General features: G+C 39.6%; 1 protein-coding gene and 1 long non-coding RNA gene across 2 annotated transcripts; both read left to right on the top strand.

The window, feature by feature from the left end:
• The first annotated feature begins 36,778 nt into the window (after nucleotides 1-36,778).
• Nucleotides 36,779-40,750, top strand: LOC122648665 (vesicle-associated protein 4-1-like). The gene is made up of 7 exons (XM_043841884.1): nucleotides 36,779-37,145; nucleotides 37,692-37,762; nucleotides 38,142-38,223; nucleotides 38,327-38,445; nucleotides 39,907-39,984; nucleotides 40,110-40,229; nucleotides 40,332-40,750. Exons 1-7 carry the CDS (start codon nucleotides 36,911-36,913, stop codon nucleotides 40,389-40,391), a joined length of 765 nt encoding a protein of 254 aa, XP_043697819.1. The 5' UTR covers nucleotides 36,779-36,910; the 3' UTR covers nucleotides 40,392-40,750.
• A 5,179-nt stretch (nucleotides 40,751-45,929) lies between these two features.
• On the top strand, nucleotides 45,930-46,734 carry LOC122645480. The gene is made up of 3 exons (XR_006330460.1): nucleotides 45,930-45,999; nucleotides 46,113-46,200; nucleotides 46,592-46,734. It is a non-coding gene; the product is annotated as an uncharacterized LOC122645480 (long non-coding RNA).
• The last annotated feature ends 25,355 nt before the right edge of the window (nucleotides 46,735-72,089 follow it).

Below are 72,089 nucleotides of genomic sequence, written 5' to 3'. Positions count from 1 at the left end.
TATGTTTTTACAGCATCCTTGATCATCCAAGTTCTTTGGTTCTGGGCTCCCTGATTTCTTGTCTTCTTGGCTTGATGTCCATTTTCAAACATGTTTGTTTGTTATCATCAAAACCAATGATTGGGGAGGTAAGTGATTACCCAACATAGCCTAGCCACCAGGTTAGTCTGATCCATTTGATTGGGTGCTTACTCTCTTGCCAACATATAGCATAAGAGAATAGAGTTTGTGTTGGCCAAGGGCCAAAAATATGTTTCTTGCTTGGATAAAAGAATAGAAGCAATTAGTACTTTAATGTAATTAGTTGTTTAGTTTGTGCCTTTGCTTCAAAATGCATGTTCTGAGCAATATTAGGTTATAAGAATAATGATCAAGCAATGAAAACAAAAGAAAAAAGTCAAATGTCAAGACCGATTTAACAAAAAACCAAAAAATAAAAGTTGGTCAATACTTAAGACCACTACAAATGTTTGATAAGAAGAGGGCTCTTAGCATGCTACTGAATGATCATTCAGGGTGTAAGGAAAGCCAAGCTCATCCCAAGGTACTTTCAATCTCAGCCAACTCCACTTTGGCTCGCCTGATTTTGTTTGCCCAGCCAAGAGAAGTAGGAAACATGTTGCGCAAAACAATTCCATTTTTATAGGTTTCCCTGTAAGCCTCTGACATTATGATGGAATTAGCTGTTTATGCTATTTCAATGGCCCTCTTCTTTTCCATTAAACCATGTATCTCTTCATCTAGAGCTGCCAATTGAGTATCATATGAATTGTCTCAGTTTCACGATATTCATCAGTCACCGACTGAAGCTTTTTTACTTTCCCTGAGAGTTGTTCTTCTTGTTTAATGACCTTTGTTCCTTGATTTATAATCTCAAGGCATGCAGGAAGTTTATCAGTCATCAGCTAAGCCATATATTACAGACCATGAAGGCAAGTTTTGAGGTTTAAAGGAACATCAAGGCATGCTTCGATCATCCGAAGGACCGTTTACAAGGCGGTCATCTTCCCTTGTTTTGTAAGTTCTTAAGCCAATATACCTTCAATTGAATGAAGAAACTCCAATGCCTTTTCTGTATCAAAAGAATTCAGCTTCAAGAAAGGGAGAGGAAATTTAGGTGTGGGCACCCTTGTGGTTAAGTCGTCCAGAAGATCCACCATCTCATTTAAAGTAGGAATTGGCTGAGAAAATGGAAGTCATTAGCAAATATGCAAGGTGATCGACCTTGAACAATAACCAAAAGCAGGGGCAGAATGTATACCCGTGAGGTTTGTTCGTCTACTTTGTCACCAAATAAATCTTCGCTAGAGTTCAGACTCCTCAACGCTAAGCCCTGACCGTCTGGCATAGGTCTTCATTTATCTTTGATAACGGGGACCCAACCAGCATACTGGTTGATGTATCACCATGCCCGTAAGGTAGCATCTCAACACCAGTACCTTGGACCCCTGGAAGAACTATGGCATTGGAGGCAAAATGGTTTAGAACATAATATAGAACCGTTTGTAGAAACCTAACCTAAGGTCTTACCTGGCCTTTCTTTTTGCATAAGGACTTCAGGGTGAGGTGAGACTTGGCCAGAATGACTCGACACAGATATTGTCGACCAGTTAGCAACTGTCACTTGCTGACATAATGCAAGCCTCCTTGAAGAATGAGTCACCTTCAGGCTTTAAGCCTTTAAGGTCATTTCTTGCAATATGGTAGTATCGATCTTAGCCTTCTTTGCAGGGGAGAGCTAGGGCAGATCCTACAACAAGGACACCTTAGACACAAAAAAGATAGGAGGCCAAGTAGTTGATTGCATACCTTCAATATTCACTGAGAGCGGCTGCCATGGTACCAAGGCCGATGACACAGGATTTAACCTCATCGGTCTACAGGATGAAGCTACAGCAATTGTAGAATGAGGAATTCCTTGAATTCGAGAATAGTAAGCTAACCACCATGACTCAAATTCTGATGTAACCCATGGTTCAACGTGAAAGTCTTGAGATCGAAAGTGGATAAGGCCAACTAGCTTGGCATAATCAACTGCATGGAAATTATCTGATTGATGAACACTTGTCGATCTGGATGATCATTTGTCATCGTTAATCCCCGGAAGGAAAGGACGGCCTGACCTAGGCCGAATTGATGCGCATAAAATTATGGATTGTAGGGTTCAACTCCATACACATTGTTTCCCAAGCATTCGAAAGTTATTCTGTGATGAAGATCATGAGCAACCAAAAATCGAGCCCATAATGCTCAGTCAGAAGTAGGCTATAGGATGGCAAAAAAGAGTCTTCCTGTAATGCTATCCCTCGAATGGAAAGGAGTTAAAAGCTCAGAGGCATGAGTAGAGGGTAACTTATGAAAGAAGAAAAAATACTCGTCTAAAGGCTTGGGAGACACTTCACCCAAAAATTTGTAAATAGCTATTTGGAAATACTTAGATGAAAGAGGTGACCAAAGCTTGGAGAAATAAGCATATAACCAAGATTGAAGGAGCCAGAAAGGCCCACTCCTTAGAGACAGGTCAGATTTAACCAGTTCGTTGTAGCTACGGTAAAGGGCAAAAAGCATGAAGTCTGCGAGATTAATGGTCCGATAGTTAGCTAAAGAATTGGCCAAGCGTAAGTAAGTTTTTACGGCCTTATTAGCCCGAGTACAGATTAGAAAGCGACAAATCCATTAGAGAAGAAAGGCAACATACTCACCTTTTGAAACCTCACCATCGTGATGTTGGTAGTTGGTAAGGTGGGACAAGTACCTTGCTTTCTAGAAAAATCAATTCCATGTTCCTCAGAGGATGCTGAGGACTCTCCATGAATTTCTTCTCCACCTGACCAAAGTCCTAACATGGCCCCAATATCTAGCAGAGTTGGACTCAATGCACCAAACCAAAAATGGAAAGTATTGGATGACCGCCAAAAACACAAGGCGCCTGTAGACGTTGAATTTTGTCACCCCCTAGCGATGATGACAACCGGACGTGAAAGACTAGCAATGCCCTCTAAACCCGTTTTTCTTCAGAATAACCCAGACAACCCTTGTTCCACCTCGAAGGCACCCACAGCCCCCTAGTATCCTTAGTACGGCCCCACACGATAGCCCCGCATAAAATCGTGACCCCTCATGGCAGTGCTACATGTAGTCGAGGCACCGCATAGCAGTGCCGCGCGTAGCTGTTGCGCCTCCCGACAGCGCCGCACCCAGCCGCGACGCTACACAGCAGTGCTGCACCATGTAGGGAAAATCACCCTACGGCACCGTAGGAGGGCCCAAAAAACTTTTTTTTCACTTTTTTTCAGCCCGCAATGCCACCAAACACGATTTTTGCCTATAAATAGCCCCCTTCACCTCTCATTTCAACAAGTCCAAGTGGTGGGAGAGGGGGCACCCCCAAGAGCTCCAGTTTTTCCTTTTTTCCTTTTCCTTTATTTCAAGGCCTTTCTCCAGTCTAATTTTGAGCCTTCAAGCCTCGTCCCTCTGTCCAAAGTCTGAGTCCCGAGAATCCGCCTTCCCTAACCCATTTTTGCCCAAAGCCCCAAAGTCTCCCATGGCCTAGTCACCCTGTCCGACTTCCTAGTGCCTAGTTTCTGAAGCTTTTCAATGTCGTTATTCTGTCCGAGGTCCTGGTTCCCGACACTTGTGAGCCATTACTCTACGCAAAATCTGGGAAATTACTTTCCAAAGTTTTCTGACACCGTTACTCTGTCCGAGGTTCTAGTGCCCGACACTTGTCAGCCGTTACTCTGCCTAACATTCGGGTGACTATTTTCCAAATATTTTTCGATGTTGTTACTCTGTTCGAGGTCCTATTATCCGACATCCGTAAGTCGTTACTTTGTCCGATGAAGGGCAAAGCCAGTCTATTGCCTCCACCTGAGTTGGGGAGGGCGATCTGTCCCGTATAATTATATTGTTTTTAAGCATACAGGTACACATCTCTTTTATTGCATTTTAATCTTGTAACAATGTAGACTTTTAAATTACTCTTATGTAGTATATAGTAGTTAATTTAAATTAGTTTAACTTTAAGTAGTTTGTGAATCATTTTAGCTACACATACGGGAATAGGACATTTATAAAGGGAGAATATTCAAAAATCAACATCTAGTAGAAAGACCAGTTTACCCGGGCGAGGTGGGTGCCTAAAATCTTCCCACTCTCGTAATCTGACCACTTATCCTGAATCTCTGACCAGACCAAACGAAGTCCCATAGCCCTTCACAGGGTTACACCAATGGGTCCTAGGTCCTAATCCTAGGTGGTGACTCTATTTCACTAGATTGTATGACCCCCATCCCCTGATAAATCATAGCCTTTGAGAAGATGCATTCCTTCTCTCTCCAACCGAGGAGCACAACCCCAAAACCCCTTTGAACCAAGCGTTGGAACGCGCGGTTTTGAGAACGGATCATCACAGTGGCGACTCCACTGAAGATTGATGGTCAAGCTTTCAATACTAGATGCTACTGTTGACCGTAAGAATATTCTCCCTTCCACATTGCTTGATTGATAACATGTTTGGCTAACCCCTTTTGTTTTACTAACTGCATCATGCATCATTTTTTAAGTGAAATCAAATGAAGAGGGTACTCCCTATTGTGCCTCTACCCCTCGGAGAGGTGGGGCACATCATACTAAATACTCTAAGATCGGATGATAGCCGCATTCTGCACCACTATCATACACACATAATACTTTATGGGAACACACAGCCCCGTGGTTAGTCGTTGGACCCCATCTGTAGTCATGGGTAATTCACGGCGAAGCCACAGCCCTTGATATTTACTGTACAGGTCTAGAATTACCGGCGAGGGTATTCGCTAGTGTACCATGGGGTACTTCGCTACCCAAAAAGGGTACTAGCTTGATTACTCTGAGATCGTGTGACCTATTCCCCTGGTATATTAAAAGAACCACGTACCTACAATTCATGACCACGAGCGATAGGTATATCGGTTCTTTCAAGGGTAACATTGTTCTATCCTATCAGCCTACCTATTGCATGCATCATGTAGGAAATTAGACCATATACAACTAGGATACACAGGAAACTAACATAGTAGGGCTAAAAGCGAGATTCCCGGTGGTCTACCTTTCTTAATATGGATTGCCGATCATAAGAAGGGACTCTATCCGTCCCTCGATAGTCCCTCGTTAAAAATGACATATCCGTCTGGGCTAGTGTATCGAAAAAAAAATGTTGCCTTGATTGTCCCTCGGAGAATGATACGCTAGCCAGCATGGTACATTAATGACAGAGCTCTGAGCGTCTCGTGATACAAGGCATCCCGTATTAGCAAAGGATAGACCACTGAAAGATTCTCAACCAGGTCGTTTTGTTTGCTACTATGTAACGATTCCAATTTGACCTAAATCATCGAACAACGAAGGATTTATGGTGTCAATAATCCAATTCTGAGATTATAAGGGCCTTCCTTGATCAATCATGAGTGTCGATGTAATTACACCATCGATTACCTGAGTAAGATGGAATCAAGAGGTCAAAGGCAAATTGTTGCGCAAACTAACCTTGTTTGTATATATTTATTCGTATATATCTTTTAGTGTAAATAATGATAAAAAAAAACAAAAAAAATAAAAATAAAATCAATAAAAAAAATCTTCTCAAGTCCTAAAATAAGTTTTGTAAAGCACAATTCACATCGAAGAAAAATTCCTGTTACCCGTGTGGGCTCATCTTAACCATGGGCTAACCCGAGTTGGTCCAATTTGATCCCCAGAGGTCTTAAGTACTTTCCATTCCTCTACTTAGGCAGAGTCTAGTAAGGTCATCACCTAGTGTGGGCACCATGGATCCGTCAACTGTTAGCCTGTCAATTGAAGTACTGAATCAGGAAATGGTCAGCATGCGGAAAGAAATGACAGAGATGAAATAGTTGGTCACGCAGATGGTTCAAGCAATGCAAGGCCAGTTTATAGGAGATAATACGCAAAGCCCCAGAGAACCTAGGATGACACTGACGGTACCTAGGGTGCAGCCCAAAGTCGTGATAGAAGAAGAGGAGGTTGTGGTTGTCAATACCCTACAGAATCCGCCTGAGACTGAAAGGGAAAAGCAAATGAGGGAGAAGGTTGAGAAGTTGGAGATCACTGTGAAAGGCAAAACAGTTACGAAGCCAGAAGATGATTTGGTTTTCTTTTCGATTGGAAGAATACCCAAGGATTTCAAATGGAAGCTTGACAAGTTCGACCGAACTAGAGACCCCAAAGCCCACTTAAAAATCTTCCTCACTATGGCCAAGTCATAGGAACTCACAGAAAACCAAATGGGTCAGGCCTTCCTTTACTCATTAGCTAGATCAGCTCTGAGGTGGCTCACCCAGTTGGACCAAACTCAAACTCAAGCCTGGTCGACAGTTGTGAAGGCATTAACAAAGCAATATTCTCACAACACTAAATGGATATCACACGACGAGAGTTGGAAACACTAAGGCAAGGGTCAAATGAAGCATTCTCCAATTTCATCATGAGGTTTAAAGAGATGGCCGCAAAGATATGGAGCAGCCCAATGGAAGCGGAATAGGTGGAGATGATCTTGGAGAATCTGTATGGAGAATATCATGATTGTCTCTACTATTAACAGCTCACAACTTTCACAGCGCTCATAGCCACAGGGAAGCACATTAAAGAAAAATTGTTCAGAGATGCTAACAACCAGGACAATCACACGATGCAAAATCAAAACCAAAACTCGGAGGTGAATATGGTAAATTCAAGGCAACGTGAGTTCACCGATTTGGGCATGACTAGGTCTATGGCATACACCGAATTGAAGAAACTAGGGCTTTTGGGCACGGTTCGACCACGACCAGTCAGAGATCCTCCACCTTCTTGGTATGACCCGGATCACTACTGTGACTATCAAACCCAAAAGGGGTACCCTACTGATGAATGCATTGCACTTGGGCATGCTATCCAGGACCTACTAGAAACAGAAAAGTTTAAACCGAGGGTAGACATTGATTGAGGACATCATTATCGCCCAAAGGCGATCATTAGCTTGATAAGCATCAGTCTTGCTAGCTTAAAATGGATCCAATACCCAGCTCTGGTTAGAAGGGCACTTTTGATAGTACATGTTTGAGTTAAAATAATACCGCAAGTGTACGGGTCAATCGTAGCTACGGGTCGAACACGAGGAGATATACGCCACTATATTTAATTAACTTAAAAGTAATGCAAAGTGGACCAAATTAAAGTGTTAAATTAAACTAATAAAACTAATGAAAATTAATGCATCCTAACTCATAAGCATCTAACAAAATTAAGGGATTAAATTGGCGTCCTAACGCATGAGCATCTAACCTATCAAACTAAAGCGAATTGAAAGGAATAATAAAAACACAGCCACACTTCATAATCACATAAAAAGAAATAAGGGAATAAAAGTGCATCCACATACCACAACCATATAAAAAAAATAAAAGAAATAGAGGGAGAAGAAGAAGAAGATAGAGAGAGATATAGGAAAGGGAGAATGAGATTAAGGGTTTAGAGAATGAGATACCTTGATGTGCTTGAATACTTGAATAAACTCACCATGGCTTCCTCTTCTAAATCTCCATGTCTTGTCATCAACATAGGAACTTAGACTAGGAAGCTTTAAACTAAAACTATTACAACCATTAAACTAGACTTATGAAATCAAAACTAAGAACTTGAAATCAAAACTAAGAACTTAAGCCAAAAATAGGAAAAGAAGAGAAAATTTCACTAGGTGAATGAAATAAAAATTACACTAAAAAAAACTGAATTAAAATTGAACTAGAAACTAACTAAAAACTGAACTAAAAAACTACTAACTCCTTACAACCCAGAGGGTAAGAGGTATTTATAAGAGGAAGAGAGGAGAAGAGAGAAGAGGGAAGTGTAGGAGAAATATTCCCTAAGAAAAGAGAATATTCTCTTCTCCTTCCTCTTTTACAATGCCTTGAATCCTAAGAAAAAGAAAAAATAGAAAGAAGAAGAAGAGAAGATTGTTTACATAGACCTTCTATTTCTAGAAAAGTAAACTTCCAATTCTAACAAGTGCTTCCTTTTCTTTGTAGATATCTTCTCCAAGCAATAATATCAAAGCATCTTTGATTTTTCAACTTTCCATAGGTGAGAGAACATCTTTCAAAATAAATCTATCCCAAGTAGAATTTCAGAAGTGCCCTTGAGAAGTTGGAGGAGAGAGAGAGTAAGGGTGATGACTAGGATTCTTTCGAGAATAAATAAAATACTCATTGTCCTTCAGAAAACGTGGAGCATGGGGTACTTATATAGGCCTCACCATTGTGTTCCTTACGAAAAATCACCCAAAATAGACCCAAATTTCGTCCACTTTGGAGTTCGGGAGCCCAAGATATCTCAAGTTGAAGTTGGACTGTCCAGAGCCCTCCAAATGGAATCTTTCGGATACAGGAAATATAACTTCTGGTTATTGCGTTAAGGCCTCTAGAATCCGAACTTTCGCTTCACTTTGTCCCCATCCGACTGTCAATAATTGTAAATAAACCCCTACAGACCATTTTCGCGCTTCATTACGGAAATGGCCGTAACTTCTTCGTTTCAACTTGGAATCAAGTGCCGTTTGAACCGTTATGAAGCTGACTCGATGGGCTACATATCCAAGCCATTAACACCTTTAAATAGCTTAAAAACATTTCTTTAGCATCATCTCTTCTATTTTCTCAAGAATTCACCTAAAACCTGAAAAGCACAAGAAAGCACCGAGTAACTCTGTCCAATGTGGTAAAATGTATGCTTTATGTCCTAAGATTTCACACATAAATGTGCTCATCAGATTCCCCCACACTTGAACGTTACTTGTCCTCAAGTAAAACAAAAACAAAAACTAACATAGAATGTAGAAAATCCTAACTCACTTTCGTAGGAATCACGGTTGCACTTAGCATGTGCAACAAGCCTTTAAACCCCTAGGTTACCCCTAGTGGACGAGTTGTGTCTCGTGGGTGTTTGCAGTGAATATACTCCCAAAATTCAATTGTAAATGAATGCTGTAAATTTTAATCATGGCATAAGTAGGACAGTGCACATAATCCCAAAAAGTGTTCAACTAAAGATCAAGGAGCCAAAGGTTCCCCCACACTTGAATTTTATCACCCCACATCAATTCAAGTAACAAGCATGCATCAAGTTCAAGGGATCTCCTCATATTTTCTGAACACTACTCACCTTCAAGTAAACCCCCCATAGCATCGATGGAACCAAAGACTTAGGCATTGAGTAATGTTGACCATACTTTTTTTTTTTTCAGGCATTAAGGCAAAAGTTTTTTTCTTTCTCAACCACAAACTCTATTTCTACTCCACTACTGTTCTCTGAATGACATGGTGGAGCATACACCAGACACCCAAATACTTGGTAGCTTCGCTTTTTGCATATATCCATAAGACATTGAGACATTGATGCAAGAGTTTTTTTTTTTGAGTTTCCTTCCAAGGAATTTCGATCAAGTCACCCTGCTTCATGAGGCACAGTGCCCTGTCTAGTCCTAAGGAATTCCACTTTCTTTTCTATTCCTTGTTTTTTTTCTTTTTCTTTTTTTTCATTCACTTCCACTTTCATGCCTTGCCTTGCCACAAACAAATTGGTCTTAACTACTAGCCAAAAGATCAAAGGGTCCATAAAACACATAGAGGAATTTAGCCATCAAATGAAATAACGCTCATATTTTTCAATTCAATCCCTCTCACCGGATACAAACCAATTACCGTCCTTGAAAAGGGATTTTTTATTATTTTGCATGCTAGGATACCTTATTCCCTCTTTCTCTCGCTTTGCAATCAAAGAGACATATGCACAAAACCAAACTATTGTCACAATCAAAATTCATCAATTAAGCCCAACATCCCTCCCCACACTTAATTCATGCAGTGTCCTCAATGCATGCATAAAAGAAAGAATAAGGACAAGGGAAGAGATGAAGGGGCTTACCGGATATAATCAACAAAGAGAATCATGAAGAGTCATGAGCTCCACAAAAAGTGCTACGAGCAAAGAATAAAAATCTCAATCCATGGCCATAAATGGAGAAATAGCTTGACCGAAAACACTTGACCATGAATTTTAGTAAAGCGAGAAATAATATGGAAGTTAAGAACAACTGAGAAATATTCAATAGAAAAATCTATCCTCATGGGACAGTGGAAAATGAAGGCATTAAAACTCAGGCCATAAATCCGTCCCTCCTCTCCTGTTTGCAATGTAGAACACCTATCATTCTTTGAAAAACCAATAAAAAACAGATCACAATAAGCATAAAAAGGATTATGAATAACCTCATCTAAATAATCATCAAAAATTGGAGGTTTACTCAAATCAATCCTGGCAATACAACTATCCGCTCTTTGCATAACTTGGTTTGCCAAATAAGGATCATGGAAATATGTTTGAAAGGCATTATGACTAACATTGTCCTCCTCAATAAAATCGTCAAACCTAGGAGGTTTGGACAAATCAAGATGTGAGACAATGAAATCCTCAAAATGACTATTATCTAAGTTTTCCAAAGAGAGAGGGGGAGATCGAATTTCCTGGCTTTCTATGTTATCATGAAAATCTGATTCTAAATCAATAAATTCACTAGGCTCACTAAAATAAAAAATTTCAGGCAAAAGGTGGACTTCCCCAGGTAGCTCATCAAACCTCGCTTCACTAATATCTTTAGGAGACGCAATCTCAACAAATAAATTGTCATGAAAAGCATCTTGTTGGGAGTGACTCTCATTAACCTCAAATTGGGGTGGTGGACTTTCAATATCATTAAACTGGGGATGGGGCGGTTCAGGCTGACTAGGTAATGTACCCGTTTCCTCCTCTTGCACCATGGTGATCAGTTGAGAGAGTTGCTTCTCCATAGTATTTTGGCTTGTTGGGAGAAGATCTATGTATTTCTCAAGTTCATTCAGTCTGACCTCCTCACCCATGTTCTGAAATTCAGGGGGTTGGTGGTATGGTTCAAGGAGAGGTGGCCCATTGAGATTCAATGGAGGGTTGGGCATTGGAGGACCATACTGACCATGATATTGGAAATTGGGTGGTCCAGCTTGGTTATTCCATTGATCCCACGAGAAATAGGGATGATCACTCCACCCGTGATTGTAAGTGCCAAAAGAATTATATTGAAATTGAGGACTCACATTCTCATCACCATTGCTACCCCCATAAAGATTAGGGCATCCTTCCATAACATGAATAGTCTGGGGATGTGACCAATCAAAATTTCTCGAAAGCCCATAGTTGGGTTGGGGAGCAAAATTGTACTGGGGTGGTGCAAAATTGTTCTCTATCTCACTACTTTTGGTTTCCCTAACCTGTTTAAACATTTCCTTCAAAATCATGGTTGCCTTAGCATAGGTCCATCTTTCCCCCAAAGTCTTATAAGGAAGTGTATCTCCCATTATTCTAAATTAACCACCTATCCCAAATTGAGGTCTCCTATAAAAAAAAGTTTAAAGAAAAATAAAATACTAGAAAAAAAAATACTAAAAACAAGAGGGAGCCCAAGGTAGATAGTGCATCTATCCCTCAGAAATCGAAACAATGGTTCCAAAGCTGCAAGGTTGCCATATAGGTTGACAGCAAGGGAACCCGTATAGTCTTCACGAACCACCTACGGGCGATTCCAAATGGATTCTGATGTAGGGTGGAGGACTACTATACGTTTATGTTTCCAATGCTCTCACTATGTCGCTTTCCTGTTATCAAGAGTGGTCACCTCCAAAGATAAGTCACATGCCAATCCAAACCACCCAACGAATCAAGGGGCACCAAGATTGGTTGGGTTTGGGCATATGAAGGACTTTAGATTGGGCGCACACTATTGAAATAGAAAAGAAACAAGAGGAGGTTTTTAAAATTTTTTTTTTTTTTGTTTTTTTAAAAAGAAAGAGGAGAAAGAGAAGAAACTAAAGCACTTCGAATTACTTAAAAATCAAAAAAATAAAGTGGTCAATAATCTCCCCGGCAACGGTGCCAAAAACTTGTTTGAGTTAAAATAATACCGTAAGCGTACGGGTCAATCGTAGCTACGGGTCTAACACGAGGAGATATACGCCACTCTATTTAATTAACTTAAAAGTAATGCAAAGTGGACCAAATTAAAGTGTTAAATTAAACTAATTAAACTAATGAAAATTAATGCATCCTAACTCATAAGCATCTAACAAAATTAAGGGATTAAATTGGCGTCCTAACGCATGAGCATCTAACCTATCAAACTAAAGCGAATTGAAAGGAATAATAAAAACGCAGCCACACTTCATAATCACATAAAAAGAAATAAGAGAATAAAAGTGCATCCACATACCACAACCATATAAAAAACATAAAAGAAATAGAGGGAGAAGAAGAAGAAGATAGAGAGAGATATAGGAAAGGGAGAATGAGATTAAGGGTTTAGAGAATGAGATACCTTGATGTGCTTGAATACTTGAATAAACTCACCATGGCTTCCTCTTCTAAATCTCCATGTCTTGTCATCAACATAGGAACTTAGACTAGGAAGCTTTAAACTAAAACTATTACAACCATTAAACTAGACTTATGAAATCAAAACTAAGAACTTGAAATCAAAACTAAGAACTTAAGCCAAAAATAGGAAAAGAAGAGAAAATTTCACTAGGTGAATGAAATAAAAATTACACTAAAAAAAACTGAATTAAAATTGAACTAGAAACTAACTAAAAACTGAACTAAAAAACTACTAACTCCTTACAACCCAGAGGGTAAGGGGTATTTATAAGAGGAAAAGAGGAGAAGAGAGAAGAGGGAAGTGTAGGAGAAATATTCCCTAAGAAAAGAGAATATTCTCTTCTCCTTCCTCTTTTACAATGCCTTGAATCCTAAGAAAAAAGAAAAAAATAGAAAGAAGAAGAAGAGAAGATTGTTTACATGGACCTTCTATTTCTAGAAAAGTAAACTTCCAATTCTAACAAGTGCTTCCTTTTCTTTGTAGATATCTTCTCCAAGCAATAAAATCAAAGCATCTTTGATTTTTCAACTTTCCATAGGTGAGAGAACATCTTTCAAAATAAATCTATCTCAAGTAGAATTTCAAAAGTGCCCTTGAGAAGTTGGAGGAGAGAGAGAGTAAGGGTGATGACTAGGATTCCTTCAAGAATAAATAAAATACTCATTCTGTCCTTCAGAAAACGTGGAGCATGGAGTGCTTATATAGGCCTCACCATTGTGTTCCTTACGAAAAATCACCCAAAATAGACCCAAATTTCGTCCAATTTGGAGTTCGGGAGCCCAAGATATCTCAAGTTGAAGTTGGCCTGTCCAGAGCCCTCCAAATGGAATCTTTCGGGTACAGGAAATATAACTTCTGGTTATTGCGTTAAGGCCTCTAGAATCCGAACTTTCGCTTCACTTTGTCTCCGGCCGACTGTCAATAATTGTAAATAAACCCCTACAGACCATTTTCGCGCTTCGTTACGGAAATGGCCGTAACTTCTTCGTTTCAACTCGGAATCAAGTGCCGTTTGAACCGTTACGAAGCTGACTCGATGGGCTACACATCCAAGCCATTAACACCTTTAAACAGCTTAAAAATATTTCTTTAGCATCATCTCTTCCATTTTCTCAAGAATTCACCTAAAACCTGAAAAGCACAAGAAAGCACCGAGTAACTCTGTCCAATGTGGTAAAATGTATGCTTTCTGTCCTAAGATTTCACACATAAATGTGCTCATCAGTACAAACTGCACAGTCCCGTGACAAAGCAGTGACAACACTTTACTCTTGTGTACACAGGATCGCACTGAAGACATCATTAGGTCCGCGTCTCTTAGGCCTTTAGGTCTTTTCGTTCAGTCAAATTTTCTTCTGTAATCTCATCCACAGTGTATTGTCCATTAGCTGTCAATGAACATGTTTTCCTTTCCATCTATCCCATCTCTTTCTTTTTACTTTCATTCGAATAACAGTTTAGGACGATCTCCTAACTGTTAGTAAAAAAAATATATCATTGCCCCTTTCCCCAATTTCAAAGTCTTGTTGGTCAAAGATCTTGAGCTTTCCACACGTCTGATCCCCTTCAAACTAGCAGAAAGCTTAGATGAAGATATTATCTTGTAAAGCCTATTAAGGGAGGCCCGCTTTGGTCGCAAGTTATCTTGGATAAATCCTAAAACAGCAAAACCCGCTAGTCCCCCAGTTGTACCTTAGCCTTTAAAAAAAATCATCGTGGCCCACCTACAGCCCATTATCCATATATCCTCCTGCTCATCAAATATCCCACTAGCTTTTAAGGTCCAACCGGAAGGAGTCTCCGTGTTGAAGAAAGATGTCACAAGGGCAATATGTTTGCCAAGGATAAAAAAAAAAAAAAGAGTAGCTCCATCTCCACAACCAAAATTGAGCCAATCTCAAAAGAAAAAAAATGAGAGTTCAAAAAAGAGAGAGAAAAAAAAAAAGAAGTGATGAAAGAGTTCAAAAAAAAAAAAAAAAAAAAAAAAGAGAGCAAAAAAAATGAGAGTTAAAAAAAAAAAGAAAAAAGAGAGGATGCATTGGCTCAAAATATTGCAAACAATTGGGATCAATTAGACCCTGGGGTAAATATTGCCAATTTTCCTTCGAGGATGGAATTTTCAAAATTATCAAGGATGAAATTACTGAAGTCTTCAGTTGAAACACGAGAGGGATTGCCAAACTTCGTGATTACACAACTGAAAAGAAAAAGTTCCCCAACGAGTTCAATTACCAGACTCTTGGCAGAATTTTGGGAGCAAAAGAGTCAAGTGATGGTTGGACCCTAGGGGCACATTTGTGTTACACCTCAAACCACCCCCTGGGAGGATTAGGTAGGTGACCCAAATTGCATAATGGAAATTTGTCAAATCCCATGGATCTAGAAGCAGTTAATACATTCACGGTCCCACATTCATCACTTTACCACAAGTAAGATCAGAGTGTTGTAGAGAAACTACAATTATAATAACAAAAGAGAAAGTGAGCGATACGGGAAATGATGGTGATATATATATACATAAGTTCTGAAAAATTTCCCAGTACAACCCACAAACTGAGAAGTAAAGCAAACAAATATAAAAGCCAAAAGAAAATACATACGTGTATATATATACAGGGCGAGATAACTCAACCCCAAAAAGAAAGAAAAACTAAAACTACACCACAAGTAAGACGGGGATAAACTCTTAACGGAAACAAAAAGGAGTCCCCAAGACAAAAAGCATCAAGTGCACTCCTTACTGGTCTTCATCAATGACCACCGAGAATGTACGCATCATCGCACGACCTCCGTCGGGGTCCACACCAATATCATCATAACAATTAGGGTTCTCCTCCTCATAATGAGCCGCCATGCCACAGTGGCATCCACCTGCAAAATCATCTAGAAGGAAAAACATATATAACAGAGTGTGAGCCCCACTAAGCTCGTGAGCAAAACATATCATCATGAATCCACATGCAACCACAATCCACATGATCCTACATGATATGCAAGTCCAGATTATTTATTAGCCACCTAACAATACAACTAAGTTAGGTTAGTGCTACTACAATCCCCAATACTTGTATCCCTGTTGTGGGCTTGGTTACCCTTTCCCATGATACACCCATTGAGTTGTCGGAGAGGACCAGCAGGCTCCAGCATCTCCCTATCCAGGTTAGCCCGATCGGCCCTCTAGATTAACTCCTGTGAGGTAACTGACTCAATATAATTCCACCAAACTGGTGCATAATCTTTATATGTGCATATAGCCAAAAATTCACCTTTCGATGCTTCCCAAGCTTGTAGCCCGAGGCTTCCCGGTAAATTTACCCTGGGGCATCCCAGCTGTGCTGAGGCTTCCCGGTGTAAACGCCTCTAGGGTTTTACGATAGTCCTCACAGTTTTCCAACACCTTAACCCCTGTTGACAAGGGTGCATAGCACGGGTGATGAAACTCTAGCCCCAAGTCTATATGGCATTGTATGAGTTGGGCGGTGTCAATCGTTTCCCATACTACAGGCTACCACCGGCCTCATTTCCAAGCCGACTACGACATCTAGTCTAACATTCACAGTCATCATGATATAATCACAGAGTTGATCAACAGACATACAATGTGTAATAATTTTGAGTAACTGAACAGAATTAAATAACACAGCATTTATAATTTAAGAATTTAATTACCAGCATAATAATATTGTTACACATACATACTTGATAACATTTCACTCACCTTGGTCTGGTTCTAAGAATTCAGTTGCAAAATCAGTTCCAGCTGCAATCTGGCTGTAGGCCTCGAGCGATGGATCAAATCCTAGATTTAAATCAGAAGTTTGTCATTTAATTTTCCAAACTGTTTTTGAATGTCCTAGGGTTGATCTAAGCTCACTGGGTTTACTCGGTGTACAATTGATCATCACTTGGAATTCTCTGGGCCTTGCATTGGGCCTTAGGCCTATGTCCCGGTGCATCATCCAGAGATGGTGGCCTAAGGGCAGAATGGTCATTTGTTACATTAGTACATGCTTCTAGGTCACATTAGTCGTACACTACTGTCCTCAGCTTGACAGTGCTGCAGGACCAACACAGGCAGGGTTTCTAAGTCCTGCGGGGCCCACTTGGGTTCCCAAAGCACTCATACACATGGACAGATGTGGGGAGGGACATTCTAGTCTTTTTCCACCTCCCTTCACTATATCATGGCCCTAGGGTGAGGATCCCTAGGTCAGAGCATCAAAACAGCAAAGTTTCCTTCACTGGGTGATGTTTGCATCGTCCAGTGCATCGCCCAGACATTGCAAAACCAGAATCAGGCTGAGATTCCTAGGTTTTGAACCATGGGTAGTGCATGGATCTTCTCCCGATGCATGTTAGGTCATTTTGGACCCCCAGGGGCATACTTTGCACTGGTCTATGTGGATTTTCAATTGGGCCCACCACTTGGCTACCACAGGCTGCCCAGACAGCCCAGTGAATAGTAACCCATGGTTTCTTCAGTTACAAAACTTGGTTTTAGCTACATGCAAGGCTGGATTTAGGTGTAAAATGATAATCCAAGGCTGTTACCACATACGGTTAGGTTCCATGCAGCCAGGACATGAAATCAGGACTCCAAATAGCCTGTTTTCAGTGTAACTTAGCAATGCAGCCAAGCACAACTCTGGTTTCGGTTCCAGAGGTAAAAACATATATGAATATTATCATAAAAACCTCAGATCTTCCATGCTTCATGCTTGCATGGTAGATCTGGGATGGTCCATGGCAGTCCCTAGCTGTTCTGGGCTGCCAAGGCCCAAAAACTCATCAAAACCTCAAAGATTCAAAGAGGAAAATAGTAAATCATCAAGGCAGCAGGTAGAGCAGGGTAGTTTATACCCGCACAAGTCTGAGAAGGCACGAAATCAGGGCCTTGGGGTGCAGGGCTGCTACTTCCTTCTTCTTCCTCTCTTTCCTCTCTTTTCTTTCTTCTCCCTTCCCCCACGATTTGAACAATAGCCAAGGGTCTAAAATGAACCCAAGGCACTGGTATTTATAGCCCAGCCCTTGACTAGGGCCTGTTTGGCTGCTAAGGCCTGTTTTCAAAATGCATTTTTAACTGCATTTTCAGCCATTCTGGGCACTCAGGTGGGGTCCACAGTGATCCAAGGTATGAGGTGGTTCCTTAGACTCCCCTCAACCTATGGAGGGTGCCCATGTCCAATATGGGAGGTCCCCATAGATTAAATCACAGAAAAATAACAATTTCCCACTCTGGGTGATGTTTGCATCGCCCAGAGAATTCAGCAAGGCTGAAACTCTGTGGGCTTGCACAGGGGTTTGACCCAGGGTCAGGGCCTTGTACCCACATGTCACTTAGGGTCTTTTAAACACATTTTCAGGGGTGGGACCCACAGTTATGAAGAGGAGAGAGAATACCTGGAGTCCAAGTAGTGCATTATGTTGTGGGCCATGCAACTGCAGGGATCAGTTGTCCACCCTCTGACAGGTATGTAGGAAGATATACACAGGGTTTCTTCATCAAATTCAATCACTAGAGTGATACTCCACAGTGTGCTTGGATGCCATATTAGGGGTTCCTGTCCTTCAGTCAAGATTCCAGTCAGTCACGGGCAGGGTTTGACAATTTGAGCCTCTACCATCCTTTGGAACCTAGTCTTGAGCCCCATTACAACCTAGTAAAGCTCTCCCGGGATAAATGTTGATGAGACTCTCATCCATAGCTTCGAGCTCACCTGGCTATGATGGAACTTAATTATCAAGGCTTTGACATTAGGACATCTTTGTCTTGAACTACGTTTGACCTAATCCCTAGTTAGGGTACGTAGGCAACTTGATAAAAGAACAATCAAGTTCGGTCCTCCCACATGTACAGTCCTCCGTCCATCCATTTACTTCTCTATGTTTTTTACCCTCTGTATTTCTACTCTATTCTCTTCTTTGTCAATATCTCTCTCTTTGATGCGACCCAATGATAAAAAAAGAAAAAAAAAAAAAAAAAAAAAAAAAAGGAGCCTGTCTACCATGGTCAAGGGAATTTATGGCTTGGAACATCAGCAGCAGTGTACTCACTCTTTTAACCAGCAAGGTGACCAAGGGAATACCAGAAGAGGAATTAAGTTGTCACTGAAGCAATCTCTAGCCGAGATGATGGGACATGAGGAAGAAAGTTTATTTCCCTGGGGTAGTCTACAGGGAAAGAGCATCTGAAATAAGAGGGGCATCTTGTCCATGGAGATTAGTTCCTAATCGTTGAAGAACCTCGATGACCACACGAAAAAAAAAAAGACAATGCTACCCATGGAGGAAGGGAGGAATGACCTATCAATCCATCATGGTCATATCCATTTTGACTCACTAGGGCAAAATTCTACCCATTCGACCTTGGCCCCTCAATGTTTGATGAGCCTATGCGTGTAACAAGGATGTGAATAATATGCCTACGTGGAATTTGGCAATAGGATTTCAAAATAAATGTTTTTGCAAAATAAAATGTTCTTTCAAGAAAAAAAAGGAAAAGAAAAAAGAAAAAAATAATAAAAAAGTGTAAATCACAATCATGGAAAATGCTTGAGTGACTCCCAGATTGTCTAGGTTTTTTATGATGCCATCACAATTGTTCACTAACCTTTTGTGAAGAACAGGTGTTGTGCAGTACAAAAATAAAGGATATTTGGTAAGCATCTCTAATTGTATGTGATTGCGTTTCATTTGTCCATGTTCGTATCATAAACATTTGCGTAGAAATGTTTTCTCTTTACATAAAATGTTTTTTTTTATTTACATAGGATTGTTTTCACTTTTGCAATTTAGATTATGTTTTGCTACTGCAGTACCCGCGCACTACTTGACTTCTCATGGTATATATATTGGATTGCTTTTCAATTTTCATCATGCATAAGGATTGCATTGTCATATGTATCGCCAGTGCTTTGATTTCTGTTATGCTTACATGTAACCTACTCATTTGATCACCATTGAATTCGTGTACAACTAGATCTCATATTATTTAACTCCCACCACACTCACATTTGGTTTGACCAAACCTTCGATCTCTTCTACATTCGCGTGCAATTTGATTATTCGACCACTACTAAATTCATCAATGATCTTTAAAAATTCCTCACTCTTGTGCAACTTGATCCTATTAATCTCTATTATACTCGTGTATAGCCTGATCATGCATTAAACCCACTATACTTGTGTATAATTTGACTGCCCAACAAATTTGATCCCCTTGTACTCATGTACAAGTTAATCATTGACTTTTCTAATCCTCTCTACACTTGCATATAGTCTGACCTTCCATGGTCTCTTGATTTTCACTATACTCGCATATAATCCGACCTCTCGTGGTCTCCTGATTTTTGCTATACTCGCGTGTAGTCTAACCTCTCATGGCCTCCTGATTTCCACTATACTCGCGCGTTGTTCGATGTCCCGTAGTCTCCTAATTTTGACTATACTCGTGTGTAGTCCGACCTCTCGTGGTCTCCTAATTTCCCCTATTCTCGCGTATAGCCCGACCTCCCATGGTCTCCTCATTTTTAATATACTCGCGTATAGCCTGACCTCCCGTGGTCTCCTGATTTCCACTATACTCGCGTATAGCCCGACCTCTCATGGTCTCCTAATTTCCGCTATACTCGCATATAGTCCGACCTCCCATGGTCTCTTGATTTTCGCTATACTCGCGTATAGTCCGACCTCTCGTGGTCTCCTGATTACCGCTGTACTTGCATATAGTCCGACCTCTCGAGGTCTCCTAATTTCTGCTATATTTGCGTATAGACTGACCTCCCATGGTCTCCTGATCTGAACTATCCTCACATATAGTCCAATCTCCTGCAGTTTTCCAATCCCTACTATACTCGCGTATGGCTTGATCACTCGGTGACCCCATCTTTTCGGTCATGATGCCATCTCATCGTGTATTTTCAAAAAATCGATCACGATGCCGTCTTATCGTACTTTCTTTAAAAAATTGGTCACGATGCCGTCTCACCGTACGATTTCAAAACTTTTCACTCACGATGCCGTCTCATCATACATTTTCAAAAATTGGTCACGATGCCATCTCATCTTACATTTCCAAAAATCAGTCATGATGCCATCTCATCGTACGATTTTAAAACTTTTCGGTCACGATGCCGTCTCATCGTACGTTTTCAAAAAATGATCACAGTGCCGTCTCATCGTACATTTTTAAAACTTTTTGGTCACGATACCCTCTCATCATACATTTCAAAACTTTTCGATCACAATGCCATCTCATCGTACAATTTCAAAACCTTTTTGGTCACGATGCCATCTCATCGTACATTTCTACAAATCGGATGCTGTCTCATTGTACATTTTCAAAACTTTTCAGTCACGATGCCGTCTCATCATACATTTTCAAAACTTTTCAGTCACAATGTTGTCTCATCGTATATTTTTAAAACTTGATCGCGATGCCGTCTCATTATACATTCCCAAGAGAAATTCGACCACGATGCCTTTCCAATCGAGTGATGCTCAAAAATAGATTTTCGTCGAGCATTGCTGAAGACCTCTGCTGAGCATTGCTCCAACTCAAAACTTTACTGAACATTGCTCAGAACCAAAGAATCTTGCTGAGCATTGGTCAAAGTCAAAACCCCGTCGAGCGATGCTCAAAACACAAAAATCCCTATCGAGCGTCGCTCAAAAATCAGAATCCAGTAGAGCGTTGCTCAAAGCCATCACCTAATTTATATCCGATCCTTGGATCACTCATTGCCATTTGATCTATTGATCATCCGTTGTCATCTAATCCCTGGATCGACGGTTGTCATTTGATCTTCGATCATCTGCTGTCATCCTATTCTTGGATCACTCGTTGCCCTTCAATCACCCGCTCTCATCCAATCTTCAAATCACCCGTTGCCATTTGATATGTTGATCACCTGTTGTCATCCAATCCTTGGATCGCCCGTTGCCATTTGATCTATTGATCTCCCATTGACACCCGATCCTCTAGATCAACTGATTGAGCACCCATTGCTACCGAGCGATTTGCCGAATAATTTATCGATATAGGTTTTAGCATTCAAAGAAAAAGCTTTCATCGGACGGTTTACTGAGATAGGTTTTATCATTCAAAACAAAAGATTTCATCAGACGGTTTGTCAAAATAGGTTTTATTGTTCCAAATTTAAAACATTTCGTCGAATGGTTTACCGAAATAGGTTTTGTTATTCATTGACTGATTTGTCGAATTAGGTTTTATCGTTCAAAACGTCGTCACCTATGAGCAAAGTGGCAATAGCAGTTGCTCAACTCAAGGAAGTTTACCGAAAGGTTTACTAAGGGATCTCCATTGCCTTTGAGCAAAGTAATGGAGTAGTTGCTCAACCCAAGGAGGCTTACTGAAAAGTTTGCCGAGGGAACACCGTTGCCTATAAGCAAAGTGACGGTAGTAGTTGCTCAAAATATTTTCCGAATAGTTTACCAAGATGCGATTTTATCATTCAACTCCACCACCTTTGAGCAAAGTGGTGGTAGTACATGCTCCTGGTGACAAAATCAAGCGATCTTTTGTCTTTGCCCTTCGGCTGTTGGCACAGGTCTCGGCCAAAGAGGGACAAACTATAGACGCTAAATTTTGTCACCCCCCCAGTGATGATGACAATCGTATGCGAAAGACTGGCAATGCCCTGTTAACCCATTTTTCTTCATAGTAACCAGATAACCGTTATTCCACCTCGAAGGCACCCACAACCCCTTAGTATCCTTAGTGCGGTCCAATGCAAAAATTGTGGCCCCGCACCGCAGCGCCGTGTGCAGTCGTGGCACTACGTTCAGCCGTGGGGCCACGCGGTGCCGCACCCTGTAGGGAAAATCATCATGTGGTGCCCTGCACGGCATTGCCACAGGGGGCCCAAAGACTTTTTCTCTTTTTTTTGTCCCGCGGCATCGCAGATTTCACCACGGCACCGCCAAACGCGATTTTTGCCTATAAATAGCCCCCTTCATCTCTCATTTCAATAAGTCCAAGTGGTGGGAGAGGGGGCACCCCCAGAGCTCCAGTTTTTCCTTTTTTCCTAGTTTCCTTGTTTCGGGGCCTTTCCCTAGTCGGATTTTGAGCCTTCGAGCCTCATCTCTCTGTCCGAAGATCAGGTCCCCAGAATCCGCCTTCCCTAACCCATTTTTTCCCAAACCCCAGAAATCTCCCATGGCCTAGTCACCCTGTCTGACATCCTAGTGCCTAGTTTTTGAAGCTTTCCAACACTGTTATTCTATCCAAGGTCCTAGTGTCCGACATCCGGGAGATTACTTTCCAAAGCTTTTCGACACCATTACTCTATCCGAGGTTTTAGTGCCCAACACTTGTGAGCTATTACTCTACCCAACATTTGAGTGATTACTTTCCAAAGATTTTTCGACACCATTACTCTGTCCAAGGTCCTATTACCAGACATCTATAAGCCGTTACTCTGTTTGATGAAGGGCAAAGCCAGTCTTTTGCCTCCACCTTAACTGGGGGAGGTGAGCCGTCCCATATAATTATATTGTTTTAAAGTTTACAGGTACACATATTTTTCATTGCATTTTAATCTTGTAACAATATAGACTTTTTAATTACTCTTGTGCAGTATACAGTAGTTAATTTAAATTAGTTTAACTTTAAGCAGTTTGTGCATCATTTTGGCAATACATGTAGGAATAGGACATTTATAAAGGGAGAATATTCGAAAACCAGCATCTAGTAGAAAGACTAGTTTACCCGGGCGAGATGGATGCCTAACACCTTCCTACTCTCATAACCTGATCACTTACCCCAAATCTCTGACTAGACCAAACGAAGTCCCGTAGCCCTTCACAGGGCTACACTAATGGGTCCTAGGCCCTAATCCTAGGTGGCGACTCTATTTCACTTGATTGTATCACCCCCATCTCTTGATAAATCATAACCTTTGAGAAGACGCATTCCTTCTCTCTTGAACCTAGGAGCATAATCCCAAAACCCCTCTGAACCAAGCATTGGAACGTGAGGTTCCGGGAACGGATCCGCACAGCTCTCAATAAGAAAATTTTATTGGCCTCAATAGGAGTCTTGAAAAGGATAATAGCATCTGCTATACCAAGCCTTCACCAAGGATCCATCTTGTACGCGACTATTCTATCGACCTAGGTATTCCAAGCTTGTGAACATACAGGCCAAAAGTGAGAAAAAGGGTGAGGCAATCCATTTGGAAAGAAGGAATAAATGCAGAGAACAACTTGTTTTCGTTTACCATGGATGAGGTAACAAATTGTGTGTTGGACGAAGACAGAATACGAGGGTCAGCCACAAAATGAGAATGCAATGGGATGAGGGCCTCGTTTTGGATGAAATCATTAGGAAAGACACCCCGCTCCTCCTTCAATTGTTGGAAATAGGAAAGAAGTTGAGTTTTTGCAAGGAGTGAAGGAGTCACCAAGGGATTTGGGTTAATCGAAATGTCAAAGGAAGAAGGGGCAAAATTCATCTCTGTTCTCACCTCTAACGCTCCAAGTATGGAGAAATGTCTACCATAATGGTAAAGAAAGGGAAGAAAAAGACGAAGAGGAAGGAGAACGCACCAAGGAGAGCTAGAAAATGCCAGGATGGAAGATGATGATCTCCTATAGTTACTTGTAGTCCTCATTTATATTGGTACTTTTAAGTTTCAAAATTGACACAATCCCTAGGAAGTCGGGAGTGCCGCCAAACCAGAGGAAGGCACCAAAGAAGTATTAATGCCTACGCTACTTCTACCTGGAGTTGTCAGCTTAAACGTCACCTCCATCATTTCTTAAATCTTTTTGAAGGTGCGGAGAATGTAATACATTTGAAAAGAAAGCAAAATAGAATTTTTCTAATAATCTAAAACTATGTTGTAACTTCATAAGGATTTTATGAGCACCGCCCTTAAAAGTTACAAGGGGCATATATCGTTTACACACTAAAATTACAAATTGACCAATAAAGGAATACCGATGACTTTTTAAGTTCCAGAAAATCGGTCAAAAGAATAAACCTTTCACAACGGTTTGTGGGGGTGTTCTTCTCATAAAAGAAAGAACATGGAAAGACCAAAGCGGTTACAAGCGTGAGGCACCTATGGTTAAGGCCAGTTCTAAAGTGGAAACCACCCCAGCAGAACGTGACCCCCAAATGGTTCTTTAACCGTCAAAGAGAAGTTGTAGTTGGGGGACATGTAGTGGAGGTTCTGTTTTCATGACCATAAAAAGCAAGACTTGAGAAGAAGAAGAGATCTCTCGATCAATGAACAAGTCTACAACTTCATTTATCTTGTATTTCTGTATTTACATTTTCTTAGTATAACTCTCTCCTTCCCCAGATCTTTATGATCATTCTTTCTTTCTCCCTCTATCAGTTCTTCTATAATTCTCTACAACAATGGTATTTCCTTTGAATGTACTATTACCAGGAATCAATAGAGGATCTCGATTTCTCACCCCACTATCATTTGTTCTGTGATTTCCTCTTTTCCTACGATCATTGCAATTTGGTCTTTATTTTTGAAGTCCTTGGAGCAATCGAGGCAGGAGGGTAATCTTACATTGAGTCTTGAAGACTTTGGCTTGCCCGCTTTTATCAATATTGTTTATTAAGATTGACCGATCCTACGATCTACCAGTTGTTTGAGCGGTCTAAAAAAAAGCCAAAACACTACTAAGGTCACAGAGAGTTGCATTCACTTGAATATAAATAAGAAAAAAAGAAGAGAGAAAACCAAAAACAAAAATGAGATTATCTTCAAAAGAACAGACACCCTCAAGGAATATCTTTAAAAGATACTGTGGGTCAAACAACGGTCCAGGGATCAGACCATGGTTCGCTAGGGAGACCAAAATATTTATCCTCAGGGTTTTGCATGCCCTGGGTTAGCCCATGGTGTCCTATGGGTGCCCCATTTAATTTTTAGGGCTTCCCATGGTTGCCCATGGGAACCCTAGTGCATCCCCGTTAGGGTTTCTCCTTCCCTCATGAGTCCCATAAAATTTATTATCACAGTAGGGATGAAGAAACTCATCCCTAGTCCATCACATGGCAAGGGGGATCCATCCCTAACTCGAATGCACAGCGGAAAAGGTCGATTCAAGTTTCTTTCGCATCCCATGAACATTAAATAATTAAAACAAAAGAAATTATTCAAGAAATGCTAACCTGGTGAGCCTCAAGTGTTGCTCCTCCAATAGATAGTCGTTCTTCCTCCAAGAAGCACTTCGAGTAGACAGATCTGAACCTCAACCGGTGCTACCAAGGTTCTCCAAGACAATCCCAATGTATCTCAAACTGGATCTGGGTTTCTAAAACCCTAGCCCTCAAGAACTAGAGAGCAAGAAGAAGAAAACACAAGAGAGAGAGAAGGGGAAGCCAAAAACGTGGAGAGGGGGTAGCTTTGAAAAACGTGGAAACCTCCTCTCCAACATTTTGGTCTCTTTTTAAATAAAAAAATATTAAATTAAATCCTAATAGGATTTAATATAATCACAGTGAAAGTCTAACTCTCTCTCTCTTGATATATCTCTTGATTGGCTCTTTCTGTCTATCTCAAAGTCCTTTACTAGGTGAAGAAGCAGAATCTAATAGGGAATGTGTTAACAAGCTACTTTATTTAATTATTAATGGATAATTATAGTTAGCAGCAAAAACCATTAATTAAATAAAGAGCCAATTAAATTAGCAAATTCTAAATAACTCCCTATATGATAACTATTTATCATATACAACCCCCCCACTAATCAACACCATCATTATGGAATCTAGGGCATGTACACATGTACTGCCAAACCCCAATCCATAGTACATGTCCATATAAGAGCGTTTGTGCATCTGATCGGGTCCTGCAAAACTCGATAAAATACTTTGTTCAAATAATTATAAATAATGTATCATTTTATGTAAAATAGATTTTTGCAAAACCATTTCCAAAACGGCACTGGATCCAGATTCTGATCTGACCATGCACAGATAGTCTCTATCTTGGTGTTCCCCAATCGGACAGTGGTGACCATGTTGGACAGCTCCTTCACTCACAAAGTGTTCACGCATTCCCAGAACACCGACTTTGACTCGCTTGAGTCTCAGTCATTGATGAACCAAAGAATGCGATCACACTTTGCAGTGATAGGGTTCCCTCAGGCACAGGGTGTCAGTGACACATGTCTATCCCTTCCTACATCTGGCAGTAATACATGAGGGAATCGACAAAGTAGATTCTTCACCAATGCACACATCAAACATGTGAGTACTCGCATTCGTACCCTGACATCACATGTCTAGGCATACCCAATGCGACGACCATATGATAAGGGTGCCCAACCCAAACCCTAGTAGTGACTACCCTTTTAAGTAAAACATAGGGACACATAATGCTCAAAAAGTTTATATCGCATGTGACAATATCAAACTAAAATGTATAAATGTTCAATACAAAGGTGAACCAGGTTGAACCAGACCGAACCAGGTTTGATGGACACACACTTGTCCAACAATCTCCCACTTGTACATCAAAACCAATTCCCCATACATTTTAAACCCATGCCCTCCATGTGTTTCTCAAACACACCTGGTGACAAACCCTTTGTCATGGTATCAGACACATTTTCAGTTGTGTCCACTTTGGAGATACTCACATCACCCTGCTGGATAATCTCTCTGATGAGGTGATACTTTCGCTGCACGTGCTTATTCCTCTGATGAGCCCTAGGCTCCTTAGCTTGTGCAATGGCCCCTTTGTTGTCACATAATAGGGGAATAGGGCCCTTAACAAGATCAGGAACTACCACCAAATCTGATAAGAATTTTCTCAGCCAAACACCTTCTTTTGCTACATCATAAGCTATAAGGTATTCTGCTTCAGTAGTAGAATCGGCTGTAGACTTTTGTTTCGCACTCCGCCACACAATGGCACCTCCACCCATTAGATATACCATCCCGGAGGTGGATTTTCTGTCATCCTTGTTAGTTTGGAAATCTGAATCTGTGTATCCCAATACTGACAACTGATTAAATCCAAAAACCAAGAAATATTCCTTAGTCCTTCTCAAGTACTTGAGGGTATTCTTGACAGCACTCCAATGCTCACGTCCAGGGTTAGATTGATAACGACTTACCATGCCTACTGCATAGCAAATATCCGACCTCGTACACAACATGGCGTACATAAGACTCCCTACTGCTGAGGCATAGGGAATCCTCTTCATCTCTTCAATGTCTGTCTGAGACTGAGGACATTGAGATCTGGAAAGACTGACTCCATGTCTGAAGGGAATACTTCCCCTCTTGGAGTTCTCCATACTAAATCTGGCCAGGACTTTGTCTATATAGGTAGCCTGTGACAAGCCTAGCATCCTTTTCTGGCGATCTCTTACGAGTTTGATCCCAAGGATATAGCTAGCTTCACCAAGGTCTTTCATCGAAAACGTTGTGGATAACCACCATTTTACTGATGAAAGAAAACCTACATCGTTACCAATCAGCAATATGTCATCTACGTATAAAATAAGAAAACATACTGCCCTCCCACTGATCTTCTTATAAACGCATGATTCATCCATGTTTTGATCAAAACCAAACGATTTGATTGATTAATCAAACCTGATGTTCTAGCTCCTGGAAGCCTGCTTCTATCCATAAATAGACCTCTGCAGTTTGCACACCTTTCTTTCTTCCTCTAAGGAAGAGAACCCCCCTGGCTGTTTCATGTAGATTTCCTCTTGTAGGAACCCATTCAAGAATGCAGTCTGCACATCCATCTGCCAGATTTCATAATCCAAGCGTGCGGCGATAGCCAATAAAATCCTGATGGATTTTATCATCGCCACGGGTGAAAAGGTTTCCTCATAGTCTATACCCTCTTTCTAGGTATAGCCCTTTGCCACCAGTCTCGCTTTGAATCTTTCAACCTTTCCATCTGTGTCCTTCTTCCTCTTGAAGATCCATTTGCATCCAATAGGCTTGACGCCAAGCGGTAGATCGACTAGAGTCCAGACCTTATTGGAATGCATCAAATCAATTTCAGAGCGCATTGCCTCCAGCCACCTAGTGGCATCAACATCCTTTAGAGTCTCAGAGTATGTTATCGGATCATCATCCGATTCAACCGATACCATGTGGAACTCTTCCACTGTTTCCTCTTCGTTTGGAAGAGTTAGCCTGGTGGGTGGTCTAATAGTCCTCCCACTGCGTCGAGGTTCCTCAGGTGTTGGTATTTCAGCGGGTATGTCAGTTGGTCTCACTTCTGGAAGTGACATTTCTGAGCCATCTGATAGCTCTTTTATGACTACTGGTTCGGACCTCTGGGTCATCATTTCTTCTTCCAAAAATATGACATGTTTACTTACAATGACCTTTTGGTCAACTGGGTCATAGAAATAATAGCCTATCGTGCCTTTGAGGTAGCCTAAGAAATAGCATCTCGAAGTCCTGGATTCTAACTTGTCTGTCTGTTGCTTTCGCACATGTGCTATGCAACCCCATACCCTAAGGTGTTGAATACTGGGCTTTTGCCCTTTCCACAACTCAAAGGGTGTCTTGGCTACAGACTTAGATGGAACCCTATTCAAGATATATATCACTGTCTCTAAAGCGTACCCCCAGAAAGAAAGAGGCAGCTCACTATAAGTGAGCATCATCCTGACCATATCCAATAGGGTCCGATTGCATTGTTCGGATACACCATTTTGTTGTGGTGTGCCTGGATTAGTTAGCTGACTAACTATCCCTTGGGATATGAGATGTTCTTTAAACTCATCCGATAGATACTCCCCTCCACGATCTGATCATAAGGACTTGACATGTTTATCGAGCTATCTTTTGACCTCGGCTTGAAATTCTTTGAATTTATCCAAGGCTTCCGATTTCCTACGCATCAAGTATATGTAACCATATCTAGAGTAATCATCAGTGAACGTGATAAAGTACTCATACCCATATCTTGCTTGTATGTTTATGGGTCCACACACGTCAGTGTGTATCAACTCCAACAGATCTATGGCTCTAGCACCTTTATTGCTAAAGGGTTTCTTGGTCATTTTGCCCTGAAGGCATGACTCACAGGTGGGGAATGGTTCCACCCTCAAACTCTCTAAGGGCCCATCCCTCACCAATCTACTGATTCGGTCCACATTAATATGACCCAATCTTAGATGCCACAGATATGTTGACTTCACTAGAGCTGCTTTTCGTTTCAAATCAACATTTGAAACAACATTCGTTCTAATAGGGCAATCTAGAAAATACAAACCACTCTGCATATATCCGGATGTCACAAAGGAATTATTAAAACGAATAATCAATTTAGAATTAAAGGAAAAACTATATCTGTCCAAAACAAGTTTTGAAACTGAAATTATCTTCCTCTTGAAAGAGGGTACATAATAGCAATCCTTTAAAACTAGACCAGCAGAACTAAAATTTAAAATAAAAGTTCCCACAGCCATCGCCATAGTCTCAGTTCCAGTGCCCATCCGAAGACGCACTTCATTTCTTTCCAGGTTCTTTGTCTCCTTGGACCCCTACAAATCATTGCAAATGTGAACAGTGGATCCACTATCCACCAATCAAGAATTGATCGGTTCAAAATACAAATTAGACTCATAAAGAACATGAACATCACATGTACCTTCTTTAGCAGCTTCTGTTTCATCCGGCTTCTTGTCTTTCAAAGTTGCCAGGTAAGCACAACAGTTTCTTTTCCAGTAACCCTCCTTCTTCCAATAGCCTTTATTGCGAGACTTCCCACCCTTGACTTTCAGGGTCTTGCCCTTACTTCCCTTTTTCTTCTTCTTCCTGTTTGAAGAAGGCTTTGCCTCAGCTGCATTGACCTCAGCCTTGTCCTTTTTCAATGATGCTTCAGCCTCCACCAGTGCATTAGCAAGCTCGGTGAGCTCCATCTCCTTCTTGGACATCTTGTAGGACATCCTAAAAGGTGCGTAGGCAGAAGTGAGTGACGCTAAGATCACATCAGTCTTGTATTATAGGCTGAAATCAGTCCCCATGGATTTCAATTTTTCAAACAGATTGATCATTTTCATTACATGATCCATCACTGGAGTCCCCTGGGACATCTTGGAATTATGGATTTGACTCACCGCATCAGAATGTGTGTGTGTCAACTGCCTATTGAATAATTCAGCAAGCTTATCCATTTTACCCCCAGTAGTGCGTATATCCTTGACTGAGCCTACAACTAACTTTTTCAACGATCCTAGGATATAGAGTGATGCCTTGGAATCCCTCATGAGGAACTCTTGCATCTCTTCATTTGCCTCAAAATCGTTCGGGTCGGGTTGAGGAGGAACTTGTTCATCTAGAATTGCATACAGTCCTTCAGCAGTCAGGAGCAACTTAATGCTCCGGTACCAATCGACATAGTTTGTATCATTAAGTTTGTATTCGCTAATGAGTGTTAACAGGTTGGAATTAATGGCAGCCATCGTATATTAATCTACACATGCACAAGTAAATAACCACATGCTAATTAATGACCATTGAAAATAATAAATTGAGCATAGACATCAATGGTCTTTCATGATTTGGGTTTCCCTCATAACCCAAAAGATGAATTGGATACCTACAACCCTTGCATGCATAACTTACCTTGTCAGGAGTTATTATACACACCGTGGTAGTCTGGACTAAGCTGTCCGCCTCATGGACTTCCAATATTTTTGGCCACCTAGGTGCCATGTCCAGATCCTGTCTGCTGACACACACCCAAGTCATGTACTTACCTATCGCATTAGTTAAAATCATGGAATCATGAAAGATGACCCACTGTCGCAGTGCCCTCTCACTATCCATACCCTAACGTATCTCTATAGAGGTAAATATAGATAAATGTGACAGTGGTCCTGGCAATGTCCTGTCGGCGTATGCTGGGCATATCACACAATCTTTACATTTATCTTCAATAGGAGGCCATGGACATGTCTACCGATTAAGACTAATCCATATCATACATGTATTATGATTAAAGAGGGATTAAGCAACTCTCACATACATATCATGGATGGAATAAAATAACATAATTAATCAATATTAATTAAAAGTGATTATGGGATGGCGGCATTTTTATCAAAAGCAATTAAAGAACCCTCCCAATAAAAATAAAACTAATAACTTTGGGTGCATTTATCATGCCATGGATGCCACGCCTCGATCATCTCCTCCGCCCGATCACGTCTTCAAAGTAAGTGACTTGCATCTCCATAAGCTTTGAGCGTCACATGTGGATCACCATCTACATGCCCTGGGAGTCCTAACTCCTCTAAAATTACAATAGAAACCTAGGAAAAAATCTATACACTTTCTTTTCTATAATAATAAAGAAACCCTGCATGGAGAAACCAACCCACCATTTGGGCTGCCCATGAGGTGGAGTACATTTGTTTATAAAAAAGAAAGGGGGAGAGAGAGAAAGAGAGAGAAGCATCACATCCACCCATAACCCCATATATCACATACATAAACAATCCATCCATTTATTAGAATGCTATTCCCATAATCACATCATAATATAATTTCATGCATGGGCATTAAAGCAAGTGAACCAAAAATTAAAACATAGATTCCTTCAATTATTGAACCACCACATCGCATGTGATAACATGTATCCAAGCCCATAAAATTAAAATCGCATTTAAATTGCAAGTGGATAAAGAGGGAATCTCTTCACCCATCATCATCCTCCAAAAATAAAACAAAATAATAAAATTCTGTTTTGAAAAATAATTCCCTTTTTTTTTTTTTTAAAAAGTTAAACTGGAGGGAAAACAAGGGGGGTGCATGCAACCCACTTGCGCAGGCTGCATGCACTCCCTGTGCAGCCCGCAAGCCCAAGGCCCACGGGCAGCAACCCATGGCCAAGCCCGCAGGCCTGCAGCCCGCAGGCTTGCTGCCCGCAGGCAGTAGCCCACAAAGGGAATGTGCACATAGGCAGGCAATAGGGGGAGGGCGTGTGCGGAGGCTTGGTAGCGTGCGCTCCCCCCCCCCCCCCCCACATATAAACATGATTAAAAAAATTTTAAATTAATAATCACTCCTTAATTAGATACATGCTTCAATAATTGGAATAAATAAAATAAATCAAATCCATCATCACATGGGTAGGTTGTTACACTAACAACCGTGTAACTACCCATGTGCACATGGAAAGGTTGTTACAACAACCATATTCTAACCACCCATGTGCCAACTTGCATCCCACTCATGATAATCATATTAACTATTAATTATTCAATATTCATGGGTGGGAAAGGTGGCTCTGATACCATACTGTGGGTCAAACAATGGTTCAGGGATCAGACCATGGTTCCCTAGGGAGACCAAGATATTTATCCTCAGGGTTTTGCACGCCCAAGGTTAGCCCATGGTGTCCCATGGGTGCCCCATTTAATTTTTAGGGCTTCCCATGGTCGCCCATGGGAACCCTGGTGCATCCATGTTAGGGTTTCTCCTTCCCTCATGTGTCCCATAAAATTTATTATCACCGTAGGGACGAAGAAACTCATCCCTCATCCATCACATGGCAAGGGGGATCCATCCCTAACTCGAATGCGTAGCGGAAAAGGTCGATTCGAGTTTATTTCGTATCCCATGAACATTAAATAATTAAAACAAAAGAAATTATTCAAGAACTGCTAACCTGGTGAGCCTCAAGTGTTGCTCCTCCAATAGATAGTGATTCTTCCTCCAAGAAACACTTCGAGCAGACAGATCTGAACCTCAACCGATGCTACCAAGGTTCTCCAAGCCAATCCCAACATATCTCGAACTGGATCTCGGTTTCTAAAACCCTAGCCCTCAAGAACTAGAGAGCAAGAAGAAGAAAACACAAGAGAGAGAGAAGGGGAAGCCAAAAATGTGGAGAGGGGGTAGCTTTGAAAAACGTGGAAACCTCCTCTCCCACGTTTTGGTATCCTTTTAAATAAAAAAAATATTAAATTAAATCCTAATTGGATTTAATATAATCACAGTGAGAGTCTAACTCTCTCTCTCCTAATATATCTCTTGATTAGCTCTTTCTATCTATCTCAAAGTCCTTTACTAGGTGAAGAAGCAGAATCTAATAGGGAATGTGTTAATTAGCTACTTTATTTAATTATTAATGGATAATTACAATTAGCACAAAAAACTATTAATTAAATAAAGAGTCAATTAAATTAGCAAATTCCAAATAACTCCCAATATGATAACTATTTATCATATACAACCCCCCCCCACTAATTAACACCATCATTATGGAATCTAGGGCATGTACACATGTACTGCCAAACCCCAATCCATAGTACATGTCCATATAAGAGCATCTGTGCATCTGATCAGGTCTCGTAAAACTCGATAAAATACTTTGTTCAAATAATAATAAATAATGTATCATTTTATGTAAAATAGATTTTTGCAAAATCATTTCCAAAACGGCACTGGATCCAGAGATTCTGATCCGACCATGCACAGACAGTCTCTAGCTTGGTGTTCCCCAATCGGACAGTGGTGACCGTGTTGGATAACTCCTTCACTCACAAAGTATTCACTCATTCCCAGAACACCGGCTTTGACTCGCTTGAGTCTCAGTCATTGATGAACCAAAAAATGCGATCATACTTTGCAGTGACAGGGTTCCCTTTTTAACCGACACCCTATGTCTATCCCTTCCTACATCTGACAGTAATACATGTGGGAATCGACAAAGTAGATTCTTCGCCAATGCACACATCAAACATGTGAGCACTCGCATTCGTACCCTGACATCACATGTCTAGACATACCCAATGCGACGACCATATGATAAAGGTGTCCAGCCCAAACCCTAGTCGTGACTATCATTTTAAGTGAAACTTAGAGACACATAATGTTCAAAAAGTTTATATCGCTTGTGACAATATCAAACTAAAATATATAAATGTTCAATACAAAGGTGAACCGGGTTGAACCGAGCATAATCGAATTTGATGGACATACACTTGTCCAACAGATACGCCCACAAATCATCTAATAGGTACAGCCATTGATCATTTATGCTATTATTAAGAAATGACAAAACGCTCTAATATTTCAAACATATTGAATTATATTCACATGATAAGAAATTTCAAAGATGGGGACGCTAAGGCATTTCCTGTTGCAGCGGTAAAGAAACGACACCTGCACTTGCATCGCTCTCGTTCACATTATGTAGGAATTGGATGACTCAAAAATTAATTCATGCATTATTTTCATACTTTCCTACTTCACAACCACCTTCACCTATACTTCAATCATCCCAATTATTCTCTCTCTCTCTCCTCTCAAGTTGGAAGTGGAATCCACTTCCAATTTGAAATTCCACTCGTTTTCTCAAGTCAACAAACCATTTCTCCAGTCGTTCACTTCACTTGCTTATGCAGTCGCTACACCACTCTCCATATATCATTAATGAAGTTTCGAAGGGTATTACAATAAGTCCATGCTTTCTACCAGATTTAGGGAAAATTACAGAATTAGGCACTTTTGAGTTTATCTTTATAAAAGTGTCCAGCGTGTATTTAACTTAACAAAATTAAACTGTTTTGAATTTGAGTTTACAAAACTAGGCAAAACAGTGTTCCTACCTCATTGAAAGAGCTTTATGACAGTTTTACCCCCCAACGCCCTTTCGCCAATCACGGTCCGACGAGACCAGCGGCTCTTATCCCCTTCTCTTCTTCTTCTTCTTGCCACCCACCTGCCATGCCCCTGCGCCCCCACCCCTACCCCCTTCTTCTTGTTCTTGCTGCCACCCAACCCATCCCTACCCCCTGCTTCTTCCTTCTTGCAACCCCACCCAACCCCTATTTCTCCTCCCGCCCACCCTCTCTCTCTCCCCGCTTGTGCCTGATTAACTGGTACAAAGAAGGATTCATCCTCGCTTTGGTTTTGGTTTGCTGTGCTCTGTGCTCTATTGCTGTGTAAAACAACTCCATTTGTATTTGTATTTTCTCCCCTATCTAAGAGAGCTGGCCTTTCCAATCCCATTAGAAATACATATAAATACCCACAAAGCTTCCAACGAATTTGCTCATCATTTGTTCTTAGTTTTCCATTTTAAAAAGAAAAGAGAATAATCATGAAGAAAATGAAGAGCCCATCACTAATACCTCCGCGTGGCTGGACTCGTCAAGGAAATTGATCTGGGCTCACCATTCCAACCATGGCCATGGTTGCTCTGGCACTCTTCCTCTACATTGTCTTAGATAAACAAAAAAAAAAGGAGGACGACAAGATCCATTGATCAGGTGACAATGGAGAGGAAGCCAATAAAGATGAAGCAGCATTGAGGTTTTTTGTTCGCTAAGATTTGAAGCATCGGTTGATGGTGGACGTTTCTTAGTTACTCATGGTACCTTTCTTTATCTTGTATTGAGAAAGGAGATCTGGATTCCGGCATCGAAGAAAGTAAACTTTAATTGATTGCCACAACTGCGTTAGACTGAAGAGAGGTTAGCAATTGACTGGTGATGGAATATACTGTTGGAGGCTTAAACTGAAGTGATACAGTTAAGAACCGTGGGAGGTGAAAGGTCTTTCAATTAGGTAGAAACACTATTTTGCCTAGTTTTATAAACTCAAACTCAAACTCAAATTCAAAACAGTCTAATTTTGTTAAGTGAAATATACACTAGACAGTTTTGTAAAGATAAACTCAAAAGTGCCTAACCCTGTAATTTTCCCATTTTAAAAAGTCATTAGAGGAAGCTATCTTAGTTTTCTGGAGTTGTTTTGCCCTTTTTAGCCTCAATAAATTAGTTAATTGTTTATTATCCTCAGTGAAGCTTCCACGTGTCAACACCAGGGGCGAGTGAGGGTGCAAACGTCTGTAGAAGCGAGTGTTAGTTATCTACAGGGCGAGACGACGCACAAGGGAGGACCAACAAAGAAGAGTTCATGTCTTCACGAGACTCGGTATGGGGTCGTTGATGGGTTCAGTTGTAAAAGGCCACAGCCGGAGGGCAGTTAAAGTACGGACAGAGAGATGAGTTCGGAATTGGAAGGGAAAAGGGGGAACCAAATCCACGGACGTCAATCTCACGACTCAAATACAGTGAATTCCTTATTTTAAGATCCGAGCTGGCTACTTACTCTTTTCTAATCTTCCTTCCTCGCCCAAGAGAGTAAAGTTGCCACAGCCGTTTCCCAATCAAAATTATAGCGAAAGGTGGAAACTGGAGGGAGAGAGAGAGAGTTAAAAGCAAAGAAACATCAAATACAGAGAGAGAGAGAGAGAGAGAGTCCAAAAGGATGAGCTGTGTAATAATCTTTAATTTTTGTCCTGAAAGATCTTGTCGTTTCTTGTCCTGAAAGCCGGTCGCCGGGCGTGGCGTTGGGAGTGAGTCTCCTGTTTGATGGACTGATACAGGGTTAGTAGTGAGGTGGGTAAAGCTCCGGCATAAAAGATGGCTATTGCTGATGAAAAATCGCATTCTGACGGCAAGGTTTGGAGTATCTGTCGAATGCCCTTTTGGCAATCTGGAAATGCTTCTTCGTCGTCTTCACAAAATCTTCACCACCAGCAAAACATCGATGGTTCTAATCATCATTCTTCAACCACCGTTTCATCAGTCGCTAGATCTTTGCTTCCTACTCGCCGTAGACTCCGTCTTGATCCCCGCAACAAGCTTTACTTCCCCTGTACGTTCTAGCTCTGTTTCATCTTATGTTCGTTGACTTGCGTTCTTTAGTTTCAAATTTTGTCTTCGTTGATTTCTACTGATCTGATGGATTTGGAGGACTGGGTTTTGTTCATTTTGCTAGTATTTGATGTCCGTCGTTTCATTTTCTGTAGATATGGGTTGTTGTAGTTAGTTTAGGGATTTGGGTTTTGTTTCTGTTTCCTTAATTTGTTCAATTTTTAAACGTGGGGTGCTTTTCTTTTCTTTCCTTATTTTGACTTGGTTCCTGCAGGCCGGGTACTATGATTATTTTAATTGCTTTGGTTTTCATTTGAATTGGATTTCTACACTTTTGACATTCTGGTGTTTTGGGTTTAAGTTCTTTCACAGTTCCTTGAAGCGTTCGCTGGACACATTGCAGAATATCTCGTTTCTTTACAAAGGGGGGAAAAGTTTTAATTTCTTTCCTATATGGATGGTTTTATTAGTGTTTAAGATTGTTGATTTTTGATGTACCGTTGGTTATTTATTGCCCGATTATGATTTCCTTCGTTTTCTGTTGAAGATGAACCTGGCAAACAAGTCAGAAGTGCGATCAGGATAAAAAACACTAGCAAGTCGGACGTAGCTTTCAAGGTATGGATGTAACAATTAAAATTTGTTTCCCGATGTTTCTGTTTACTGCTAATGCCGATAGGTTTCAAAAATCGAATGACAAATCTAGTTTTGTGCTGTAATCCAGAATGTTAGTTCTTATCTAGGTTACTTCCCATTTGCTTATAGCGGCTATGTAGTGTATTAATCCTGAATGTAAGCTCTTATCTAGAGTACTTCCATTTGCTTATAGCCATGTTATGTATTAATCCATTATAAATCCTGCCTGCTGTGCACTATATTTAGTATATTAAATGCTTTTTGGCTTGTTTTTTATTACACATCCTTGTATTGTTAATCATTGGATTGGACCATCTAATGTTTTTTTTTTTTTTTTTTTTTTTTTGTGGTGGTGTATTAGTTTCAAACAACTGCACCTAAGAGCTGCTTCATGCGACCTCCAGGGGGTATCCTTACTCCTGGAGAAAGTCTCATTGCAACTGGTAATAAAATAACCTTGTTATTAGGTTGATTTGTACTTGGCATTTCCTTTTCTGTTTTAATTTTTAATCATCCCTTGTTTTTAAATTTGGTTTGAAATTTTAGTGTTCAAGTTTGTGGAGCATCCTGAAAACAATGAAAAGCAACCAGATCAGAAGAGCAAGGTTAAATTTAAGATTGTTAGCCTAAAAGTGAAAGGAGGAATGGAATATGTGCCTGAGCTGGTGAGTGGTTTTTCTATGTTTAATGGTTACCAGTTGATGTTCTGGTTTGTCACCTCAATTTGGTAGCTCTTCCATAAAATTGAGTGAGGACCCCTCATGCAAGAGGTTGCTTTATGATTTTGGGATTGGTTTCAGGAAATCAAGCCACTGCAGGTGGGGTATGGTTGAATTTGTTTCCAGTCTGATTTTGAAAACGCCTTGACATGAGGTGCTCCTCCTTATTGTATAGAAGTCTTCTGTTCATAAACTATTATTTTGACTTTTGTTTTGTATTTTATGGTATATAACCTACTCTGTCAATATTTCAGAATATTGAACTGGTTTTAATATCTTAGAGTAATCTGCGTTACCCAAACCATCCATTTCCACTTCTAATATATTTGCATATTATAAGACATTAGAAGTAACAATCTACTGAAAAAGGAAAAACACAATATATTTGAAACCATGCAATGTCCTTGCCTACATGAACCATGTTGCGAATTCTCATGAATACAGATTGGAGTGAACTTTGGCTGCCTAAATGACTTAGAGTCCAATCTAACCTGGCTTTGACATTCCTATTTCAGGCACCAACCAAAGTCATTACCGTGTTTTCATCTGATCTAGTATTGTAGTCATATTTTTTGGTTCTTTGTAATTTGTAATATTTTTTTTTGGACAGTTGCGATTGTATCTTCATTGAAACTCCTGCGTTAATAATACTTACTATGATGATAACTGTCAATTGTCATATTCGTTGTGAACTTCCTCAGCAAAAGTTCAGTACATACCTATTATTTCAATCTCTTTGTGTAATTGCCACTATCAAATTCTTAAAAATTATTTTTTACGTATGAATGGATGGCAATCAATTTATCATTTTGAATTTATCTTGTGATTGCCTTATCAATGACAAGCTCTGAGAGAGTCATTTGAGGTGGTTTGGTCATGTTCAACGGAGGCCGGACTCCCCAGTAAGGAGGAGTGATATGATAATGATTGAATGAGCTAAAAGAGCTAGGGGCAGGCCTAATATGACCATAGGAGAAGTTGTGAGGAAGGACATGCATAGTCTAGGTCTTGTACCAAGTATGTCCTTGGATAGAGTCTATTGGAGGGCAAGGATCCATGTAGCATACCCCATCTAGCTGAGATTCTCCTGACTTGCTGGGCTGTGTGCCTCTTTCCTCATACTTTAATCTTTCATTTTTCTTTTTATTTTCCATCTTTCATCTGTAATTTTCCTTTTTTTCTTTTCTCAGCTCATTACCCATCCCTCTTCTCTCCATCTCTTCATTCCCCTATTCTGCTTAGATCTTAGTTTTCCCTACTTTGTTTTGTTTGTATCCATGTAGCCGACCCCACTAAGTTGGGATGAGGCTGAGTTTGTTGTTGTTGTATTTATCTTGGAGACAAAAAAATAAAAAGAGAAAGCTGCTAGTGCCTGATGGAATGTGGTAATTTATGTTTTGGACACAGTTTGATGAGCAGAAAGATCAAGTAGCAGTTGAGCAGATTCTGAGGGTTGTATTCTTGGATGTTGAGCGTCCTACCCCTGTAAGAAGGATCTCTCTTTCTCTTTCTCTCTCTCTCTCCCCAATGGTTGTGCATGCCTGCAAACACTTGTCCATAACATTTCATGACTTAATACCACTTTCAATGATAGTATCTTTTGTTTTAAGGCAATGGAGAAACTTAAGCGACAGTTGGCTGAGGCTGAGGCTGCACTGGAAGCACGGAAGAAACCTCCAGAAGAAACAGGCCCAAGAATTGTTGGGGAAGGACTAGTTATAGATGAATGGGTAAATTAATTTTCGTGAAGCTTTTTCCCTTATATGGTTATTCTTTTATTTTATTACACGTTGTATCATACTCTGTATATTTTACTCTGTTGTCATTTGCAGAAAGAACGAAGGGAAAGATACCTGGCTCAGCAGCAGGTTGAAGGTGTTGATTCAGTGTAAAGTGTAAAATGCTTTTGTTGTAAGCGCTTCTTTACTTGAATGAATCATTATGTACTGTGGATAAAGAACGTATCAATTTCAACCCCTTTTGTCTAAGGGTTTATATATAGTGTTCGGTATTTATCTACAGCTAGAAAAATAATAATGTGTTTGGTGTCGTAAAATGGGAGGTGAATCTAATGGAGTTTAGTATACATGAGTCTCTGCCTATATCCTCCTACTTGTAGATAACGGGATTATTGTTTCTGGCAGATACAAGGTTGTTTACTATGGCAAGTAATGGTTAGAATGTTCTTGTTATTTACTTCTTCTGGTTGTAACTTCTGCTTAAATACAGTGATAGACACATTGACTTTGTATTTCAATTGCTTTCACTGTTGGCTCTTATGTATCATAATGTGCCCATTCCCAGCTTCCTTTTTTTTTTTTTAAAGTAAGAAATATGCCAAGTTTTGGGTCTTGTGGATGAACCATGATGTGTTAGTCCACCAGATGTCTGATTATATGACAGCAGTATGGGTTAGGTTGAGGTAGTTGTGATAAATGAGGTGCTTACACTGCTGGGAGAGATGATACTTCCTGCAGACCCAAAAGAAAAATAAAATTCTGTATTACATGAGTGGCAACCGATGAAGGCTAGTTTATTAGTTGGAACATTGATCACCTACCAGCTGCTACTCTTGTTGAAGTTATGGCAGCAGATAAACTTATATTAATGATGGTCTTCGGATCTCTCTCTCTCTGGTGTTGTGTTTGGGTTGTGATGTCAGTATGATGTAGGGAGGAACGGAGTCATTCCTAATATAGAGGGGCTCCTGGATGGAGTGATGGAGGCAAACCCTTCCCCTTGATGGCGAACCACTCTTTTGTTTTGTGCTGTGACATGATTCTAGGGCATTAGCACGTTTGGTAGAACGAAGGTAAAATACCCAAGGATAGGCTGATGGACAAAAAATGGGTCAACACGTGATGTATGGACAAGCTATGGGAGGGCTCCTGTTGTTCTAAGCGAGGAAGTCCTGTCGCCCCTTACTGGAGTAAGGCGTGGTGGATCTATGGATCTTTTGCATTTCCTTCATATTTGGCTGTGTGGGTCATCAGACATTAATAGCCTAATTATCCCAGTGGGTAATTGTTGATTGAGACAAGGTGAAGAGGGGCTACCAAGATCCAGGTGATTTTTTGTTATCTATGGTTTGCTACCTTGATTGTTAATATGAAAAATTTGGAACCTACTCTGTTTTCTAAGTCATACAGTGAGTAATGCTACTTTGTTTTCTTGGGCAAGGATGGATCTGGTGCGTTTCCTTCATATTTAGTTAACACATTGTCACATCTCACCGATTTTACACAGAACCAGAAAGCTTGTGGGAGAGGATTCTAAGTTGAATAATGTAACAGTAGGCAATGCCCTTGCACACACTGGACAAGATAGATAGCGCAAACAGCCAAAGAAGGGTGTACATGGAGGAGGCAGATTCCTCGTAGGCATGTGTCCTTTTATATTCCGAGGCGGATCTCTATAATGCTCTTGCCTATTCATTCTTTTTATTCTCTTTCCTTTCCCTTTTTCCTGTGTTTGTCTAAGCACTCTCCACCGAAGTACCGAACCACTGAGCAACCAGTTCTACCTGCGAGACCCTCTCTTTATTGTAAAGGGCATGGATTTTATACTCTGCTAACACCTAATGGTATTTCTCACGTGAAGTCAATGGATACATGAGGGGATGATGCGTCACGGAGAGATGCACATGATCAAAAGAGAGAGAGAGAGAGAGAGATCTCCTACTAAAAATTTTCAAATGTCTTTAAGAATTTTTTTTTTTTTTTTGGGAAGAAAGTCGATTTATTCAGAAAAAACATGAGTAACTTGTAGTTGATAAGTTAGGTCGTATTGTGTACATGTCATAGACAATGCCTTTTTGGCTTGGTAATCAAATAAATGTAAGATGTCTCCAATCATAGATTGCCCAGATAAAAAAATATTTGGGGAAGTGCCAATGACATATGAATGGAGTTTTTTTACAATCCGTTCCCACTATAAGCCTCTCTACTATTTTTTTGTTTTGATGAAACTATAATTCTCTCTATTCAATCACCTAGAACCTCCAATAAACCACGTCGAACAGCCATTGCTTCGCCCATAAGAATAGAATCAAAACACATTGGTTCAGACTTTGCAATGCATAATTGCCCGAGGAGATCTTTGTTCACAACCCCTATTCTTCCTTGCTATGATCACTCCAAAATGCATCAATATTGAGTTTTTGGAATGAAAAGTGAGGCATCCAAACATGGATACCATTCGAATAGGCATTGGAGTTTTTTTTTTTTTTTTTATAAGAAACATATGTCATATCATACTATCATACTATTATATAAAAGCACGTTGTGGCAAATCTTTCAGTTACCTATTCTATCCTTCATTCTTATCTAAAATTCTATTCTTCAATTCTTAATCTTTATGTCATTCTTTTTTATAATTTCATAATCTTAGGTATCCTTAGTAATAATTAATATTAATAATATTTATTATTATTTAAAGCAAATCTCTCCACAAAATTAGATTTACCAAAAGTAAATCAGTTAACAATTATGGAGAGAAAATCTCTCCAATTCTCTCTCATAAAATTAAGGCAATTAAAAATTTCTTTTTTAAATATTATTTCTCTATCATTAAATTTTTTCTCATTTCTTTGTATTTTTCACAAATTTATGGTACCCTTACTGTCAACTCTTTATATATTTATAAAAAATAAAAAATAAAAAAATCTTTTTCATTTTTAGAAAACTTTAGATTTGCTCCTCCCATTCCATGTCTCTCTCTCTCTCTCTCTCCCCCCCTAGAGATCACTGCTCTTCCCATATCTCTATTTCTTTTCCCAGTCTTCTCTACCTTAATTATAATTAGAAATCTGCCAGATTTGCGATTATAGGAAAAAAGAATCCCTTTAGCATATTTCTTTCCATTTTTATCTCCCCCCACTTATTTCCTCGATTTCCTTTGCATTCTTCCTCCTCCTTCTTTCTCTCTCCACATCACACGTCAAGGTTTTATTTCGATTGAAGTTCTCTCTCTCCGACAATCTGCCCTTTGTCTACCACACCCAAAGCGGCTATCTAAATCGCGCGCTCTGTTGTGTTGTGGCTTTGATGCTGCCTGCCTGTTACTGTTGGTTGTTACTCTGCACTGATCTAACGCTTCTTCGTCGGTCATCTGATTTCTCCATTAAGTTTGAAACTTCGGATTCTCATTTGAGATTTCAAACGAAGTCATATCGCCACCAAGTAAGTCTTTAAGGGAAATGAAAACATAAATCTTAAATCTTTTTCTTTTAATCAAAATTCAGCTTATGTGATTCTTGTGCGACAGTTTCCTCTCCTAGATCTGCCAAATCTCATCTATAGTTTTATTTTTTTACCTAATCTACTTTTTTGGTTTTAATTTTCGATTTGGAATATTTAAAGGAACATTCAGTGCGGTTCCAATGTCGTTCAAAAGTATTGTTCGGGAGCTGAAAGAGATGAGAGATGGGATTGGGAACTTCTCGCTGAGACGGGTAGAAGGGAAGCATTCCCACATCCGCTCCAGATCGCACATCAACTCTGACGGTCGTACCAAATCGTACGTCAACTCTGATGGTTCTTGTTTGCCTGTTGGATCCCTTCAACAGAGCCGTTGGGCGAACCTGCCGCCGAAGCCGCTTTTGGATGTCATTCAGAGACTAGAGGTGAGCGAGACAACATGACCAGCTGTTGGACAAGTGTGTGTCCAAAAAATCCGGTTCGGTCCGGTTCAACTCGATTCACCTTTGTATTGAACTTTTATACATTTTAGTTTAATATTATCACATGCGATATAAACTTTTTGAGCGTTATGTGTCTCTAAGTTTTACTTAAAATGGTAGTCACGACTAGGGTATGGGCTAGGCACCCTAATCATATGGTAGTCGCATTGGGTATGTCTAGACATGTGATGTTAGGGTACGAATGCGAGTGCTCACATGTTTGATGTGTGCATTGGCGAAGAATCTACTTTGTTGATTCTCTCATGTATTACTGTCAGATGTAGGAAGGGATAGACATGTGTCACTGACACCCTGTGCCTGAAGGAACCCTGTCACTGCAAAGTGTGATCGCATTCTTTGGTTCATCAATGATTGAGACTCAAGCGAGTCAAAGTCGGTGTTTTGGGAATACGTGAACACTTTGTGAGTGAAGGAGTTATCCAACATGGTCACCACTGCCCGATTGGGGAACACCAAGATTGAGACTGTCTGTGTATGGTTGAATCAAAATCTGGATCCAGTGCTGTTTCGGAAATGGTTTTGCAAAAATCTATTTTACATAAAATGATAGATTATTTATAATTATTTGAACAAAGTGTTTTATCGAGTTCTGCGGGATCTGATCAGATGCATAGACGCTCGAATATGGACATGTACTATGGATTGGGGTTTGGCAGTACACGCGTACATGCCCTAGATTCCATAATGATGGTGTTGATTAGGGGGGGGTTGTATATGATAAATAGTTATCATATAGGGAGTTATTTGGAATTTATTAATTTAATTAGTACTTTATTTAATTAATGGATATGGTGCTAATTGTAATTATTCATTAAATATTAAATAAAGTAATTAATTAATACTTTCCCTATTAGATTCTGCTTTTTCACCTGTATAGCACTTTGAGTTTAAACAGAACTGCCAAATTGAGAGAGAGAGAGTCTGACTCTCACTAGGGCTTTATTAAATATATCTAGGATTTAATTAAATCTTATTATTATAAATAGGGGACCAAAACACAGAAGGGAGAGCTTGCTCTCCACGTTTTTGGCAGACACTCTCTCTCCTACGTTTTGGTCTCTCTCTCTCTCCCTCTTGTGATCTCTCTTCTTCTTCTTGCTTCTCTCATCTGTGTTTGAGAGTTAGGGTTTGAGAAACCTTAGATCTGTGCTGAAGAGTTCGAGAGCATCTGGGATTGGCTTGAAGAACCTTGGTAGCACCATTGGAGGTTCAGATCTGTTTGCTTGGAGTGCTTACTGGAGGAAGAGCCATTGTCTATTGGAGGAGCAACACTTGAGGCTCATCAAGTTAGCAGTTCTTTATTAATTCCTTCAGTTTATTGATTATTAATATTTATGGGATGCGAAAGAAACTCGAATCGATTTATTTCCGCTACGCATTCGAGTATGAGATGGATCCCTTTTGGCATGTGATGACTAGAGATATATTTTCTTTGTCCCTAATGTGTTCTATAATTTGCGTGGGACACATAAGGGAAGGAGAAACCCTAACAGGGATGCACTAGGGTTCCCATCGGCAATCATGAGAAACCCTAAAAATTAAATGGGGCACGGGAAATCCTAAAAATTAAATGGGACACTATGGGATAACCTAGGGCGTGCAATACCCTAATTGATTTATAATTGGTTTTCCTAGGGAACCATGGTTTCATCCCTGGACTGTAGTTTATGCCTACACCTGCATGGAGGCATGTGGTTGCTTGTACTTCTGTTTGCAGGTCATGGAGAGAAATTACAAAAGAGGTTGTGAAGACACCAGAAAAAAGTGGGAGGCTCACATTTCCAATATCTTTGAAACAGGTGAATTTTGTTTACTTATCTCCTACGGGCTCTATCCTTCCTGGTTTTGCTTCCTCGGTTTTATTTCTGTAGTCCCGATTGCTTGCTGATTTTATTTCTTAAAACTTTGGTAGTCGGGCTTGCGTGATTCTCCGATGCAGTGCTTCATAAGAAGGGAGAGAGCAACTTCTACTTATCGACTGTATCTTGGTCTGACCCCTGGTTGGTATTCTCACAAATTATTGCCATTTATTGCTTGGCCTGCAGCGTTTACTTTCTTATGCTTTCTTCTTCGTTTATTAGATAGTCGCATGTGATTGGAGTTTGAAGTGCTGATTGAAAATTCCGGATATTAACAAAAGGATTACTTAGGCACTTGCTTCATATAGAAAGAGGGAAAGAGAGGGAGTTGCTAACTGCAAAGATGCATTTCTGCACTTCCTGTTATATAAGACACCTTAGAGTAGGTGTTCATCTTGGAGTTTAATATTTTCCTCGAGTCTAGAAATTGTGATATAATGGTACCAACCTTTGATTTTGCACAACTTTCAAAATTCTTTGTTGTGATGAAAATGCCACTGGATATCTAACTAACATTGTATGTTTTAATCAGCTCTGTTGGGGGAGAATGGAAAATTGTTGTTTGTAGCAAGGAAGACTAGAAGGGCAACAAGTACAGATTTTGTGATATCCTTGGATGCAAATGATTTCTCTCATGCAAGCAATACATGTGTTGGAAACCTGAGAGGCAAGTTTGATGTATAATTCTTGCAATTCTTGAGTGTTGTATTCTTCCATCATGATCTCAATAATTAATACACATACATTTCCAGGTCAAATTTTTTAGGGACCAAGTTCACCGTTTATGATAGCCAGCCACCATATGACGCTGCAGGCCTAATCGAAGAATTCATGCTAAGCAGGTGTCACCAAGAGTGCCTCCAACTGAAGTCAATTGTTAAAGCTATTGGAGATTTGTTGAGGCCAGAAGAAGCCGTAGCATGGGAGCCCTTAGCCCCATTCTTTGAATCCTAATGGTCTCTGTAGTTGCCGTAGCCATGGTTCATGTTAAGCCGGACTTTGGTGTATCTACCCTAATTGAAACCATGTATGCCTGTCATCCTGCAACTCTCATAATACGATAGCTCTCTCTTTCTCCAAACGGATTTCTCTCAATAGTTCCATCTTTTCTCATTAACTCTTAAGAGTCTTGACTACCCCTCTATCTAGACAAAGGAGGATTCATAGATTCACTCTTACATTTATCTCTCTTAAGATTGATTCAATTCGTGATCTTGTAGGTATGTTACCTTCTTTTATTGGCAAAGAAGAACAGCAAACCTAAAATTTGGCACGCCCTGTGTAGAGATGGCTGATGGCAGCAAGACAAGGCAATCAATTAGGCCTCCAACAAGATGAAAGGTTAATGCCATTTACTCCAAAATCATTTTAACTTGCAAAAGGTAAATTATAAATCTTCTTTGGCTTCCTTCTATATATCCAAATACAGCTATTTAAAATTTTGCATTCGCTTTTTTTTTTTTTTTTAAACTTAATTTGCTAAATGACCACATCCCCTCTCTCCCTTTCACACCTCTTCCCTGGAATAAAGTTAGTTGTTTGCTGTTTGATTGGTCTCCATTTTGTCTATTAATGGTTTTTATTCTTAATACAATTTCAGAGATTTTTCTTATTGAAGGACGTTGATGCTACTGGGATCATGAAAGCCATGAATCACGTTGAATTCCCTCCTAAGGAGAGGCATATCAGAAGTGTGAGTTTATTCTGTCTCCTGCTGTTTCTTTCAATATCATTGTCCTCTTCTGTAATCCAAGCATCCTCTTGGATAATTTGGGTATCCGCCCTCTTCTACCATAGCTCTTTGAAATATATAATTTTTGGTTTTCTTTTTCTTCTGCAAAATATTTTCTTCAAACTTGAAATATTATGCCACCAAGAACTTTGAGTCTAGAAATACCATCTTCTGTTAATTTTCCTAATCTATTTATGTCCCCAAAGGTTTCCTAGCCAGCGTACTCATGGTTCTATTAGCAGTATCCACAAAAAATAAAAGAAAGAAAATGAGAAAAAAACCTTTATGGTATAATTTATCCCTCACTCCCTCTTACCGTATTCTCTATTTTCACTTTATTCTCTCTTTCCACTTTCCTTCTCTCTCAAACTTATCCCAATTCCCAACTCTATACCCCTCTTTCCTCTCCCAAGTTCCCCTCTCTCTCTCTCCAAGCAAGGCAAGCCAGAGCTCTTCGATCTCAACAATGGAACCATGTAAGTTATGATCAGCAACTATGATCCCAGCATCACTAGCCTCTTTGTCCCTAACAAACAAGGGTACCCTATGTTCTTTTCAGAAAAAAGCTAGCCTTTCTGATTCATCTTCTGCTGTTAGTATTGTTGGTGTCTTTGGCTTTATTTGGATTTTGACACTTTGATGATTTGTTATTGGATTTGACACCTTTGAGCCATATCTCGTGAATTTCGATCTAACTACCATTATCATCATTATGCTATTTCTTTCTTTTAGATTAAAATTTATTGAAAAAAAATTTGGAACCCATCTTGTACTTCATTCTAATTTTGTTGTTAAACTGGTTTATCTTGGCAGAAGCTTCAAACATTAATTGGTGCCTTGGATGTTTGTAATTGCACCCATATCGATCACCTTGTAACCACAAACAGAGATCACCTTGTAACCACAAACAGAGCAGCCAAACAAGATTTGCTGATTGAAATAATTGGAATCAGGCTTATTGATTTTATTTAATATAGAACCAAAACCAACTTGAGGAATCGGTACTAGGAGAGTGACAGCTATGAATAAAGGTTTGTTATGTGAGTGGGTTTAACATTGATGGGAGGAAGATAACAGTTTATGAAGAGAGTCAGAGCATGTATAGTTTGGCAGCTTCTTGTGATCATTTGTAGATCATGAACCCAAAACTTGGAGAATTCTTTACCTCTTAATTTATATAAGTTTACCAAGTTCCAAACTTTTACCAAGCCGTACTTGAAAGTGATGTTGGCTGTTGAACAGTGATGGCCACTGACAGGGGGGGGGGGGGATGAATCAGTGGACTCTAAAAATCTTTTCCCTCAACAGTTTCACTCCCAGTTCATCTGTTGAGATCTTTAATACTCTCACCACAACTACCCACACAGTCTTCTCAAAAGACACACAGGCACACAAGCACACTCTAATAGCAATCCTGACTCAGTCTCATACAACCACAGTCACTGATACTACTGCCAAGAGCTGCTAAAAAAAGTGCTACCAGAGCTGCTATGTCAACTGTTGGAGATCCCTCACTCAAGCACACTGACTCAATCACAACTGGAGGACCTCACTGATGGCATACATTTACACATACACACCCCAACCGGACTGTCAAAGGCTCTACCAGGTGTGTACACCCATCCTGCAGAAAAGCACTTCTAACAAAGGCAAGTAATCATCCACAACACAAAGAAATAGGTGCTTCGATAGTTTGTTGTGGGTGCACAGAGTAATGGTCACTTGGACCTCAGCATCTACTAATCACTAATTTTTCCAGCATAAAACTGAGAGGCCGCACCCACGGCAAATGATGTTTTAGTCACACTTATGACTCAGGACATCTGACCTGCTTCTATCCCTAAGTATAGAGACAAGGGTGTTACCCCCAATGGTTTTCCCAGCACCCACTGGTAACCAGCACTGTGTCCAGATGCAACTTGACAACTCAATAAAAACAATTGGATTTATACAAATGCCCTACAATGAAATCCACATAGCATAGGTTTATGGCAGTATAATCTAGCTAGCATATGCAATGGAAATATAGTATATCAAACACAACAGACAATAAAGTGTAAAAAATCTCACAACCATGCACTGTCTCTGATCACTGATGTCCGGTGATGGAGTTTGGCAACTCAGGTGGCTCACTGGAATCTTCAATTTCTCCCAATTTGATGGAGAACTAGAATCTTCAAGTGTACTCTGTCACTGGAGTCCTGGAGTGGTTTCTGGCAGTGTGGGAAACCACTGTCTTCTTCCTTTTCTTTCTTTTCCTTCTATTTCCTTCCCTTTCTTTTCTTTTCTCTTCTTTTCCTTTCCTTTCCTTTCTTTTCTTTTCTCTTCTTTTTCTTTCCTTTCCTTTTTCTTTCTTTCTTCTTCCTTTCTTTCTTTTTGCACTAAACCTTCACGGAATGTGAGATGAGCTTCAACCTTATTGCTTTATCTCATTCCCCTTTCCTTCTTCTTCTTTTACTCTTCTTCTTTCTTCCTTCCTTCTTTCTTTCTTTTTTCCTTTCTCTTTTCCCCTTTCTTCCTTGGCTACAACCACAAAGGGAGGTGTGCTGAAACTATGATTTCAGGCTATCAATGGCTTCTAGGAAGGCTGAATACATGAGATGGAGAAGGTGACTCAAGCCATGAATGCACACATCACCTAATTAGGGCTGCAACCCGTATTCCAGCAATCTCTGCTTCTCTTCTCTCTTCTCTGAATGCACCAACAGATAGCTCTCGAAAAATCACCCAAAATTAAAAAAAAAGATCACCTCATTTCAATACCGGATGAGTGAGATATCGCGTTTTGAAGTTAGGCCATTCGTAGGACTTGAAATGGAATCTTGAGGGAGAGTCATGCGTGCACGCGCAACACCTTAACGCCGTTTGATTCCGTGTAGCACACGTACAGTATCACGCATAGAAGGAACCGCTGGATCAGAATCGAAGAACTTGAAACAGTCAGATCGCTTCAGATCGTGTCAGCAAGTCAATCGTCAACGGCTGACAGTAGCAGGCGAAGTTTCGCGCTCCTATTGGCTGTGTCGTGTGATGGTCTGTGAGCCGTCAGATCTGTCCGTGAAGGCGGGAATAAGTCTTGACCGTCGATCTCATCATCACTGTTAGGCTTAAACGAGGCGCAACAGATGCCTTCGAAACAGAATCTCTGTGAGGTGCTTCATATGCAGGCGCTACACTCAATCAGGGACCACAGGGTCTACAGATCTGAATTAATATGGACCGCACATTCAAATTTCAAAAACTTGAAACAATGTAGATCGCACGATCAGAATCTTTTATCTCCTTGACCAACCAGAACACCCAAAACGGAATCTAGGCCATAACTTCTTCATTTTAGCTCCGATTTGAGCGCCGTTTGCGGCCACATGTCCGTGACGATGAGTACTACCAATAAAAAATAGCCACATCAGAAAAATCCTTACTGATTTCCTCAGGGAATCCAAAAACCAATCGGATTGACTAAAATGCCCTTCATTTTAGGTGACCAAATGGGAATTGATGTAACTTCGCCGTCCGAAGTCGAAATTGCGCGATTCTAGTTGCGTTTCGAAGAGGACTCTACGAACTAAAATATTCATGTTGAATGCTCCACCCAGTTCCACCATTACACCCTCCGAAAATACCGACGAACACGCTGCTAATGCGAAAACCTATGAAATCAACATTCTTAATCCACCTAGCCTTCACCCAAGGCTGTTTATGGCTTCCAAACACTGCAATGAACAATCTTATGCTGCCACATAATTCTCGGATGCTCCAACATCATTGTCAACATGTCACATCACTGTCAAATGATGAAAATGCCCCTGGATGACTCCCAAACACTATGGGACCTTTGTATACACTGCCAAACCCCTGTAATGATATCACTGCCGTTGTGAACACTGTAAGAACTACTGGGGATGGTGGGGATACTATCCAGTCACTGCCTGCACTCCCATAAGCATGTCTACTCAACTAGAATGCTACCTGAACTGACCTGAGCACTGTAACTGTACCAAGATGCATTGTGTTGACCACAACAACACACATGCACTATGTTGACAACAATGACAACCAGCACACAGTCACTGCCATCTGCACTATGTGTTCAACATTGGCTTCATACTGGGTGTGAACTTTAGCAATTTGATATGCTAAAGTACAAAATGTGAAAGGGATCGGTCGATTTTTCCACGATTTTGTGTCAGATAAATCTGAATCATTTCGACGGAAAATTCAACTTTTTTTTCTTTTTCAAAAGGCTTCCCTTTATCCTATTCCTATTGGAATAATGGGGAAGAAGAAGTTTGAAGGATGCAAAGGAAAAATGTTGCTGGAAAATGTGATGCCTTTTTAGTGTTACAACCTATGTTGGAAGGAGTCAAACTGAAGATTGTCCATATTGGTAGAGCAATAGATCTCCATTCTCTCTCTCTCTCTCTCTCTCTCTCTCTCTCTCTAAAATTGCTTAGTTTGGTAGCGTTGAAGTTTTTTTATCTTGTAAAAATTCACATGCTTTTTCTCTTGTCACCTAAGACATGGGTTTCACTCTTCCTTTCACAAGTAGGGGTTTTTGTTAGCAAATTAATCTAGCTGGTTAAAAACATTCTTCTTTTCCTGATTTCACAAATATTAAATATGGGTCTTTAGCTCAATTGGCAGAGTACTTGGGGTGTGGAAATGACTTCATACTTCAAGAGGATGGTGGTTTGAATCCACCAAATCCATTATCTATATTTTCATTTTAACCTCAATTGTAGTGTCATGGGAATTGGTATTTCATGATGTAGATAACCCATTAGCTTGTATAATTGTGTCTCTAGCTAACTTGGCTAACTTGTTTAATTTTGAGTATAGGTTCTTTGTTATTTTATAGTTCTTAGTGCATATTTTTCTTCAGGATGACTTTGTTATATTCTTCTTGTGTTGTTCCCATAAACTCTTTTTAATGATCTTTGTAAATTATTAATTCGTGTTGTATCTTTAGAGCTTAATTCTCTCTCTCTTCATCATTCATGCCAATTTGAAGTATAAAAGACTTGGTACTTATTTGGGTCAAACATTATTGGACCTTATTTGGTTCAAATGCTGTGAAATTATGGATTGTTAAAATATCTAGAAATAATTAGAGAATCATGTCGTAGTATTAGAACAATAAATATCCCAATCCATAAACAGTTCAAAAAAGAAATTGTGAAAGTTTTGATTTTATATTATTACAGAACATTTATGAAAGTCTAAAAATATAAATCTTTTCTTTCAACCCATAGTTTCCATTTAAAAAAAAATTTTAATTTAGTTAATTTCTCTTATTGGTTGAATTATCTTGACCCATTTTAAGAAAGGAGTTTTCAACGGATAGAAAATCTTGATGATCTTTTAAATGCTTTAGTCTTGTATCAACTCAATTGTCATTTCAGTCTTTGCAAAATCACTTGCTACAAACTACGAAGCTATCTACCACTGCAACTTTAGTGTGAATTTATTAATATTTATTTCTACTTTATTGTCTCATTTTTCTATATCATAATGTTTTATGATATCTTATAAAAAAAAAATGTTTTATGATATGCATCAATGTGTATTGAAAAGAGTAAGTACTTGATACTATTTTGCACATTGAGAAAGTCTTATTACCTTATAAAACCAAAAAAATAGCCCTCCACCACTTAACAAATGCTTACACGTGCATTTGCACGTGCGTGTTTACTAGTATATATATATATAAACGACAAAACGAAAAAGGCTATAGTCCTAATTAACCATTGTTTTGGGAGTTGGTAGTATATAGTTTAAGTCCTAAGCTATCAAAGTTCTGAGTTTGATCTATGAGTTCACAGTAGATACCGATTGAAGTCTAGGGGATGGGGATTGAGAAAGGATATTTAAGCATGTCATATATTTTCTTGTTTGTGGTCCATAGGCTCTTCAGCTTAATGTTTTCCTGTCTTGCTGTTTGCCATCCATGGAAGAGTCCAACCAGTTCAGCTTCAGTGCTATCAGTAGTCTATAATCTACCTGCATCTGTTAGCATATGGTGTTCATCTAACAAAATATAAAAAGCCCACTGAGCTAGATTAAGTGCGCGTTCAAAAATTCCTACTATCAGTAAACCAGGGAATTGGAAATTAATGTTAGCAGGTAATAAAGTGTTAGTGATAGTGTGTGTGCACTGGGAGATGTGGTCTTGATTTGCTGTTTGTTCTGGGGGATAGATGTTAAGATCAGTCAACCATCTCATGACAATCTTAATAACTGATGCAGGATTGGCTTTATCAGCACATAAAGCAACCTTGTGTTGAGTAGAGAGGCTTATAGTGTCGAATAGGCATTGGAGTTGACATTAATGTTCACAATTTAACTGCATGAGGACCTTGAGCCTTTTGAGTAGCTGCTCTAACCTTAAAAGGAGACCAAATCTTCTGTACAAAAATCAAATCACTCATCGGTCGGCATATGTACTATGCAACAAAACCATATAACCTACAATCTCCCATCCTCGCTTGTTTCCATATCGAACAAAATAAGACCAACTCTCTATCCAAGATTGGATAGAAGGATCACTTGAAGCATTGTCCCTGTGTGATAATGAGTTGCCAAACCATACAGCCTAAGCAAAAGGACATGATAACAAGTTATGAGTTGGAGTCTACGCGGCACTATCACATCTCGGGCATGAAGCATCAATTGGGATTTGCTGCTGTTTCAACCCCTCCCCCGAAGCCAAACCCAATGCGTATGCTTGCCAAAGCAAGTTTCTTACTTTAGGTAAAGTATGATACTTCCAAATTCTTTTCCAAACTGATGATGGAGTACTGCCACACACCAAACCTTGGAAGATGATGGACTAGGGTTATCCTTCAGTTTCTCCTGGTTACATTGAAGATGATAAGCAGACTTCACTGTGAAATGACCATCTTCAGAAGTGCTCCAAACCAACTAATCCTCATGAGGCAAGAGCACAAGAGGAATCTTCAAAATTGACGTAGCTTCAACTGGATGGAAAAGACATCCAATAAGAGCAGTTTTCAATGTCCAATTCTATTGATCTATAAACTCAGAAACCCATATAAGCGAACACTCTGGTGGACAAGGCTTTCCAATACTGAAACTTGGCAACAATGGCATCCAATTATCCTCCCAAATATGCACTTTCTCCCCTGTTTCTTCCCTTCTAGAATACTGTGCCACGCCCAAGAAGGTTGGTTTCCGCATGTTGCTGATAAAAATTCACCATTGGAAAAATAAACTAATTTCATGAACAATGCCCAAGAAGATTCCAGTTCATGAAGTAATCTCCAAGTAAATTTAACTAATAAAGCACAATTATGCAACTTTGGATCATGAAAACAAAGCTCTCCCATTTCTTTTGAGTTACAAAGCCTCTTCCACGGAATCCAATGGATTTTATTTTGATGATCCTTTGAATCCCCAAAAAACTTGTCTGATTTTTGCCTGATTTGCTTGTGATATGACTCTGATCACTTGGAAAGGGAAGTTGCAAAATTTGATATAGAAAAAATGACTACTTGAGAAGTAACTATTTTCCCGCCTAAGAAAGTAAATGTTGAGTCCAACCATGCATTATGCTACTCGTATGGTCAATGATCTCTTGAAACTCTTTTGCATTGTTGACGTAATCTCAATAGAGAGGCCCAAATATTTCCTTGGGTCATCATTGTAAGATATTTTTAGCACTCTTGAGAACCATCTCTTAAACGGCATTGAGGTATTGAGACTGAATGATATAGAAGATTTCTTGAAATTAACCGCTTGCCCTCTGGCCCTACAATAGAGATCCAGAAAATCTCGAAGGTGGCAAATCTCTTGTAAACTTGTTTCACCAAACAATAAACTATCATCTGTGAAAAGAAGGCGAGGGATGGTTTCTGCCCGATTACGCACCTTTATACCATGAATCATACTCTCTGATTATGCCTGTGCTAAGATGCTATTGAGCCCTTGAGTACAGATGAGAAAAAGAACTGGAGATAAAGGATCCCTTTGATGGATACCACGAGGAGTCACTCTTTTCGCCCCATTAATGACGTAACAAACAAATTGCATACTTGACATCACCATGCTTGTAAATTTAGCACAAAACCCATTTTCAATAAAATATTCTCTAGAAAGCACCTTTCTACCCGATCATATGCTTGTTTCATGTCAAGCTTTAAGACTATCAGCTTCTTGCTTCCCTTTTTTTTTTTTCTTCTTGATGTAGTGAAATACCTCATGAGTAGTAAAAATATTGTTTGAGATGAGTCTATTGGGGATGAAAGTTGATTAAGCTGCATAAATTATGCTAGGTAGGATCTTCTTTAGTCTTAATTTTGTGATGACCTTTACTGCTATACCACAAAGACTGATTGGCTAGTATTGATCAATAGATTTTGGTTGGCCTATTTTAGGGATGAAACAGACTAAAGTATCATTACAAAAAGCAAACATATAACTAAACTCAAAAAATTCACTATCTAACGAAAAAAGATCTACATGAATGATATCCCAACATTTTGAAAGAAAAAGGGGGGGGGTTAACCATTTGGGTCATGCCCCTTTAGAGAACTCATGGAGATTAGGATACTCTTGATCTCGTCCAAGGACAGTTGCTAACATAACAGTGTATTATCAACCTCAAGCATCTTAGGATGGACTTATTGAAGTATTGCTTGCATTGACTCCTCGTCAATTCCTTCCAACCTGAAAAGAGTGGTATGATGATTTAGAACATTAGAATATACCTCCTACTGAGAGTGCATTGACTCCTCGTCGATTCCTTCCAACTTGAAAAGAGTGGTAAGATCTTCTTTAGTCTTATGGCTAACAATTTTGTAATGACCTTTACTGCTATACCACATAGACTGATTGGCTAGTATTGATCAATAGATTCTGGTTGGCGTATTTTAGGGATGAGGTAGACTAAAGTATCATTACAAAAAGCAAACATATAACTAAACTCAAAAAATTCACTATCTAAGGAAAAAAGATCAACATGAATGATATCCCAACATTTTGAAAGAAAGGGGGGGGGGGTAACCATTTGGGTCATGTCCCTTTAGAGAACTCATGGAGAATATGATACTTTTGATCTCGTCCAAGGACAGTTGCTAACATAACAGTTTATTATCAGCCTTAAGCACCTTAGGATGGACTTATTGAAGTACTGCTTGCATTGACTCCTCGTCAATTCCTTCTAACTTGAAAAGAGTGGTATAATGATTTAGAACTTAAGAATATACCTCCTACTCAAAGTTCATCCAGGATCCCTCAATTAACTTTTAACTTTAAAATCTTATCCCGCTGTCTCTGTTGGATTGTCTTTGCATGAAAAAAAATTTGTATTTTGGTCACGTCTTTGCATGAAAAAAATTTGTATTTTGGTCACCACATTGGAGCCAGGAAACTCGAGATTTTTGGTGATAAAATATCTTCTATCTAGCCAATAATTCATCCAACTCCTTTAGAATTTTTGCTCTTGCAATTGAGATCAAACTGAAACAGGTAAACTATAAATCTGTGTCAATTCTTCCTTAAGAACATATATTATTTTCTGTAAATGCCCAATAACATCAACATTCCAATGTCTTATGATGTAATGACAATGGGAGAGCTTGGTAGACAGAATACGGGTAGGTATACCAGTCTGAGTAACATTCCAAATAGCCAAAATAGTAGGGTAGCACTATGTGGGTTCCGCGACCTAACCCCCCTGCGTGGAGGGTTCTTTTCAGAGGGCGTGACGAGGAAGGTTTTTCCAATGTGTCCGCCCCTTCGCCTTCGCGTCCCCTATGATGTGGGGGTGGTCCATTTGAGGCCCGGGTTATGGGGTTCACTTTTAAAATTCATTGTCAAGAATGGGGGATTGGGGTCATGCTTTATACATGTTGAGTCACCAACTAGGGTTCAAGCCTAGGGTCCGATGAGTGGTAGCCCAATCCATAGGAAAAAGAAGGGCTACCTGATTCCATTTGGTTTGGTGAGAGAGTTTGGGTAAGTTGTTAGGTTACGAGAGTGAGAAGATATTAGCACTGTATCCCGCTCGGTTATACCAGTCGTTATACTAGATGCTAGTTTTTGAATATTTTCCCATGATAATACATCCTATACCCAACATGCAAGGCTAACTTGTAATGCAATAGTCAAGAAATAAAAGTAAACATATCATCTTAAAGAGTGTTATGCACACTAAAACAAATCACTTTAATGATCTACATTGTACCCAAATAAAAGGAAAAATGATTATGTATAACTGCTCACAACCAACAAACGCTAAAATAAGAGATGTAAAGTATCTCTCGAACTCAAGTGGAGACAGATGAATAGGGGTGTAAATGAATAGCCAAAATCCATTTCCCTATCCGTGTCCGTATCCGTTTAGCACTATCCGAATCCGTCCGAAAACTAAACGGATGCGGATACGGATAGGCTATAGCTATCCGAAAAGCAATATTTACATGCAAACGGATAAAATATCCGATCCATATCCGTTTAGCAATATCCGAATCCGTCCGATAGCTAATCGAATGCGGATGTGGATGCGGATCTAGCACTATCCGAGCCGAATCCGATCCGTTTATAGCCCTACAGATGATTAGCTTACTTCCTTTTGGTTGGATAGAATAATGGCTAGGATGGTCTTCGGGTCACTCTGACTTCAGGCAGAGTAACAACTGTGAATGGGTCTTTTCACTACTCGGACTTCGGGCAGAGTAACGACTGTGAATGGGACTTTGGCTGCTCGGTCTTTGGGTAGAGTAATGACATCTCGAGAGATAGGAAATTCAAATGCTCGATCTTCGGACATAATATTTAAGGAGTCACTTGGGAGTCATGGGATATGTGGAAGAAGAATATAGGTATATGATAGTAGAAATGGGTTTGGGCGACCCGGACTGTGGATAGGGTAACGAGATCGTAGGTTTTCAAGGTAGGAAATGGGGACGTCCCCTGGACGAGTGAAAGGAGGCTATGGACACTAAAACTAGAGCAAAAGGAGCTCGGGAGCGCACTTCCCGGGAAAATGGGTACTGTAAGCTTAGTCTCATTAGATGAGGGCATTTTTGGGTTTTTGTAAGATTTTCTAGGTCTTGGGAAGTTCCCTGAGAGGCACATTCATCCGTGTCCTGTTGTCATCATCATCGGGGGGTGGCAAAAATGCATCATCTTCAGTTTGCCTATGTTTGGCCGAGACCAGTGTCACAATCGAAGGGCGAAGACAAAAGAACATATGATTTTATGACCCAAGAGCATGTACTACCAACACCCTGCTCAGAGGTATCGGAGGTACAAAAAACATGAGCAATAAACTAAGTCCGGTGAAAATCGATCGATAAATCATGCTGAAAACATGTGCGAGTATGTAGAAAACATATGTATCAAGTCACATTGTCCATCAACCCGTTGTAAAGGTTTTGGTGATATTTCCTTTTAGCGACCCTAATGGTCCTATGCCTAAGAGTATCGGGTCTCATATTATACTCCTTCAGCGATCCAAATGATTATGCCTTAAGAGCATCGGGCTTGAACTGTACTCCTTTGGCGACCCAAATGGCCCTTTTTATAAGAGCATGGTCATATGTCCCAGAGTTGCAGGTATATAGGGGTGATAAAGCACCAAACTTCAGCCATATAAGGGTGATGCATTACCTCCCAACCGATATGAGGGTGATAATATACCACTGCTCAACCGCTTTCAATCATATAAGGGTGATGCAGCACCACTCAACCATTTTCAATCATATGAGGATGAGCAACACCACTAAACCGTTTTCAATCATATAAGGGTGATGCAGCACCACTCGACTGGCTTCGGACATGTGTGAGGGTTGTCGGGACCTTGAAGGTTTCAAGAGACAAGTGCTAGAACAAAGGGGATAGGCTAGGGAGATTCCCCCAAAAGCCAAACTATGGCACTACGATCACTTGGGCGCGCAAGTGGTCTGCCTTCTATAAAATAGGGGGGAGCCCCCTCATTTATTCACTCTGATTTCTATTGAGGAGCTCTACCGAATTTTTTTTTCAGAGCCCAGTTCTTGCTTTTTCTGGTTTGTGTTAATTTTTTATTCATTATGACTTCGAGGAAGCCTGCATGACCTGGCGAGTGACCCATGGGAGTAGGCGGTTCTGATTCACGTACTGCCTGGTATCCATGGACAACCTTGAAGGATACCATTCGGCAGCACAAGTGATGCTGCTTCTAGGGTCAGGGCGACCATGTTGTAAGTACCCTAACTCCTTTGTTTTTCAAAGTTCGTATATTACATGCTATTTTACTTATTCTAGGCCCATTGATGCACACACGTTAATAACACTATTTTAAGGCTCAGCAATATCACGGAACAAGATGTATATCCACTAGGCACCACCTAGGTTTATAATGACATGTAATTCGATGTGAATCCACTAAATACCACCTTAAGCACATAATGACATACAAAATGATGCAAATTCACTAGGTACTACCTTAGGCACCTAATGACACACAAAGTAATGCAAATCCACTAGATACCATCTTAAACACCTAATGACATGCAAATCGATGCAAACCAACTAAATACCACCTTAGGCACCTAATGGCACACAAAACAATACACACCCATTAGATATCACCTAAGCCACCTAATGGCATGCCAAACGATACACACCCACTAGAAACCACCTTAGGCACCTAATGTCATGGAAACCAATACACATCCACTAGAAACCACCTTAGACACCTCCCACTAGATACCACCTTAGGAAACTAATGGCATGCCAAATGATACACACACTAGATACCACCTTAGGCACCTAAGGGCATGCAAAACGATGCAAACCCAATAAAAACCACCTTAGGCACTTAATGGCACACCAAATAATATACAACCACTAGATACCACCTTAGGCACTTAATGGCACACCAAATAATACACAACCACTAGATACCACCTTAGGCACCTAAAGGCACATAAAACGATGCAAACTACTAGTTACTACCTAAGACACCTAATGGCACAAAACGATGCACACCTACTAGATACCACCTTAGGCACCTAATAGTACACAAAATGATACAAATCCACTAGATACCACCTTAGGTACCTAAAGGTACATAAAACAATGTGAAGCAACTAGATACCACATTAGACATATAATTCTAGGTAAATGTTGCATGTATGTTTCTTTATATGACTGACTCTTAGTTTTCTCTTTTCCTTCTACAGGACCTCTACTGCCATCACTATAAGAAATACTACCACACCAATCAGGTGCGTGAGTGGTACATGTAGCTATACCCCAAGGTGAGGGCGCGAGTTGATCAGATTGGTCTGGGGTACAAGACCAAGTTGATTGTGTCGGAGATGGACACCCCGGTAGTGCGTGTGCTTGCTAAGCGTTGGTGGTCCAACACCCATACATTCTATATTCCGACAGGGGAGGTGACCTCTACCCCACTGTGCTTCTACATGATCACGACCCTACCTTTTGGTGGAGAGCCTGTGCGCCTCACGAGGGAGGACCAGTCCAGGCCCCTCTCAGACTACAACGATCTTCTGGGGGTGAAGCTTACAGAGCACTCCCTTAAGCTTACTACCCTTCGGAGGACCTGGGAGGCGTGCGTGGTGGATGGTGACTCTCCATCATAGTTGCTAGATTAGGTAGCATAGAGCTTCCTTCTCTACCTAATAGCCGAGACTCTCTTCTGCGACGTCAGAGGGGTTGCAGATGTGACTTTCATCTGCTTCTTCGAGGACTTTGACCAGGAGAGAGGGTTCGAATGGGGAGGACCTGTGTATACCCACTTCCTGGGGATGCTAGACCAGATCCCGATAAGGGCGCCAGGCCTCTATGGCTATGCGTACGTTTGCTAGGTTCGTCCTTACCTTTCCCCTTTCATCATTAATTTCCTCTTTGACATACCTTATTATATCTCATTTTATTTTACTACTTTTGACAGATCTAGTGCTATGAGGTCTTGGAGATTTAGACTCCCCAGCTAAAGAATGTGCATGCCTTACCCTTCCCGAGAGCTTCACGGTGACATCAACTTGACTCCCAATGAGGCCTTAATAGCAGGCATAAATGCCACAGGACTGGTTGCCCCGGGCCAGTCTTACTCGACCTTCTTGTATCGAGAGACGGTATGCGTCCCCTTAACCCGAGAAGGTCCCTTGGTAAGACACTTCCCTGCATCCTTTTTGTCTTTTCTCTTAATTGTTGATTTTACAACATTATTCTTACTGTAGTACCAAGGTCGCCCCCATATTCTTGGAATTTATGGGTTGGAGGTTGCCACTAGGCCTACTGGGGCTAGCACCTCCTGACCTGTTCCTTGAGCTAGCAGTCCTACAGTCCTATGACTGGCGGGTATGAGAGACCATATCTTTGGAAACAGAGGGTGGACCATGCCTTCCTTGTTGGGGACTCATACTATTGTTTGCCTCCCGTAGTGCCTGGTACCTGATAGCAACTTGGGGCTTCCTCTTTCCTATGACAATGCAAACTCCTAACTGATAAATTATCTTGACTTGACTCTATGCCATGATTTTAATCAGAATTTTATTGTGACAGGTTGACGCAGAGTGATACGTTGACATCCGTTGGATGATGGGCAACATGGACGCGATCCTCTATGAGCGATCAACGATGGTAGGGAGTAGGTGAGTACCTCCTATATATTTATTGCTATTTAAATGTACTCTCCATAATACTCATGTTCTTATCCTGACAGGGTCATCAGTTGTCAACTCAGAGGAGTCCTTGATAGCTCTCACACGCAATTGGACGAGTTAGAAAGGACTAGTCGATTTCTCTGAGCATAGATCACAAGGCTCCATGCTTAATTCCTTAATTATAATTAGAATCCTTATTAATATTGGATTTCCTTTCATTGAGAACAATTAATAAAATATTTAGATTTTTTTCTACACTGATAATTAAATACTATAACTGTAGATGGAAAGTATAGAACTCCTAATTTGGAGCAATCTAATTAGAGGGACATGAGTCAAAGAGGTTGAACCATTGAAGGAAAGGAATGAAAGATATTCAAGACGTTGAACGAGAAAATTTAGGAGTTAAGTTTGTAGGGTGTCTTACTTTAATAAAAGTTTCTTTATTAGGGATTGATATGAGAAAGAGAGAGAGAGAGAGAGAGAGAGAGAGAGAGAGAGAGAGGCATTGGATTTAAAATGGGAATGATTCTTATAGAAAATGAGTTGGATTTATAGATAAGAAGGAATGAGTATAAAAATATATATATATAAAAAGGGTTCCAACAATTTGTGCAAAATAAAAAAATGACAAAAAAAAGATAACGAAGGAGAGGGGTATTTAATAAGAAAGAAGGGTAAAACAGTCAAGTAAAAGATTTACCACGAAACATGAGTTCATGCACTTATATAATAATATGATAGTATGATATACAAGAAAAACCTCTATGGGGCACAAAGGGGCCACACCTAGACATAATAGGAGGCAAATGACTGCCCCGCCCCCCATGAAAGGTGAAAATCCTACCCCTCAAAATGCTAGCATGCGTGCTCTCATTGGCTGCTGAATGCTCGTAGCCCTGCTGTAACGACCCCGATCCAAAGACCAAGTGGGGCCCATGACACCAGAATCCAGCAGGGACCGCATAGGAAAAACATTCAATCAAGCATTCAAATAAATTAAAGTGCATAAAAGTAAAACAAACAATAAGCGGAAGATAATAATCTAAAATCTTAAAACATGGTACTGATGGCTCTAACATCTCCATACTTTTCAAAGAGAGGAACATAACTTTAAAATATATTTACAGTCATCCGGGTTCAAGACCTTCCTCCAAAATAAAACCTTTACATCAAATGAGTTCTATATACATTAAAGTAATAGACTCCTAAAAAGATATCATAAGATCATCAATCTTCATCCCTTTCAACAATAGTAATGCCCTTGCCATTGTCCTTGCCTGTCTCATCTGTAAAAAGATAATCATTCGAGGAATGAGCTACCGCCCAATAAGAAATAACATTGTTAATCATACTCACAATATAACAGTCATATAAGGCTTTAGTTTTCTATTCATAAGAATGATATCATTTCATATCATTGAGTCATAATCAGTCAATCAGTCGATTACTATAAATCATTCAATCATTGTCAATCAGTAGCCTTTCATTTCAGCATATCATTGTCACTTCATTCATTCATTTCATTTCATTCCAGTTCTTAGCCTCAATTCCCCAAACGTTTGGTATTCCTTCAGTCGTACCACCGAACTGGCTCCAGTTATAAACCACTGGAATGAGTTCAGTCATACCACCAAAGTGGTTTCAGTCGAATGGCATAAGGCCTGGTATACCTTACAGGTTTGCATATTGGCATAAGCATCTCATTCATTTGTCTTTCCATTTTGCAGTTGATAGCTTCAATGCCCTCTTCATAGGCACTCCATGAGCACCGGGTCCTATGTTGGTTGTGTCCGTTGGTAGACTTCTTTTATTTCATTTTCATTCCATTCTTATTCATTCACAATCATCATTCATAAAAATCATTTATCATCGACATAGCCATTCATCATAGCATGTTCAATTATCATTCAAGCACATAGAAACACAACCATGAAATATCATAGATTTTTATACATCATTTACATATCATTTATATTTATATAAACATCCTAAGATGATATCCATAGATTAACAATGGTTCCTTACCACCTCTTTCACCTTTCGATCGTCTAATTAAAATCAATCTTCCAAGGGTCCTACACAACAAACAGGACCACATTTTAACCTCATTTTTTTGTGTACAAAGATTGACCATTGGGGGAAACATTGTCATATAATTTTTTTTTCAAAACTGTCAAAATTTGCCTAACGCTCGATGCCTACCGTTCGACCAGTACCTGCAATTCTCTACTCGTGAAGTCCGAGCTGCCATGGGAATTTGCCCCAAATTTTGGGGTTTCGTCTCAAACCTCCATGCATGAAATGTAACCCTTAAACCATTCAATACATACATCCTAAACATTATAGAATGCACAAACATATCATGCATGAACAATCAAATGGATAAAATCAAGATATACCTTGTTCTTCAAAGAAAACCCCAAAAATCTTGGGTTCTTCACATGAATCCTCTACCAAAGACGAATTCTCCTCAATCCAAGATAGGTTCTAGTGGAAAACATCACAAAGGACATAAATCAATCATCTAATGCATCAAACTTGGCTTATGTGCAAAACCAAATCACTTCCACCGAATTTACCTTGAAAACTTTTGTTCTTGACCTCAAATCTCGAATACCTTCATTCTAATCCAAAATCTCACAAATGGAGGTTACCCTAAGGTGTAAAACACTCCCATTACGTCATACTAAGGCTCAAAAAAGAAAATAGATCAAAGCCCTCAAAACCAAATGATTAGAGCCATTTATCGTAGAAAATCCTCAATGTGAACTCATAACTTGAGGAGAATTCATCTCCCACTTCATCCTTAGCTTCAATCTTCCTTTAGGTGCTTCAAACAAGTCTAAAATCACTTGATTGCAGCATCTTCAATTCCAACGTTCTTCTCTTCCTTTCTATTCTTCTCTTTTCTTGAATGTGAAGTTTTAAAATAAACTTCTCAACACTTCTATTTGCCTACTTAATAATGACATTCTTGTAAATACTATCAAGTCTCCATAGGACTTCCAATTAAACCATAAAAGATTCTATATTCCCCTTCTCCTATAGACCAATAGGATATAAACACAAGGTTCACCAATTCTTCACTTTCCAATCTAACCCTTAACTGCATCTTCTAATTATACCTCAAGTCAAAAGATCACTTAAATCAAACCATGGGTTAAACCCATGAACCAAACCATCAAACCATACCTCAATTAAACCAAATCATATTAATTCCTCAATAAATTATTGCCTTAAATCAAACCATATAAATCCAATTAAAACAAATCAAATAACATAGGATATAACACATAAAATAATCAAACCAACATAGGCAATATAATACTATTAAAATATTAATAAATTTGTGAAATACATTAAAACCATAAATAATCTTAAAATCAAGTAAAATACTTACAAGCATCATCCACATCGAAAATCCTCTCCAATGTCTGGCACGATATCTGCCAGGACAACGAATAAAATAATATAAATAAAAGATAAGAAATGCGGGGCATTACATTTGTGAGTACTAATATTCTAATCAAATGGACAACCATCACTAATTTAAGATCATTAATCTCATATGATAAAGAAAGATTTTGCAGTTTAAGAGTACTAATATTGGTAGACATACAAGACATTCATCTTCTTGTTGGGAGTGACCCAAAATACCCTGCCCAGATCCCGGCTCTGGCAAGGGAGCGATGCGCGCTGGCTGGTGTGCAATAAGGAATTAAAGTTGCACCTTCCCTCACAAGGGGTCTTTTGGGGGATTGGCAAGCGCTTAATCCTACACTTCTATGCCTTTATATTCAGAATGAATCAACTCAAACTTTTCATAAAATGATTCAACGGTATTTACCAAATCATCATAAGACGGTCTAACATTCAACATACAATAGCAATCTTTCAGTTCTTAAGCTATTTAAGAAGAGACTTGTGGCATTGAATGCAACCCAAGATGGGGTAAATTGGGTTGTGACTAATTTAAATAAGATATAACATAAACTGGAAAACATTTCCATCATCCTACAATAGTAATAACAGAAAATAAATAACAATAAACATATCAAGTGTTATGGATGATATTATCAGATGCTTGAAATAAAGTATGTACAAACGAGAGATATAGAGAGATAGAGAGAAGGAGACAAAGATGCACACAACTAATTTAAAGTGGTCCGGATCCAACTAATTTTACATCCACTATTTTGATTACGGACAAACGACTTAGTCCACTAATCAATATCCCTTTCACTGGTAGGAATCAAACCCTTCACAACTCAATCACAGTCCCTCGAATTGACCACCCGAACTATACAGACTAAGGATTTCTTACACACGCTGCATAGGCCATAAGATTTCCTACCCAGGCCAGAGATTTCCTCCACAAGTACACTAAGTACAATGAGTACTACATTAGCTCCACTACAGAAAATGATTTCTTTTTTGTTAAGCATGTAATTGTACACACTTTAAGCTCAGATGATTAACATAAGATAACCCTTCTCAAGTTGTTGTGATAGATTTAGCTCAATTCACAGTATTATTCTCTTATTGTTGTTCTTCTTGTCATGTGTATTCTTGTAACTAACATTCAAATGACTCAGCCTACATATATAGGCAACAAACTAGTTGTTTGGGTCAACAAAACTAACTGTTAAAGTTAAGCTTAGTTTCCTATTCAAAATATTTGAATTATCTTTTCAATCCTAGGGGAAAACTAGTTGTTAGAGGTCCATTCCAATTCTAAAATTGTTGGAAGTATTAATTCATTTTGGTCTTCAATAATCAACTTATATTTTTCGAGAAAACTAGTTGATGGAGCTCTTTAACATCAGTGAAGATGTTTAGAAATCTCACTCAAGTGGGTAGAGTCCAAGTGGTTCATTAATGATTAGTCAAATTGTTAGAAATCTGAACAAAAAGGAGAGGACAGAAAGAAGGCCTGAGTTGAACGAAATCGTTCTGTCCTTAAGACAGTATTTGCACCCTCCTAATCCTGCAAAGGGTTGCAGTAAACCTGCCTCCCAAGATAAATCAAGCGGATCATATCGGTTGCAGTGACAAGAACACCGTGAAGCTATCGAGATTTTTTTGATCATCTGGATCGAGAGAATTCGTGGCCCATTTATAGGCCCACAAGGCCTGTTCGGATGGGTCACACCCATTGGCTCATATGGCTTGACCTGACAGGTCATGACTATTGGGCTGGGCTCCCTTGGCTGTTCGTGTGGGCTGCAACTCTTGGGGTCAATGTTAAACCAAGGGTTGCACTCCCTCTTTGATCAGCCACCGATCCAACGGTCGGATCGATCCTAAGCACCCTTTGATCAGACACCGTCGATCCCGAAAAGATTAAGGCGACATACTGCGACGATGCGCACGTGCGAAGTGCAAAGTGCGCCATCAAAGCGCCACATTGCGCCTCACGCACGCGCACGCGCACGCGCACGCATACGCGCTCGGACGGGTACCGTCCTCGCTCGCAAGTGCACCGTACAATCTCTTCTAGCATTACATGTGATAATAATAACTACTTACTACTAACACATATAAACCCAATGAGCTTTCCTTTCATAGCCGATGTGGGACTAAAAGTCCACATCAATATTTTGAAAAATTCCAACAATTTCCCCCAATTTTTAAAATAATTGAGCCTCAGTCAATAAACTCTCTGTACTTCTAAATCATACTTACATAAAGGTGTCTTTCGACTTGAACCTTTATGTTGTCAAAATACATTAGTACTTGTCAAAAATGAAGTAGCCGTAGCCTTGAACTTAGAATTTTATAGCGACAAATCTAATATACTAGACATATGACTTACTTGAACATAGTTTCAATAACACCCGCACATTTATGGCCTTGTGCTTTCATCTTAGGTTTTCATAAGTGCCTTAGAGACAAGCTTTGAATCTCGCAGAAGCGGCCCCACTTCCTGCACTTATATAGGTGAATCTAATAAAATGCAATTGTATGACTTGCATTTCCTATAAGGCATAGACTCATTGAAGGACTGATCCTACCCTCTGTCGGTTTCTCCATACAAACATGCACTACCTTGAGATGTCAAGAGATCTTATCTCTACTAGTTGAGTGCATAACCGGTTATTACTACAAGTGTTTTTCCATTGAACTAGTTGACTAGATGTTGGTCTAGTGTCTAGTTGGTTTCCACTTGCAGGTTACCTCTCATTTAAAAGCTTTAAACCCATCTCCCTGGAAGTCTTCCATACCACATCCCTACCCAGGCCTTTTGTAAAGGGATCAGCCAAATTTTCCTTTGACTTTACATAACTAATAGTCACAACTCCTTTGATGAGTTGTTCTCTTACATAGCTATGTCTTAAACTGATATGCCTTGACTTTCCATTGTAGACTTTATTATAAGCCCTTGATAATGTTGCTTCATTATCACAAGATATTGATATAGCAGGTATTGGCTTAGGCCACAGAGGAATCTCTGTTAAGAGGTCCCTAAGCCATTCTGCTTCCTTTACTGCCATTGCTAAAGCGATAAATTCAGACTCCATAGTGGAGTGTGAAACTACAGTCTGTTTCTTGGATCCCCAAGAAATTGATCCTCCACCCAAGGTAAATATCCAACCACTTGTGGACTTTGATTCATCGGATCCTGTGATCCAATTAGCATCTGTGTATCCTTCTAGTACTGCGGGAAAATCTTTATAACTTAATGCATAATTCATTGTGCCCTTTAAGTACTTAAGTACTCTAGAAACTGCATTCCAATGAATTTGTCCAGGGTTATGAGTAAATCTACTCAAAACACCAACTGCAAAAGCTATATCGAGACGAGTACACTGCATGGCATACATTAAGCTGCCAATGATACTAGCGTATTCCAATTGAGATATACAATTTCCTTCATTAGAAATTAATCTAATAGAATGATCATATGGGGTAGCAACTGGTTTACAGTCCTCATGATTGAATTTCTTTAATATTTTCTTTATGTAATGAGACTGTGTTAAAGAAATACAATCAGAGGATCTAACAATTTTGATTCCCAAAATTATATTTGCTTCACCCATATCTTTCATATCAAAACACGAAGATAGGAAAGCCTTTGTCTCCAAAACAGTGCTTGTATTAGTACCAAAGATTAACATATCATCAACATATAAACATATTATAACACCATGTCCATTCTTGAATTTAGAATAAACACATTTATCAGATTCATTTATTCTAAATCCATTTGCTACAACCTTTTGGTCAAATTTATCATGCCATTGCTTAGGAGCTTGTTTTAGACCATATAAAGATTTGACTAGTTTACAAACTTTACTTTCCTCCTTCAGGTTGTTCCATGTAAACTTCTTCTTCTAAATCTCCATTTAGAAAAACAGTTTTAACATCCATTTGGTGTATAACAAGTTTATTAATCGATGCTAAAGCAATTAACAATCTAACTGTACTAATTCTAGCAACAGGAGCATATGTATCGAAATAATCAATGCCTTCTTTTTGCTTAAAGCCCTTTGCTACAAGCCTAGTTTTAAACTTATCAATGGTTCCATCAGCTTTAAGCTTTCGCTTAAAAATCCACTTACAACCAATAGATTTAAATCCAGGAGGTAAATCTGTTAAAACCCATGTTTTATTACCCATGAGAGAATCCATTTCATCATTTATAGCTTCTTGTCAAAAAACAAAATCTTGAGAATTCATGGCTTCTCGAAAAGTCAATGGATCATGTTCAACATTATACACACAAGAATATGTAACTTCATTTCTGTTTCCTTCTACCAAGAATTGATAGAAATCTGGACCAAAGGATTTTTTCACTCTAACTCTTTTACTTCTTCTAAGTTCAACACTCTCATTATTCTCAGAATTTGATTGAACAATATCTTGATCCTCCTTGTTTGTATTTTCATTCTTCCGTTTCCTAGAGAATGAATCCTCAAAGAACTCAGCATCTCTAGATTCCAAAATTGTATTTTGGCTAACGGTCTCTGTAGATTCCATCGTTAGAAATCTATAGGCCTTGCTATGTTGGGCATAGCCAATGAAAATACATTCAATTGCCTTTTCACCTAATTTAGGTCTTTTAGGATCAGTTAATCTTACCAATGCTCTACATCCCCATACTTTGAAATATCCAAGAGAAGGTTTTCTCTTCATCCAATATTCATAGGGAGTGATATTAGTCTTTTTATGGGGTATACGGTTAACTATATGACAAGCAGTCATTAATGCTTCCCCCCATAAATTCTTTGGTAAGTCAGAAGTAAGTTAAAGTATATTCACCATTTCTGTTAGAGTCCTATTTTTCCTTTCTGCTACTCCATTCTGTTGAGGACTATAGGGTGCCGTTGTTTGATGGATAATTCCATAAACTTCACAAAAATCATCAGTGGAGAAGTATTCCCTTCCCCTATCAGTTCATAAGATTTTAATCTTACGATCCAATTGATTTTCCACTTCGGCTTTGTAGATTTTGAATTTCTCCAAAGCCTCATCTTTAGTCCTTAACAGATATACATATGTGTATTTTGAACAGTCATCTATAAATGTGATGAAATATCTTTTACCACCTCTAGTTAGAATACCTTCTAACTCACACAAATCAGAATGTACTAATTCTAAGAGTTGTGTATTCCTTTCTACTTTCTTAAAAGATTTCCTAGCAATTTTAGACTTGATGCATACAGAACATTTGTCATGACTAGAAGATGTGCATTCCGATAATAAACCTAATTTAACCATATTTCTCATGCGCTTATAATTAACATGCCCAAGTCTAGAATGCCATGTATCAAAAGTAGAAACAATGTAAGCAGAAGATGAGTTTTCATTAATCATATTAAATTTATACATCCCGTTCGATGCATATCCTTTCCCAACATAAACTCCTCCTTTGGACACTATGATGTTCCCTGACTCAAACAGGATTTTAAATCCATGTTTGTCAAGCAAGCTTACAGACATTAAGTTCTTCCTAATATCAGGAACATGAAGTACATCATTCAAAGTAAGCTTTTTTCCGGATGTGAGATTCAGAACCACTGTGCCTTTACCTATGACCTTAGCAGTTGAAGAATTTCCCATAAAGAGATCTTGTCCATCTGCTATAGGTTCATAAACTTTGAACAAATTTTTGTTCTTGGCAACATGTTTGGTTGCACCGGAATCGATCCACCATTCCTCATCATCACCCACTGCATATACCTCAGATATCATAGCAGCCCAGTCATCATTGTCAACCATGTTGGCTTGGTCCTTTTGTTGCTTCTCCTTGATATAAACTCTGCACTGTTTCTTGAAATGACCGGCTTTTCCGCATTTCCAGCAAGCCGCTTTGGGGTTAATAAATGTACCCTTTTTCTTCTCAGAAACAGTGCCTTTCCCATCATACTTTCTCTTCTTGCCCTTAGAAGATGCATTTTCTATGACATGAGCCTTTGGAGATTTTTCCTCCAATTCAAGTTTATCCAGTTTGCGAGAATTCTCTTCAACTTGGATATACTTAATCAACTCTTGCATAGTCATTGCATCCTTCTTCTGTTTCAACTCTTTCCGACAATCTTTCCAAGCAAAAGGTAACTTTGAAATAATAGATGACACTTGGAAAGATTCGTCAAGAGAATGGCCCTCAGAGATGATTTGATTCATGAGACCTTGCAACTCATAGGTTTGTGAAATAA

Source organism: Telopea speciosissima, chromosome 1, assembly GCF_018873765.1.
Source record: "Telopea speciosissima isolate NSW1024214 ecotype Mountain lineage chromosome 1, Tspe_v1, whole genome shotgun sequence".
Taxonomy (NCBI): Eukaryota; Viridiplantae; Streptophyta; class Magnoliopsida; order Proteales; family Proteaceae; genus Telopea; species Telopea speciosissima.
This window is presented reverse-complemented; position numbering and strand designations above follow the sequence as displayed.

Coding starts and splice junctions, on each gene's coding strand:
- LOC122648665 (XM_043841884.1), top strand. CDS start 36,911: ATGGCTATTGCTGATGAAAAATCGCATTCTGACGGCAAGGTTTGGAGT. Junction 37,763..38,141: donor AGTCGGACGTAGCTTTCAAG/GTATGGATGTAA, acceptor GTGGTGTATTAG/TTTCAAACAACTGCACCTAA. Junction 38,224..38,326: donor AGAAAGTCTCATTGCAACTG/GTAATAAAATAA, acceptor TTGAAATTTTAG/TGTTCAAGTTTGTGGAGCAT.